At 46.9% G+C, this 70,080-nt stretch overlaps 1 protein-coding gene and 2 long non-coding RNA genes across 6 annotated transcripts; all 3 read left to right on the top strand.

Moving 5' to 3' along the window:
• The first annotated feature begins 1,977 nt into the window (after positions 1–1,977).
• LOC137856718 (uncharacterized) lies at positions 1,978–12,876 on the top strand. The gene is made up of 3 exons (XR_011096726.1): positions 1,978–2,364; positions 9,166–9,476; positions 9,657–12,876. It is a non-coding gene; the product is annotated as an uncharacterized lncRNA (long non-coding RNA).
• A 336-nt stretch (positions 12,877–13,212) lies between these two features.
• Positions 13,213–16,994, top strand: LOC137856719 (uncharacterized). Its single transcript, XR_011096727.1, has 3 exons — positions 13,213–15,404; positions 15,751–16,072; positions 16,179–16,994. It is a non-coding gene; the product is annotated as an uncharacterized lncRNA (long non-coding RNA).
• A 3,702-nt stretch (positions 16,995–20,696) lies between these two features.
• On the top strand, positions 20,697–52,499 carry TMEM260 (transmembrane protein 260). 4 transcript variants are annotated; one of them, XM_068682381.1, is made up of 17 exons: positions 20,740–20,856; positions 23,898–23,929; positions 24,680–24,831; positions 34,702–34,771; positions 34,966–35,143; positions 37,059–37,172; positions 38,989–39,168; positions 40,878–40,918; positions 41,283–41,366; positions 41,745–41,862; positions 42,236–42,408; positions 43,405–43,576; positions 43,740–43,888; positions 44,833–45,009; positions 45,566–45,619; positions 46,029–46,119; positions 47,185–52,499. In XM_068682381.1, exons 2-17 carry the CDS (start codon positions 23,919–23,921, stop codon positions 47,455–47,457), a joined length of 2,037 nt encoding a protein of 678 aa, XP_068538482.1. In that variant the 5' UTR covers positions 20,740–20,856; positions 23,898–23,918; the 3' UTR covers positions 47,458–52,499. The 4 variants fall into 4 exon arrangements, 3 of the variants coding, with proteins under 3 accessions (XP_068538480.1, XP_068538482.1, XP_068538481.1); XR_011096728.1 differs by lacking the exon at positions 34,702–34,771 and having other exon boundaries at positions 20,697–20,856; positions 43,740–43,877; positions 44,856–45,009; positions 47,185–47,233; XM_068682379.1 differs by lacking the exon at positions 34,702–34,771 and having other exon boundaries at positions 20,698–20,856.
• Positions 52,500–70,080: the final 17,581 nt, after the last annotated feature.

Genomic DNA, 70,080 nt, shown 5'->3' on the forward strand with positions numbered 1-70,080 from the left:
TAGGGTAGTTTAAAGTCGGCGTGAGCAGTGTGTAATCTACCCAACAGGATTGATCCAGGTCAGGCATTAAAGGCTAAAATGGATTAAACAAAAGACATTCCCCTTGTAACAAGGAGGAAAAACTTCAAAGGTGGGATTTGTTCTCGTTATGACAAAGGCAGTGGATTTGCAGGGTGCCTGGGGGCACACCCCTCCGCGGTGGCTTACAATTTGCTGGAGTTGCTGGGAAGGAGCAGGACGAATGCGCCGGGGTTTCGCCGCGCGCCGCCGGAGCCCTCCCCGGGGTAGGCACGTTGGGCTAAGAGGATCGGATTGGCACCGCTTTCCCTTGTTTTGTTTTGTTCGCTCTTTAAGGGTAAAAGAAGAAAGGGAATTAAAAAAAAATAAATAAATTTAAAAAAAAAAAGAAAGGGAAAAGAAAACAGCACAACGAAGCGGGGAGAAAGGGAGTGTCGGGGCGGCGATAGGGGAAATGTGGTGGGTGAGGGGAATGGGTCTGGATGGAGGGATGAGGGTTGAGACAGGGAAAGGGGGCTAGAGTTGGCCCTTCAGAGCAAAGGAAGGCCAGGTTGTCCTGGGCTAGGGTGAATGATGGTGTATGGGCTGGGAAAGGGGCTGATCCTGCTTTAAATACCATCCACCTTCCCTGCAGAGATGCCTTCTTCCTCCTGCTCCTCACCAGGGGCTGCAGCATGGTGCAGGGCGTCTCCATCCCATGGGGACGTGCCTCTGGGTTGGCACATCCCCATCAGGGGGAGAAGAGGGCTTTCAGGCAAGCAAGTCTTGCCAAGCGCCCAGGTGAGCCTTACAGCCACTTGGATTTATGAGCACCGCACCCTGCCGAGGGGGGATTATCGCTTTCTTCTTGCTTCTTGAACCTGCTCCAGAGCAAAGCCAGTTCTCCTTCCAGGCCCAGAAAAGCCCAGTGGCTTCGAGGTGTGGTGGCAGTGAGCCCTGACCCCCGTGACACCGCTCCATCCTTCATCTCCAGGTGCTCCCATCCCACCCAAACCTTTCCCAGCACCGTGCTCCCATGGAGCTGAAGCTGCACCTTCAGGGCTGGTGCCTCCAGGTGTGGAGCATCTCCAGCATCTCCTGTGGGGCTGGAGCAGGATCCTGGGAGATCTCCCAAGGGATCCCACACAGGTGCTGCACGCTGAGGGCATGGTGGCCCCCTTGCTCTCCAATAGCTCAGTTTGCTGGGATCCAGGCTGCAGCACAAACGAGGCTCTTTGCAGCCAGACTTGTGTCATTTTAAAACTGTTTTCTTGAGGGATCGAGCCCTGGGGCTTGCCTTGTGTCATTACAAGCAGGTTAAGTTGTCTGTCTGTATGTCCATGTCTTCCACTTTGAAGCCAGGCCAATTCTGTTCAGAAGTGAATCCTCACCGTTGTGCAGCACAAGGCTATACTCTATTTCTATCTAATTACCCAGGTAATTGCAATTAGGCAATCAGGTCTAATTTGCTATCAAGAGGAGAGGTCCCCAGGTTTGCTCAGCGCAAAGCCTATTGCAATTAAATGTGACACACTCAATTACGGCAACGTGAAAACATCTTTTGGAAGCTCCGTCTCCGTCCATGCACGTTCTGTACATTAACCCACAGGCCTGCACTGCAACTCGTCTGCTCATGGATGGAGAAGAACTTCTTATCTTCTAATGCTCAGCACTGATAATTATGCTCATTATCATTCACAGGCCTTGGAGGTACGTTGTGAGAGGCTCCGAACACCACATGCCACGCTGGGGAGCTGGGAGCGAGCAGAGGCTGCTTCATGCCTCATTTTCCCCTCTCTAAAGTGGGGATGGTGTCATCCTGTCCTCCTCCCTGTCTTTGAGCTGAATGGCACAGACTGATACACCACAGACCCTCACTGTGTTCCCATGCCCCATCTCTGTAGCACGTTGTATTTTTTTTTAAGGGCCTTAATGTTACACTAATGCCCTGGAAGCATTTTGCACCTTGTGGCAGGTGAGTGTTGTCAGCCTCATCAGCCCCAAACGTATCCCAGGTGGTCCCTCCGCATTCCCAACCCACCTGGTGCATCAAAACCTCTAACACCTCCTGCACCTAACCCATGCTTTGCACAACCTCTTTTTTTTCTTTATTTCAGCACCCAACACCATGCTGGGACTACCGTGCTGCATCCTGGGGGCTGGCAACTCTGCAGCTCTCTGACCTCCTGCTCCCTCTTGGGTTGCTTTGAGACCCTGCTGGGTTTTGCCTGGGTTTTAGCAAACACCCTCTTGCCTGGCTTTGTTTCTTTTCCACCTTCCCATTTTTTACTCCTTTGAAATGGGCTTATGCTCCCCATGAATTTGGCATGTGCGTGAAAAGAAAGCGTGAGTTTGGCAGCTCCACAGGTGAGTTTCGGTACTGGAGGGGACAGCATTCACCTGGTTTTGCTCTGCTGCTACTGGAGCTCTGACATGCACCAGGCTTTCCATGCGCTCAGCTGGCTCCTGCTTTAAAACGGGGGAAAAAATATAAAAATTGGGCAAAGCAAGGGAGGCGTGAGGCTCATATGGTGTGGGAGCAGTGGGGAAAGCGCAGCGGTGTTGGCACTAAAAGAGCAGCGAGAAAGGGGGTGCTGGGCATCACGGGGCAGGGGCTGGGGGGATAATTCCCTGTGGCAGCAACGTGCCACCCTCAGAAACCCATTTGGGTTGGTTTTACGGGAACCGGGGTGGTAGAACTCCATTCACCAGCAAATAACTTCAGTATTGCCAGTCACGTCACATTGTGGTTGTTTGGAAATAATTATATCCATATCACAGACAGTAAATAATAGATGTGCTTTCACTAACATTTTATTCATGTTCTGTTTTAATATGGCAAACTTAGAAGTAATTTAATCTCCCAGTAAATTGAACTGGTAGGGGGTTCTTCACACAGAAGATTGCAAGTTATTAATTCCAGGCAGTCTTCATCTTGTACAATTAGTCACTGTTTGCAGCTGGAAATGTTTTATTAATTTTCCATAGCAGTTGATTTTCCACAGTTTTCTCAGTTTAAATTAAGCAGTAAGAGCTGCTGTTTCTTCTTAAATAAATTTCCTTTCCACAAAAATACATGCCTCTGGCTATGTCAATTTTCCCGTTTGATTAAAGTGCCAGCAGGCAATTAATAACTTAATGCATTTTAAAGTACTTTTGGAAAAGTAATTTGAATAGCCAAACTTGTACATTTGAATTGATTGTTGCAGAAGATTTAACACACGTTCTTAAATCACAGAACCTTGTAAAGGACAAATGAGGAGCTGCAGAAAAAGTAGGCACCGTCTGGCGCCGTCTCCTAAATCCAGGGGGGTCCCCTAAGGCTGGGCCTTTTGGGGGATGCCCCCCTTGTCCCAGACATTTCCAGTCCCAGCAGGAGCTCCCAGCACACTGGGAACCCACCAGCTGCTGGGTCCCTGAGGGACCATTAGGGTTGTTCAGACCTAATTGCACTGCCCAGACCCATGCCCACATGCGTGCTCACCCCATGTCCATATCCATGCCCAGGACATCGCCAGTGCCACATTTTTTGAAGACTTTTGCCCACATCTTCTCGTGGCCATCGCAGCACTGATGACAGGATCAGCAGGACCAGCTCTGCACGGCCACCTCCTGTGCATCCAACCCTTCCCTGGCACAGAAACAAAAAATAAGGCTGGCAGGGACTTCAAAAGGCCACCTCAAGCATACCTGGCCTTCATCTGGGATCAGTGATGTCTGAACAAGATGGATATTCATCTAACCAGCTCCCAAAGACCTCCTGCAAGGCCCTGGGACAGACCCTTTGCTGCCCTTGGGACTGATGCCCCACCTGGACCTGCTGTTGTGGCCCTGGAGGTGGCTGTAGGGCTGGATGCATCACCCTGTGAAGCTTGTGGGATTGCTGAGGTCGTGGTGAGTGGCCAGGCCAGCAGGGTTTTGGTGTCTCACACCTCACATCGGGATCCCTACAATGTGAGGGGGCGAACAACCCCCTCGAGTCAGTGGCATCATCCCTCTGCTTCCCTAAAACGTGCACTTAGGGACTGGAGGGAAATGCTGCATGGACTGTATCCAAAATGCTTCGGCCCTTACCTTTATCTTCCTTTCAATCCATCTTGGAATTGGTCTGATATTTATTTATTACTTCTTTTCAGACGAGTCATCAGAATCAGCAATTTTATCACACTTTTCTTGCAGAAGCCACCAAATATCCTTCTTGCGCTGCCCAGCTGTGGGCTGCTTCTCCAGGACAGACAGCCACGAGTTCCACCTGATGCCTCCGTGGGCTGGAACGGGATTATTTTTCTCAGTGCTGAGCTGACTTTTCTGCTTTTCTGACTTTTCAGCGCAGGCTCGGGAGGAGAAGGAGCAGCAATCCGTGCTGTGGCTATCGGCGCTTCGCACATCTGCGAGCGCGGCGTGCCCCAGCTGAGAACTTCAATTCACTTAGTGCACGAGGAAATGGCAGCTGCGTTGCGTTGATAAAAAGTAATAATCGTGATGAAATAATAGGATTAATGCCAGCTATTGCTGTTTAGCCGAAAGGTCATTCTGACAGATGTAAGCTTTATCAGGAAGCATCAAAATATCAGATTAGTTTTGTGATTTTATTTAAGGAGAGGGCACTGAGAAGAAGAAGAAGTGGGGAAGATGAACATCCCTGGACTTCTCTGGGCTCTGGCATTGGGCTGGAAGCAGCTTCTGGTCTGCAAACGCCGTGACTGGTGCCAAAAATTTTGAGGGGTTGCATGGTTTGGTCTGACCCCATCCCCTGCCTGCCCAGGCTGGGGGTGGTTTCCACCTCCCTGGTGCAAGCGGAGCCCAGATGAAGCCAGCGTGCCCCAGTATGGTGAGGGAAGGGGCAGAAATTGCTCTGGTTTTGTTCTGCGAGCAAAAGGTGCTTTCCAGCAAAAGCAAAACGTGGCTAAACGTGGCTCTTGCTTTGGCGTTGGTGGCTGGACAGCCGGGGGGCTGCTCCCCCACCGCTCCCGGATCAAACACAAGCAGGAGCCGTGGGACGCCAGCCCTCCTCGAACGGCGAGAATCAATCTGAGGGAACCAGGCAAAATCCCCCAATCTCAAAATAATGAAAACAAAGCTATCCCGGTAATCAAATCCGCGAGAACCACAAAGACAATGCAACTCGGATCTCAGCTGGCTCAGAGAAAGTGTCCATTACCGGGGGATTAGCGTGAGGGAAGTGCACAGCCAGGCAATGGGAAGGGAAAACAGGCTGCACAGCCGGGTAATAGCACAGCCCGGGCTGGGTTAGGAGGAAAAGGTGGGCGAATTATAACACGAGATGCTCCAGAAATCTACCGAATAGAAAAACAAGCGCTGCAGAGCCTGCCTGTGCTGCACTGCCTGCCTTTTTGAGGAACCTCGATGGCTTGCAGCTCTCAAAGAGAAATTATCCCGGTCTTTCCCTGGGCACACTCATCTGCCTGTGTCCCCTCGTGTGCCACATGTCACCATAATGCCTCAGACACAGAGACATCTCTTTTGTTTTAGGGACTTCATAGTCCCTCACGGAGTTGTGCCAGGCCTTTGGGATCCCGCTAACACCAGCAGGCACTGATTGTGTTCACCCCACTGCTGTTTTCCAGCCATCTTGGACAGGTCCTGAACCGTTCTTTCCTTAAATTTCATTGCAAACAGATATTCTCTGAAAGGCATTGATGGATGGCGGAGTATTTCTTAAAAAACAGGGCAGGAGAAAGCCCTGTGCGATTAAGAGGTGTCACACATGGAGGTGGCACATCCACCTGGTGCCTCCATCGCTGTTTGGAGATCATAGGGCTGCAACTTACCAGTGTCCAGGAATGCCCAAAGCCCCGGGGGCTGCAGCAGGCACTGGGCACCCCTAAATCGGGAGGCACAGACCCCGCAGCACCGTGTACCCGAGGCAGATGGGAGGAGATGCAGGCTCTGTCTCTCCAAGGAGGAGGCTCCTCTGTCAGGGAGAGCCCGGCTGCGTCAGAAATGGGGCCAGCCTCTAAATAGGGGCTTAATCCGAGTTAAAATTAAATGGGCTTAATCTGGGCTTAATCTGAAATAGTATCTCCGGTGCTTTGGAGGTGCTGGTGGTGTGTCTGCAGTGCCAGCCTGGTGCTGGGCAAGCTGGAGGTGCATGCAGCATCCCACTGGTCTTGCTCTCAGCCTGGCCACGAGCTGCAGCTCGGACACCTCTCGGTGCAAATCCAGGGACGGTGACTCCACCACCTCCCTGGGCAGCCCGTCCCAACGCCTGCCTGCTCTTGCTGAGACAAAAATTGCTTCCACAGCTGCCAGCAGGTCCAGCCGTGGGCCATCCCAGCTCCTCAGAAAACCACCAGCATTTTTTTTTTTTTTTTTGCATTCCTTTTCCTTCGGTGTTTGGCGTGCAAATGCTCGCTCCCTGGAAAATAATGTATATTGTCTCGAGGATTTATGTATTGGCAGCTGCAATTTGTGAGACTCTACAGGCTCTGCTGGTAGCTTTGTGTACCGGAGGTTTCATTTTAGTGTCATCAGCCACAGATTATGACTGCAAGGGGTGCCTGTCTTTAATCTCATTTTTTTGAAGGAATTAATGTTATTAGTTTTGATGAATTAATGGTATTTAGGTGTGCAAGGTTAGCATGAATTAATGTCCACCTATTTCTGTTGCGTGGCTGCCTATTGTAAAAGGGCTCTGGTAAGCAATCTTTACATAGTCTCTTTTTTTCCTTCCCCTTCTTTCTTTTGTAATGCTCTTTTAGAAGCTTAAAAATAATGTTTGGGATTTTTTTTTCCCCTCCTTTTTTAAGTAAAAAGAAATATTGAATATATTCCCCTGGGCAGAGCTGATATTAACTTAGCCACTGCTGAGTCACAGAAGGTTAACCAGCGCTGGGAGCACGACCAAAACGCTCGGCTTTAGAAACGGTGCAGGTGCAGGGATAATTCCCAGCTTTTGGGGGATATCTTGGGTTGATGTGGTGGTCTGCCAGGCGTGCTGACACCTCGGGAAACCCACAGCACAAGGAGCTGGGCTGCATCAGGAATTACCATGTGCAACCCCGTGCCTGTTGGTGCTTCTCTGCCCATACCAATGGCAGCAACAGGTTGGTGGCCCCGTGTGTTTTCATGGAAAACACAGAATCACCCAGCTCCGAGAACCAGAAATATTCATTTTTCCAGGCTGACTGTATTCATTATCAGCTTAATCTGGCATATTTGGGGTCAATACTGCCCATCAGGTCAAAGTCACATCAGCACCGATCTCTGTAGCTGGCTGGGGGCCACCCAAGACGTGACCATGAGGAGAGAACTGAGGATGTTGTGGGATGCTATGGGATGAGGCTGTGCTGGACAGGCAGTCCTATTAAAGTGTAGGGTGGATTTTTCTGATCAGCTGGAGCTGGCCTGGCTTCCCCACAATGCTGGTGAGGACAAGTGGGCTCTTGGAGAAGATGACACCTGTCATTGACTCGATAGTCATGAACAATAGTCAGTGCGCTTCTTCCACTTGTTTGAGGTGATTTTCTAGATCAACATCATTGTGGTGGGGAATAAAAACTCAACACAAATATTGCAGGCTTGGTGACCAAAATGTCGTGGTGGGTCAGGTTTTGACTTTCTGTGCCTGGGCTGAGAAGACTTAGAAAAAGGTGGACAGTCTTGAGGGTCTGCCCCTCTCTCTGTCCATCCCATAGAGAGGCTGGCATTTTACAAGGTTGCTGGGGAAAGATTAGACTGATCTAAGGAGTTTAAACCTCAGCACAGAGGTTTGTGGTACTGACTTTATCCTTGTGACTACAAGCACCCTACTTCTGGAAACAGGCAGCAATACTTGCTTCCAATTCTTGGAGAGTAAGTCCACCAGCAAAATCATTTTCTAGAATAAAATAAAGGCAAAACTGAGTTTTCTAAAGAAACCTGCCATGAGCACTGAGACACCAGGTCTCTATCATTACTTTAAAGATGATATAGGTGGATACAAAAGTATTCCTGCGTGGTCTTGCATTTGGTACGAGCTGAGAACCTTACAGGAAGCAACACGTGTCTCTTGTAGTTCCCTGCCACGAGACACTTGGTAAAATCTTAGGAGCTGTCAGTGTTATCTCAGTGGAAGGAACTTTTCATTGAGGATTTTGCTTCTTTCCTCGTGAGGAGTCACCAGGAACAGGCAGGGGAAGCCTGTAGAGCTGGAGGGATCCAAGCTTTATTGTGCCCATCTGTGTGAACGAGCACGTTCTCCGGTGACAACCACAAAGCCTTGCCCCAAACTGGGTTTGCTACAGCGTGTTGGCTTATAAAACAAACCCAAAATGTCCAAAACCCTTTCCCAGGGAAGCACCTGTATTGTACAATAGGTTTCTGTCTCTGGTATAGGTATATTTAGGAATAACTAAGTCTGTGTAAGACTGCCTTGAGCTGTTCTTTAAGTTAATTATCACTTCTTTGGGTACTATGAATGGCTGTTCAATGACACTGTCAGCGAGTGGAATGAACCAAATTACTTTAATTATGGAGTAATTGCACAGAGTGATGGTAATTAAATCTTGATCAGTTTAAGTGAGTGAATTAATTGCTCCAACTTGGAATGCACACCGCAGCAAGAGGAGTTGTTTTGTAGTTTAATTAACACCAGCCACTAAATTCTTATCATATCTAAAATGCAGACAATTAATGAGTTTGATTCTGCTCTCACCTTAATGGGAACTAGGACAGAATGCATGCTGAGAAAGGTAGCCGTGGTAGCAAAATGACAGAAAACTTAATATTCCTGTCAGTTGTAGAGATGTATTAGTTGCACTCTCCGCTTTGCCTTCCAGTGAAATGTGCAAATAGAAATATTTCCATATAATTAGCTTCTGGCCCCATTTTGTTTCGATACTCACTGATCTGCTAAACAGGAGACATTTCCAAATTTGTTAATGTTTGCAACTTCAGCTGCCTGTGCTTTCAGGTGATTTTCAGCCTCTTCCTCTGGTCTGGTCCAGCTTGCTGCTCCTGGTGGGACCCGTGCTCGGTGCACCAGCCCATGGCCACCTCCTTCCCTATGCCATGCGCCAACGAGCTGCAACCATTTTGTTGTGTGATGGGCACACAGCCTGCTCCTTAATGACATGCCCACCTTCTGCCCCATCTGGCAGCTTTGAAAACGACCTTGTCTCATAGGTAATGTGGTCGCTTCACTTCTTTTCTCTCCTACCATGGTAGGGGTGGAAGCAGAAGACCTTCCCAATGGGAAGCTGAGTTGGAGGAGGATCTGGGTGTCTCTTCCCTGGTGAGACAGGCAGGAGCTGGAGGACACCACGGTCACAGAAGGAGAGTGACATGGTGGGGACACTTCTGGACCAGCCTCGGCCTTGTCAGCAGGTTCTTGTGGAGGGCGTTCAGCTCTCAGTCATGGTTTCCATCCGGTGACTCCAATTAAAGCTTTACCCAACGCTATACAGGTTTATACATGTTCATTCATGTCACAGCCAGGAAGCCAAACCAAACCACGAGGAAGGCGAAACACAAGGCAGGTAAATGAGGAATTCAAGAGCTTGTCATTGAGCGTGAGGCTAATATTTCAGCACTCTTACCTACGTTGCACTGAAAACATATTTTAATCAGGCCATCTCTATGGCCTGTAAATTAAAATGCATGGTAATTTGATTGCATGGTTTCGTCTGACGTTATTTAACCACCTGCTTTCCTTTCAGGTGGGCATCTTGGTTGCCTCGGGGCATCTCACCACCAGCCTAGCCCCACTCTGCCTGACCAGGGACGGGACATTGCACTGAGATGAAGTCCCACCACGACACCACTTCACATGTCCACCGTGAGGCTCTTGATGAAATAAAAATGGGACATAGAGCTGTTGTCTTCCCTTACCTAGCTCTTCTACAGGAAATCATGCACATAACAGAGAGCCACGTCTTTCCCTAGCAGCACGACGAGGCACTGATTTATTCTGCAGAGAAGCTGGTGGAGGTGTGACCCGGAGCTGAGGCTGCCATCTGCGAGTTCGTTCCCATCTGATGGCTACTGATCGACCATGCAGAGGGTAACGGCCCCAGCAGGAATGCCACGGCTTAAGTTGCACGGAAATTCAAGAGGGTTTCAAGTATTTAGTTGGAAATTGTACTCATGAAGCCCCTGAATTTAGTTTTGGCCAAACATGGCATCATTTCAAATATGGGAAAAGGACATAGCAGTCAGGGTCTCTGCCAAAGCCATTTTTTTTTTCCTGCTCAGATATTTCCCATCTCGTTCGGACCTTGGTTGCATTCCCCACCCTTCCACCTCCCCGCTCAGCAGCATGCCTCGGAGACGGGCACAGCTACAAGAGCTAATTCCCTGCTGAGTGATGCCTCCCCTGATTTGAATTGCCATCAGCTCGTGGCAGGACATGGCCTGCTGGAAACAAACGAAAGAACCTGCCGAATTCGATGTATTTCTCCCTCCATTTGTAAGATTTCATGGAGTTAATTCAAATTCATGGCTCCTGTGGCTGCCGTGACAAAATCGGAGCCTTATAGATGGCCAACGAATTCCCATTTGTAGGGATTTTTGGTCCCCCGAGGCATGATCAGCTTCTGCTAAGGACAGAAGCCACATAAGGGGTTTAGATAGCAGCTCCCTCTTGCTCTGCACCACCACCAGATGCACGATCCAATCTCATTTATTTCAATCTGATGTCCTATTGTTTCCCTGAAATAACATGGCCAGGCTACAGGGGCTCAATATCTAGCACCAAAGCTTTTTATTTTACCTTTTTTCTTCCTTCTTCAGTGACTTTGTTCATGCGCTGTGGCGTCTCCTTGGCGCATGGTATTTGACCAGGTTAAATGTGTTGGGAAGTAGTTGCATCCTGAGGATATTTCCAGGTAAAAGGAACTCGCTGGGCTCTGTCAGAAACATTTCTTTTTTTTCCCTGGGCTGAAAGGTGCCACGGTTTGATTTTGGTTGTCCTTGACTGGTTGCCAAAGGACTTGTGGCAGCCTTGGGGTGCAAGCAGCACTGGCCACTGATTCCCATACTGTCAGGTGTTGCTTGTTGCGTGGGAAATGCCAAATTACTTTGGTCCCCATTTCCCCGGAGCTGGATAAACCCCCAAATTCTGATTCTCATCCATCTGTGTATCTCCCGAGCCCCAGCACAGCTTGCAGCAACACCAGCAAACACTGGGCAGCCAGACAAGGAGGAGAATTACTTGTCTCTGTTACATGGAGGGTCTGGAACCTATAGGACCCGAATTTCCTCCACATCCCCAGCGTTTTCCAGTGCCATCAAGATTAGCATGGCCCAAATGGTGCGAACATGACGGTGTCCAGCGATGCAGCCCTCCTCCAGGGGGGACTACAAGGAATTGTATGGGAATGGCGCTAATCCCATGCAGCCACGGAGAGCTTTTCCTTCATTTGCTGAATGTATGAAATCCATATGTCATCAATCCCTTTCTGGTGGCTGTAGCCTTTTCCGAAGCTTAAATCCCTGGCATGTGGCTGGGAGCACAAGGGCCAAGCCCCGGAGCTTGCCAGCGCACGCTTCTACCTCCTGCTTCGCCCGCTGCAGTTGGGTCACCGCCTGGCCTCCGCCACCGTCGGGGAGCTGAGGCTGCTTAAAAATGGTGTTTCTGCCAAATTTCTGGGTCCTGGGCAACATCAGCTCTTTATGGAGAGCATTTCTGTGTCAGCACCAGGTTTGGGGTTTCCAAATCACCCCGCAGATGGTGGGGAAAAGAAATGGGGAAATGGGGCTGGTTTGGGAAGCAACTCAGCCCACTGCATTGGGAATGAGAAAAAAAAAAAAATGGGGCCAAAGAAGGGAATGAAAGCCAGAAAGGGTTTGTGGTCAGGGTCAGGGGAGAGCTCCCCCAGGGTCAGAGCCCTTCTCCCTTTAGCTTTGGGAGATTTGGGTAGCTTTATTTTAGTCCCTTACGACACATTTGCATAAAGCTGCTTTCAGCTGAGTGCTTCTTAGCGCTGGTCCCTGCTCTATTTAAACATAAATGTTTTAAAGTGCACAGACAGGTCTTTAGCAGGAAAAAAAACTGCCTGTGAATTACATTTATTTCTTGTTTACCCACACAGCTCCAGCCGACACTTATCAACAGATTAACTTTCACTAAAGTTTCTGTGTAATATGTTTTAAAAAACCCCTCGAAGTGCAGATTCTATTAGTTCCTGACCTTCTGTTTTAAGAGGGAGAAAGTGGCTTTACGCTCCATGAAATGTGTTAATGCATGGATGGAAGCCCTCTTATCCTCCTGCTTACATTAGGTCCAATCAGGGGAATGGATTACGTTTTTTAATAATCTGACATTAGTATTAAAAAGTAATATTTAAGGCATTAGGCTCCATAACGAGCACGGCGCGCTCAAAGCTTCCCTTTTGTGTGGGTGCGCGCGCGGGTGCGTTAAAACATATGTTTGTGGGACAATGCATTAGCCCAAACTGCCGAAACACGCGGGGATAAATCGGGGCAGCAGATTACCGCTGACATCACTTTTTCATTTAAGGGCGGGGGGAAGATTTGATGGCCGTTTTAAAACTGCTTACGGAGGGCAGGGATTAGGGGCTGTTAGGAACGGGATGGCTCGCTCTCCTCCCGGAGCTCCACGGAGTTGAGGAGGGGTGGAATAAGGCCAAGGCCAACGTGTGGTGGTGCTGGGCATACGTCCAGGTCATCTGTTATTTGTGGGGCTGGGAGGTTTTCCCTGTCCTAGTCCCTCAGAAACATTACCATGGGACAGGAGAAGAAATGGGGAGTCTCCAACCCTAAAACCAAATGCTTTTAGGGAAGCCAAGTGGCTCCTGGTGGTCCTGGAATGGAGGGATCCTGGTGCTGATCCCTGCTGGCCTGGCCCTTCTATTTGTCTAAGTCATCTCAAGCCCTGCATCCCCTGGAAATGGCAAAAAGGGACTAGAAGAGAAATAAGGGATGCCAGGAGGAGAAAGAGATGCGTGAGGCGTGAGCTGGGAGCTGCCACCCCATGCAAATTCCTCCAGCATTTCGCCACCTTCGAGCGGGACTGCTCACCTCTCTTCCAGGTGTAGTGCATCTAATTGCAGCTTTTAGCACTTTGGGCTCACCTTGCCTTTGTCTGCTCAATTAATCACCACCCCACCATTAGAAATCTTCTCCTCATGTGGTACTTACCGACCACGGTCAACTCACCGCCTACCCTTCTCTCTGCTAAGCCGCAGATTGTAATGGCAAAGGTTTGTTGTTTTTCTGTTTTTTTTTTTGTTTTTTTTTGTTTTTTTTTTTTTTGCACCCCTACTGCTGCTTGCAGCAATTTTTAGACCTCTCCTGTGCTGTAACAAGTCCCCCTGGGAAGCCTGCCCTGCTCCTGGTTCTCCAGCAGTGCTCAGCACAAGGATGTGACTCCATGCCCGATATACCCAGGGGGAGATGCACGCACTGGGTGCAGGCAGCCGAGGCCAAAATTCTTCATCTTCCATCCCTTGGAGCATCCTCTGCTCCCACACACCTCCTGCTCCTGAACCTCCCCGACAGCAGTTCTCCAAACCGCAGCAAGCCCCTGCCTTTCACTCTGCCATCACCAAATAATGCTCCTGTTGCAACATATGTGCAGGAACCGGTGTTTGGTGGCAGAAGGGGAATCCACAAGCTATCCAGCCGCTGCACCTGCCTGCTTGGACCCAATTCCCCGGCTCCTCTTTGCTCGCTAGCCTTACTCAGGTCCCAGGCTGGGAAACCAGCTGGGAAATCCACTCCTTGCAGGCTCCAGCATGGGAGTGAGGGGTGGAGATGGGCAGCGGCTTCTGTTTGACCGCAACCGGGGGGAATTTGGCTCTTGGTTTTAATTCCAGCCGGCCCGTGACGGGAGAAACTCAAGCGAGCCAAAGGAGGTGGGAGACAGGATCTCCCCCACCAAGCCGGGCTTGTGGCACATCTTGTCTGGAGCACAGGGAGAAATGTGTCGGCTCGAGGCAGCCACCCTGTTGTCTGCAGGCTGCCTGCCTTCCCCCTGCCCTGCCGTGGTGTTAGAAACACGCCGGGGCTGTCTGATCGGCGTCTCCTTGTCCCCAGGCTCCAGGCAGGATGGATGTTTTTAGGGAGGGAGGTTTACTGGCAGAATCTCAGTGGTGGGATTTTGGCCAGGACAAGGGAAGAAACTGCCAGGTTATGCAAGGCTTGGGGTGTTTAGCAGGGAGCTGCCTTCCCCTAACGTGCTGTGGAGCTGGAGGATGGAAGATGTGACCCGTAGGATGCCTCCATCCTGCCTGTGGTGCCATTGTCTTATACTTACAAGCGAAAAAAATCCACAAGGTTCCTAAAAATCAGAAGAAAAGTGATTAATTATCCCCTATATTGCAGAAGAATTGCCTGTGCTGATTAAGCTGTTGCTCATTAGCTTGTAATGATTATCAAGGCACCAACAATTGATGCTTTTGCCCCCAGCAGTAATGGCAGTGCAGGCTGGCTGAAGCATCTTGGGTCATAATGCACCTATTTTGCACTTTTTCCTGCTAATATCGTGCCCAAATATCTGCACAGCTGCCCCTGTTGTCCCCTGTTCCCTGCAAGATCCTCCAGCTCCTTCCACAGCACAGGTTGAGGCAGATTTGTAGAAGGCAGGAGATTTTGTTTGTGGCTAAATCTTTTGTAGGATTTTCTTTAAAGGCCTTAATGCCATCAGAAAACATCAAGAGCCAAATTCCGCTTTCTGTTGGAGCGAATCTGGAGGAAATCAGCCGAAGGCAGTGAGGGGTTGCTGGATTTCTCCCCGTGTAAGTAGAAGCAGAGTTCAGTCCCCAGCACTTGGCTATTTTCTGCACCAGCAGTTCTGGCCTTGGAAAAAACGAGATGCGTTTTTCTCATTTGGGCTTGTGAGGAGCTTGAAAATACCGGGCCACAGAAAGCGGAAGAGAAGTCTGAGGCTTGTAAATTATAAACTGTGGCAACATCGGGTGTGTTAATGTAAAAGCAGATGTTGTGGTGGCTGCTGACCTCGAGATGCTGCAGTCACCCTCTGCTGGGCTCCTAGATGCAGGAGAGGAGGAGGAGGAGGCTGTAGAAGCTGTTTCCTCTCACTTAATGTAACACGAGGTTTGAAGGTCTCAGGAAACACCCTGTTTCTTTTTATCCACCCCTGAAATAACAGTTCTGGGAAACATCAGTATTTTCTGCTTCGGCCTCTTGCTTTATGTTAAATGTTGTTTTGATGTGATTGTCAACACCTGCTTGGTGTTAAAAGGGTGCTCAGGGTAAGATCACTCTACCTGAAACCCAGGATTAGGCAATGCCAGACTGGAAGTTTTTGGTCTCAATGGGACCAGTTTAAATTTTCCAGTTCCATTCCTAGAAAGCCACATCCATGGGAGAACTTACTGGGGCTCTGCCTTTGGTTTCCCTTTCATTTGCACAGTCTGCAGCCCCTCACCTCAGCCACCTGCGAGCCTCCAGCATGCTCATCAGCTCCTTCTGATTATGAAAACGTTCCTGGGTTTATTTCCAAAATTATATTTCCAAATCACCATCCATCCAAGGCATCACATGAGGCATGACCTGGTGGGGAAAAAAAATAACAAAATCCAACCACATTTGCTTAAAGGTTTTTTTTTAACAACAGTCAGCACATCTAAGTTTCGTGCTGGTTTCTTCTCATTCTTGAAAGCCTGACATACAGAAATAGACACATCTCTCTCTTCCAGCCCCAGCAGCAAAAGCTCTGGCAGCACCTGCGATGGAGATCTAGGTTGTATTTGAACCCGGACCTGTTCCTCAGATCACCTCATGGCCTCCTTACGTGAGGCTGATGCTCAGACGTGAGCTTGAAGGAAGCTTTGGGGCTTCAAGGAGAGGAGACCTGGGTTCACGTTGTTCTCTAACATGCGCCCAGTGGTGACTTTAGTTCTGATGTAGGCAGCTTGTGCAGAGTGTTCCTCCTCTGCTCTGCTGCTCTGTGGGCTGTGGATCTTTCTGGTGATGTCCCACAGCCACAGTTCAGCAGATAAATTGAATCTGGGGTCCTTCCCACAGCATCTTCCACAGCTTGAGCATGGACTGCTCATGCAAAGCTTTGGCCACATGGACGTTGAGTAACTGGCGCCATGAATGGGCAAATCGGGTCTGGGTTCATGCCAGGATTTAGTCTGGATTTAAGGTAATCCATTTAATCTGTTTCCTAGCCTGGCCTTCTGCAGGAAATGGAGACAGAGCCAAAATATCTCGATTCTTTTTTTTTTTTTTTGTTCTTCCTGACCTCGAAGGAGAACAACCACGGGACCCGTGCAGACCCAGGAATGAGTGGTCGGAGCATGTCCAGGAGCTCTGCTTGGAAAAACATCCACGGAGTGCATGAGAGATCTGCCTGAGCTGTGGGGATGCTGCCAGACTGAGAGCACAGGTGACAAAATGAGAGCTGGAAGCACTGGAGATCTGAAGCATCATCAGCTACTGCAAGTCTTTCTTCAGATATGTGCCATGCTTGGGGATTTCTCAGGCCAGGGTGCTGAGTTTGGCCGCCAAGGCACAAGATGACAATTTATCCCTGGTACATGTAATGAAAAAGAAGGATGAAAACCATTTAAATGTGTTTTGTAGTGGTAAAAGGTGTTCCCAACACTGTACCCTTTTTACAAACCCTAATCGCAGAGTAATCCAGGGGTTTGGGGATGAAGGGAACGGGGCCCTCACGTGGTGCACCAGGCGCAGCGGTGAGGTCTGTGCCTCCGGTGTGGAGTTGCTGTGCACGTCAGGCACCAGACCCGAGCCTACCACTAAGGCACGGGGATAAATAAATAAGTTTAAGGAAATCAGGTGTGAAAACATAGAGCTGATTGTCGGAGTTCTGGGAGAACCAGCCGAGACAAATGGGATCTGTGACTGCTCAGTGTGTCAGAAAATCAGCTGGAAGGCCGCTACAAACGGTGGCAAGCAGGCACTGGAGGTCTTCTGCAAGACGAGAAAGCCTGTTTTATAAAGTTGCAATATTGTGAAAAACAAGATCTGCATGGGGATACTGGTTCAGTCTAATTTTATTATTATTTGGGGAAGAAAATGAAACTGATGTTTGAAATAGTGAGCGAGCTGTCCTGCGAGCAATGAATATAATAATATAGTAACATCTTTTTTATTTATATATTTTTTTAATCTAAATTGGGCGTGGATTCAAAAGGCCATCAGTGCCACCAGGGTGACTACAGAGAGCCACCTGTGTGCTGTATCCAGGAACAGAGATCCACAATTGCTTGGGTGAGCGCAGATGTCCCAGCTTCTCCTCGGTAGCTCTCAGTCTTCATGGTCCCACATTTAACCCTGCCGTGGTTAAATGTGGGCACAAGCCTGGTGTTCCTAACCCCCTGAAAGCAAGAAGTCATAAAACGCAGCTTATTCCAGCCACTCAAGAACAAATAAAAGTATCATAATCTCCCCCTTCGTGCTTTGCAGGCAGTATATCGGCAGTGGAAACACTGCCAAACTTCTTGTTTAAATACGTACTGGTATGGCTAATGTTCCCCACGAGGGCGAGCTTTTCTTCCAGAAGGACACTGTTTACGATTAAGACAAGGGCTGGCTACTTTGCCATTAAAATTCTGTGCCAGTCTGGCGCTGACAATATTGAGGCTTTGCTAAATGTGTATACACGCAAGTTCATTAAATGGATGCTGACTGTTGTTACACAAGTACAGCAGTTGAGTGCTTTCTGTATTAACCTTATCACCTGATGGGCAAAAGAAAAGGTTTAACTAAAGCTTAGGACTAATTGAACAGTATTTCAGTATTTTCTTATGTAAAACTGGTTCTGGTCTATTGTTTTTATTTATTTGCAATAACTGTGCTCATTCAAGTTTGTAATGACACTGCCATGGGTGAAGAGAATTTGCTTTAAGTATTATTCTCCCTTTCCCTATCTCCTGCTTCCTCTAAACTGCGTCTCTCAGGGGTAAATCTGCAACAGAGCCCAATACAAAGACAACTCTCTAAGTACACAGCCACTTTCGGAGATATGTTCTCCAGCTCTGTTGTTAAATTACTTTAGAAGTTCCTGTTTATTTTCTCTGCCTGCCTTGGGTATTTCCTGTCAGGCTGAGCGGAGCACAAACCAGGAGGAGATAGCAGAGACTAAGCCTCCCCCTGAAAGGCAGCAGGCGTCTCACCAGCTACACCCAGCTCTCCAAACCACCAGCACTTTCTTTGCTTACTTACCACTAGAGTATGCTCTCGTGCTGCAAGTTCCAGGTGATGGCTGGTTTATTTATTTATTTATTTATTCCAATAAATCAAAAAGCTTTCAAAAATTCAAGAGCTTTTCGCTTCCCCTAGCGCTTTTCCCCCCAGGAATACTTTTTTTCTTTTATAATTTATTATTATTATCGTTATTATTATTGTTGTTGCTGTTGTTTTGTTGTTGTTAATGTTAATGTTAATGTTAGGTTTATTATTTTATTAATAATATATTGTTATTATTTATTATTATATTTATTATTGTTATTAATGCCTTTGAGCCTACCCTCAAGGCTTTGAGGAAGCCCAGAGAGTTGTTGTGCATTGCTCTGTGGTGGGGTGACTCTGACTTGGGTTTGGGCAACTCTCAACTTTTAGAGCATGAATGAAAATGGTTTAAAATACCTGCCTGGCTCATGCTACCCCTAAGAAAAAAAAAAAAAAAAAAAAAAAAAAAAAAACAGAAAGAAAAAAAAAAAGAGGGTTTGCATGTCCTTCATGCCTTGGACAGCCGTCTGGGTTACACCTGGAGAAGTCAAATCTCATGAATTGATAGATTTCTGCTTACAGAAGAAAAATGTAAATGCACTCTTCAAAGTGTTGGTGCCAACACGAAGTGTGTCTGTAATCCTGCCCTTTGAAACGGCGGTAGTTAGTTATTCAATAAGATAAAGGCTGTTGTGAGCCTGCCCTACCATATTAGAGCAAAGTACTTTGTCACTGGCACCCTAAAAGTTCCAGTTTCTGCATGACAAAGATATGAAACAACTTGTAGGACAATTAAAGAATAGTTTGTCCTCACCATATTATTACCAGACATTGTTCCACGTTTCAATATTCACGTTTAAATTGCTACCTCCCCCCTCAATATAATTGCAATCAGTCACGGTTAACATTGTCTTTGGACGCCTTTTCCAAGTCAAATACAAAGAAGGAAAAACGCCGCAAAGAAAAAAGCCGCGCTCTGGATAAAGAGCCTCGCCACCAGCCTGCAGACTGCGCACTTTGCTGCTAAAATTACATTTTAGCAGCCCCAACGGGTGCGGGAACAATGACCCCTCTCATTACCACAGTGACAATGGCTGGCTGAGGATCGCAACGTATCTTTTTCTTCTCCCCGATGAACCTCAGCCAAGGAGGCGAGGAACCTGCCAACGAGCCCAGTGCTTTGAGGCTCGCTTGGTGCCGAGCAGCTTCCCTCACAGCCCCATTTGTGCCCCAAATACCCCAAACCACCAGCTCCTCCAGGCAGCCCCGTTAGCTTCCGAGCGGTTTCTTTTGCCGTCTCTGTACGTGCCAGCCGCGGGGTGTAAAGAGGCCTTCTCTAAATTCCCCTAATACCTTTCTTGGTCTCAGTTCATGCCTTTTTTTCTTGTGTGTGCGTGTGCTGGTTACGTTTCAAAAGGGCCCTCCAGCACCAGCTTTTCCATTCCTCGAAATCTGATGTGCTGTTTTTTCAGTCGTGTCGACCTTTAATCCTGCCTTTTTTTTTTTTTTTTCAATAAATGCAAACCTCATTTTCTAACGTCCCCACTTAGATCTAATCCATAAGGCCGTTTATTATCCTCGTTACCCTCTTCTATACCTTTTTCATTTGTATTCAAAAGCCTCCCTTTAATCTGTCTCAATTCTCCAGGTATGGCCTCGCTGCTCTTTTGTACAATCCCATAATGATTTCTATGGATGCGTTTTAGCCTTCCATCGATAGGTCTCAGGAAGCTATTTACCTTCTTTAACTACTCCCACGGCGCAAAAGCAGTTTTAATTCCTTTATTTTTTTTTTTTTTAACATCCCACACAGTCCCCTTCAATCCTTTCCTTCACCAGTACCTTGTGTAACCCCACTTGGGGCGTAAAGCTTTATTTATTTATTTGTTTATTTATGTGTTTGTTTATTTATTTGTTTATTATTTACACAATACACATCTGTACTTCAAGCATTACATGTGGAAGGATGATTTAGGATTTACATGTGGTGGGGAGCCGTCGGGCTTTGCGTGTGCCACTTTTCACAGAGCCCGGCTGCTTTCGCTCTGGATTTACATCAGTTGGAAGAGGAAGCCCTCACCGGGCTGCATGTGAGGAATTAATATTTAAAATTTAGTGCGTGGAGGGGCTGTTGGGGCAGGGCAGCGACGGCTCCGCCTCAGGACAGCCCCGAGCCCTGTGGCTGCCGTCGCCTGAGGCGATGGCGGCGCGGGGGCACGGCGCCTGAGGCGGCCCCGCCCTTCCCGCCCACAGGTGCTTCCCCCCCCCCCCCCGCGCCGCTCCGCGGTGGTTTCACCCCGCACCCCCCCAAAGCCGCGCGGTGGTCGCGCCCCGCCGCACGGCTCTCCCCGCCTTCCCGACCGTACCAAGCCTCCTCAGAGGGGGGGGAAAGAGTGACAGAGCAAAGCCTACAGGAGCCCTCCAAGACTCTAACCGCCGCTTATTTCCCACCGCCTCTCTGTTAAAGACGTCTTTTGGAGGGAAGGAGGAGGGAGCGAGGAGGAGGAGAAGGCGAAGTGGCGACTCATCCCCCCCACGAGGGGTGCGGAGTGGTGCGGCCCGCCCGGCGCGGCCGAAGCCGGAAGTGGCGGGCGCGGGGGCGCCCCATGGGCGCGGGTGGTGGGGCCGGGTGTGGGGTCGGGGCCGCCGCTGCCGCCGCCGGGGCCCTGGGCGCTGCCGTGGCGGCCGTGTATGGGGCCACGCTGCCGGCAGGGCTGCCCGGAGGGGACGCGGGTAACGTACCCAGCGCCGCCTGCCCGCCCGGGGGGGGGTTGGGGTCGTTTTGGGTCGTTTTGGGTCGTTTTGGGGTCGTTTTGGGGCGGGGCGGCCCCGCGGGGAGGTGGGGCTGAGGATTTGGGGTCGGTCAGCGTGAGGGGAGGGAGGGCAGTGCTGTCAGCCCATAGGGGTGGTCGTCGTATTGGGGCTGGTGCCTTGCTGTCACCCTGTAAGGGGGGTCACCCTCTTATAGGGTCTGGTGCGTTGCTGCTACACCATAAGGGTGGTCACCCTATAGGGGCTGGTGCCTTGCTGGCAGCCCGTAGGGATGCTCACCCCATTATATATAGGGTCTGGTGCACTGCTGTCATTGCATAGGGGTACTCACCCTATAGGGTCTGGTTCATTGCTGTCACCCCATAGGGATGCTCACCCCATTATAGGGTCTGGTTCGTTGCTGTCACCCTGTAAGGGTGGTCACCCTCTTATAGGGTGTGGTGCATTGCTGCCACTCCATAGGGACGCTCATTGTACAGGATCTGGTGCCTTGCTGTCACCCCATAAGGGTGGTCACCCTCTTATAGGGTCTGGTGCATTGCTGCCACTCCATAGGGATGCTCGCCCTGTTATAGGGTCTGGTGCATTGCATTTGCCCTGTAAGGGTGGTCACCCCATTTTAGGGTCTGGTTCATTGCTGTCACCCCGTATTGATGGTCACTCTCTTACAGGGTCTGGTGCCTTGCTGTCATCCCGTAAGGGTGGTCACCCTTTTATAGGGTCTGGTTCATTGCTGTCACCCTATAGGGTTGCTCGTCAGACATGGTTTGGTGCCTTGCTGTCACCCTGTAAGGGTGGTCACCCTATAGGGTCTGGTGCATTGCTGCTACTCCATAGGGATGCTCTCCCTGTTATGGGGTCTGGTACGTTGCTGTCATCCCATAGGGGTGCTCACCCCATTATAGGGTCTGGTTCATTGCTGTCACCCCATAGGGATGCTTACCTCATTATAGGGTCTGGTAGGTTGCTGTCATCCCATAGGGGTGATCACCCTGGTATAGGGTCTGGTTCATTGCTGTCACCCCATAGGGATGCTTGCCCTATTACGGGGTCTGGTGCACTGCTGTCACCCCATTGACACTCACCATATGGGTTTGGTGCATTGCTGTCACCCCATTGAGATGCTCACCCTGTTATAGGGTCTGGTGCATTGGTTTTGCCCCGTAAGGGTGGTCACCCTCTTATAGGGTCTGGTGCTTTGCAGTCAACCTATGGGGGTGCTCATCAGGTAGGGTCTGGTACCCAGACCTACTGTCCCTCTTCCATATCATAAAGAGTTGAATGGGTCCCTTAAACCCCATCCCAGATCCCTTAAACCCCGTCTTGGATCTCTTAAACCCTCTCCCAGCTCTGTCCATGTCTCATTTCGGATTCAAGCCGTTCATAAAATTCCTTATAAATAAAAAAGTGGGATTTTAATGTTTTTTTAAGGGCTGCCTTTGCTCCCTCTGGTCCCACCAGTTAGTACCTGATGGTCAATACCTTCACGTTTCCTACCCTTTTCTCTGTCCGGGTGCTCCCCGATGGGCAGCACGATCCCATTAAGGCATGTGGTGCCCCTGCCCGGAGCTGTCAGCCCTGTGCTGAGCCAGAAACCTGGGTTGAGTTTGGGTTTTTCCTCCGGGATGCCAAAAACCACCTCAAATGGGACGGAGCAGGGCGCAGCCCGTCCCGGTCCCTATTTTTTTGCCCTTTTTTCCAAGCCTGCTGCCTGAATTTCATCCATTCACTGGAGCTGAACAGGGGTGGGCACATCCCAGCTTGGGCTTAATATGGCTTTTGGGGTTATTTTCCTCATTTCTCATGGTCTGAGCAGCCCCTGTGCAACACGGGGGGGACCCAGCACGGCTCTCGCGCTGGTGCCCCCAAATGTCTCCAATTGGGGTCTGCCACCACAAGCCAGCTGAGCTCGGGGTGGTTTTCCCATTGCGTCTGTTTTTTGGGGGATTTTAGCAATGGGTTGAAACTTTTCCCTCAAACAGAGGAGCTACAAAAGTAGCCGGCGTTTGCAAGCGGGGTAAAATCCACCCTAAGGTGTTCAAGCAGGAAGCCCTGGGGCTCCTTGCACGTTTGGGATGAGAACTGTGATTTTATGGCAGTCAGGAGCAGCAGCTGGGGATTGACTGGTGTCTTCCTTTCCAAACTCATCATTTTTTGTAAGTCAAGACTGAAAATTCACGTAACATGCAGGAACTAAAATGCTGAAATGGGTTGTGCAATTTTAGGGCAGCAGCAGGTGAAGGGGGGACCTCTCCTCCTGGCGTTTCTGTTCTGCACCAGCCCTAATTTTTATTTTTTTTGCCCCTTTTGTCGTGCCCATCCTCAAACGTGTTTGCGCCTGTCGAATATATTTAATAAAGCACCGCTGCAAAATGCTTCAGCGTGGAGCTCTCCGAAAACTCCAAGCGTTCCCAGCTGCTGTCAAAAATGAAATAAAATGCAAAATCCGAGCAGTTTTGTGCAGCGGGGACCCTGACAGGTACAGAGCTGTCACAGAGCGGCTGTTGCAGGGATTTCTGGAGCGCCACGTACACATTTGCAGGCACGGTGCTTCGTTTTGCCCCTTGTAAAAACACAAACCTGCATTTTTTTTTAATTATTTTAACGAGAAACAAGCCTGTTGTTAAGGAACAATGCTGCATGAGCGCTGCAAACGGCAGCGCTGGAGTTGTTGAATCAATCGGTTTTAAATCAAAACCACGCACACACACCCAGAGGTCGGCGATTTGGGGATCTCGAGCCGTTCTTGCACCAGATCTACCTGCGCTCTCGCTTATCAGTTGGTAAAAAGTCTCGCGAAAACACACAAAAGATATTTTGCGCAGTGACATCAGAGGGGGAAAATATTCTTAGAAAATTTCATGCTGTTAAATCTCTGCAGATTTACAGTTTTATCCAGTCAAATTAATGCAAAACCCCAATGCAAGCATTTGGATTTTGAAAACTTTGGAGGAGTGTCATTTCCTAATAGTAATTATTGGTTTTACATTATTTTTTCACAGGGGAGCTGATCACAGCCGCATATGAGCTTGGAGTAAGTATTAGTTTTATTGTTTAATCAATGCTCTCATTAACAGTTTTAGGAATTAAGGAAGTTTAATTAAGCATGGAGTAAAGTAGATTAATTTATTTTCAAACCACAGTTTTTACTAACTTATAAGTACAGCACGCGACAATTTACTTCAAGTTTTAAATCCAATTAAACTAAATTATAAAGCAAAGGCTTTACTGTATATACAGTAGCTGGCTTATTATCAACCCAAATTTTGTATAAGCTGGGGAGAATAAAATAAATCGGGTTAACAATTTTAATAAGTTTTATTATTTAATAAACTTTATTATGGTGCATGATCCCTTTAGGCAAGACCTTAGGACTGTCAGCGTGGTGGTAATCCGATAGCAGTGTGGTCTTTCAACTTGCTAACCAATAAAATAGTTCCGAATCTGCCTTTTTTTTTTTTTTTTTTTTTTTTTTTCTTTTTCCCAAACAGCCTTTTGAATGACCCTAATATCCTGCGAACCCAAACAAGGAGCGGTTCGAGGCGCGCGGTAACGCGACGTGGCGCCTCTTTCCGCTCAGCTGCTCGTTCCAGCGAGGGAAGAAATATTTGCGGGGTGAAAATTGGCACGAAACCCCTTGTTTTTTGTTTTTTTTTGGGGGAAAAAAAAAAAAAAAACAGAACCCTGCTGCTGGTGATGGGTTGGTCGAGCTCGGTGGGGTGGCCGGTGCCGGGATGCCACCGTGCCGTGCCGCGCTCAGCCCCGTGTCCCTCTGTGCCCGCAGGTTGCCCACCCTCCTGGCTACCCCCTGTTCATGCTGCTGGCCCGGCTGGCCCTGGGGCTGCTGCCCGGTGGGACCCCCGCATCCCGCATCAACCTCCTCGGCAGCTTGCTGGGAGCAGCAGCCGCCTCCCTGCTCTTTTACACGGTGCTCAGGTACGGTCCCCGGGGTGCCCAAGGGTGGTCCCCTCCGTCCCCGGGTGCTGCCCCCTCCGGAGCTGCTTCCTCCGCAGCGGTTTAATCTGGCTTTGACCTTCTTTCCATCACAAAAGCTTTCTCTTTTTTCTTTTTTTTTTTTTTTTTTAATAGTAATAGCAATAATAAAAAGTGCGCCCTTCCCCTTACAAAGACGTGACAGGTTGCTGGGGCTCGTTATCGCGCGGCGGCCGTGGGGCTAACTAAGCAGAACTAATGAAGTTTGTCGTTCTCCGAAGATGCAGATGGTCCGTTTGAATTAACAAGATGAGCTTCACCTACGGCTAAACCGGGAACTCCAGTTAATTGCAGCTCCTGGCGGAGGCAGGACCCTACCCGCAGCACCCCCGGACCCGGCCGTCTCCGCACCCCTGCCCCTGGGAGGCGCGCGCGGTCCCGGTCCCGGCCGGGGTTTTGGTGACCCCCCTGGGGGCTGCTTTGATGCTCGAGTCCTCGCCGCTCTTAACCTCCTCCTGACCCAGATCGGAGAGGATTATCGCAACCCGCACAAACAATTTCTGATGTTCTCTGACGCGGGGAGGAGGGGGGGGACACAGGGCGCCTTTCCAGGCTGTTTGTGAAATCCGGAATTGTGTCGGGGGGCTGGGGATGCGGTCATCAAGGACAAAGTGGGGCGCTCTGCTGGCTCGGGGAAAAGCCCCTTTCATCCTCCCAGCCAGCAGAGCCCCCTCAGGGAAGCCCGTCCAGGCGGTGGGTGCAGCTAGAAATAAAATCAGGACTCCAGGGGGGGCAGATCCTGTGCAGCCCGAGGGCCTCGAGCCCCCTTAAACCCTTTGCGGGGTCTGTCCGTGTGCATCTTCCCCAGCTAAAAGGGAGTTTTTCTTTGGGTCCCGTGGAGCACGCAGCAGCAGGTCTTGTGGACTGCTGCCTTGGAAGGGAGCGATTTTACTTTTAGGGTCTGTGTGTAATTAAAGCAGCATCTTTTAATTCAACACCCCGTATTGCAAAGCGTATTTGGTGAGCTGGGCGTCGTGGTGTGGTGCCGAGCCCAGTCTGGTTATATCCCAAACTCCTGCACGGAGCTGCTAAATCTCTTGAATATTTTGAATTACTGGGTTGTGATTTTTTTATTTTTCAGCTACAGTTGTTCCCGCTATGACAGTCACCGTGCCCTGCTTTTTAGGTTCGAGTCGCACACGACAGTTCCCTGCGTGCCCCTTTTGTGCTGGGCAATGCGATCCTTGTGTAAGAGGAACGGGAACGGCAAGCCAAGTTTGAGACTTTTCTTTACGCTTCCAGAGGTTTTAATTTTATTTATTTTTTGTTTTTTAATTGGATTTGGAAGGTGTTCCTTCTGTCAAATATAAAACTTGTGTGGAAGACCAGCAATCCTGGGACTGGGAGGTGACAGAAGCTGTCAGGACTTGCAGAAAATTATTTGTAGGTGTAAGGCAGAGGCTGGCAATCAATTATTCAGCCTTGCACCGATTGATTTTTGAAATAAATTGTAAGATATTTCGGGTCACTTTTATCTACAAATTACAACGTTATGGTTCTCCTGTTAAACACCTTAAAATCGATTAATGTAAGACACTGATTTGGCAAAAAAAAAAAGTTTCTTCTCTCTTGCCACTTGAAAAAAAATCTTCCTGAAAGCCGTTTGCTGGCACTGCCTGCTTGGAAGCCTGAAATATCTGAAGGCAGCCCGTTTTGTTTTTAACCGGGATTGCACGAACCCACAAAGGCTCTAAACCAGGCTATCAAATCCTGCCGCGTTTGGGTGCTTTAATTAAAATTTAGCTGCCGGGGTGACCCCTGAAAGCCCTTCAGTAGCAGAGGGAAAAAAAAAAAAAAAAACGAGCGGCCGCTCCTTCTGCCGCGGCGAGCGCTGGGGACGTTAATATGAAAATATGTAGATGTTAGGAGCACAAATAATTGATGAAGTACACATCCTTGGGGAGCAACACGGTTCAAGTGGCAAATCTCTCTCGTCAAACAATAGACACCCTTCAGAAGGGAGGAAGCCATCTCTATGGTAATGGGGCTCACAGTGCCCTATTGATTGAGTGGAAGAAGACATTATACAATGTCACTTGGGCTGTTACAATTTCATTTGTCGTCTGACCTGAACTTAACCTCTAAAACCTTTCTTTTCTGCCTGCAAACCCACCAGCCGGGCACGGGTGCTGTTTACCAGCGCGGCGGGGCGGGGAGGGGGATTTCTCCGCGTTTCCCAGCCTCTGCGTACAGTAAATCTCTTCCTTTTAGCCCATTTATTTTTTGTGCCCGGCGTTTGTTTAAGTGCCATTTCCCGACTTTAGTCGCCGGCGGGTCAGGACAGTTTATTTTCCCTCTTAGTTATTGCAATTTAGGGCAAGGCTGCGCGTGCGGGATTAGGACCGGACGGCGCTCGGCGCGTTTATCCCTTAACCAGCTCTCTCCTCGCCCAGGTACTCGGTGCTGGGATGCTCCGTGGGGTCGATAAGAAGCAGCCCTGGCTCCTGCTCCCTTCGTTTTTAAGCACGGCTTCTCAAAGCAAAGTTGCGTTGGACCGCAAAAAAAAAAAAAAAAAGCCCCTTTTGTCAGTAATCCAGGCTATCCCCGAACGAGCGCGTTGCTCCTTTTGAATTAGTTATCAAATATGGTTTTTCCCCTCCGCGCGGTCTTAAGAAATCGCTTGTAATTATCGTAAAATGGCATTTACAAAGAGTTTGCTCAGGCTGCTTGTAACTGATGCAAATAATTCGTCTCCGCTTTGAAAGGCGGGCGAGCGGCATTATGTTTGTAGGGCGCAGCGAGTGCGACTCTAGGATTGTTTCCTTAAACAAATATTTATTTGTTTTACTGTGGGAGGCAAAGCATAGCAAGTTTACAAAGTAAACCAATTATGTTCTTATAATATGATTGCCAAAGTGTAATTTTCTGCACAGATGATGCGTTCTTCGCATTCTCCGTTGCGGAGAGAAATAGTTTGCTTTGCCCTGCTTTACGTGCAAGTTTTTCCACCTTCCATAGCTCGGCTGGTTTGCTCCACGGATCCATACGAAGCTGAATTATTGCAGGTGCAGTGGTAGAGCAGGAGGTGGCATTTCCGAAGGACTTGGTGTAATTTTTTCCAGCTTTATTCTGAGTTGCGTTTGGGATTTGAAAAGGAGAAAAACGCTGCGTGGAACGGAGCGCCTCGCTTCTCTTCTCTTGCTGTTCTGGGTATCGTGTTAAATTTGGGACCTTTATCACGTTAAATTTGGGACCTTTATGATACATATTCAAAATAGAATATATCTAGCACATCACTGCCCCCCAAACCAGTCCGTAAGCAACAAGCTGGGGCTGTGTTTGAGCCGTAGCCTGCTCTTCTCCCCCCCTAACACAGAGGAGCGGTGGGGATGTGTTTGGTGGAATGACGGCGGTGTTTTGGGAGCGGCACCTCGCCGTCCTGAGCCTCCTTGCTCTGGCATTGCCATTCCTGGAGCTCCCACGGGAAGGACCGGGTGTTTAGGAGGACGGGGCTCTTCCCAGAGGGAGCTCGTGGCTGAACGGAGGAAAAACCCCGCGTGGAAGTTGCCAGCCACCCCGCAGCCAGCGTCGTGCTACCCTAAAACTGGCGCTGGAAAAAGTTTCCTGCTGCCCGTGGGGAACTCCTCGGCATCTTTGGGATCCGCCAGGGTGCTACACGAGTTGTCACCGGAGGCTCGACTCGCTCTCTGGGCAGGCTTTGGGGGATTGCAGGGGTGTCAGTGCCGTTCCTCGGGCAGAGCGACCCCAGAGCATCCTCGGCAGGGACCCGGGCAGCTCGAAATGCCGCGGGAAGGGGATTACAGAGCAGGGCTGTGGGTGTTCATCGAGGGGGGAAAGCCTCGAGCGCGCTCCGCTGCCCCCTCGGCCGTCGGCGAAGCGTGGGGAAATGGGAACTCAGGGCTTTGGGGAACGAGGAATCTTCTTATTTGGATTTTCCCGATTCCAGATTATTTTAGATTATTGCCATTGTAGCAAAACGCAGTTCCGAAAGGAGCTCTGCGCGCGTAACAAGTAGCTACCAAGTTTTAGGAGGGAGAGAAGAATGGAAGGTACCGCGGCGTTAATTTGCTTTTAGACGAATATCTGGCGTGACCCCTGGCTAATTGATCGTGTGTTTTTCTCCTCTCCTAGCCCTAAGAAAACGGCGTGGGGTTCAGCCTGTTCGAAGCCATTAGCAAATCCGTTCATTTGCATTTTGCTCTAAAGTACGCACATTCGGCTGAAATAACGTTTTGAAGAGGGGGGGAGAAAAAGCAGGGCAAAAACTCTTTTTTTTTAAAGACTGAAGAGTCTTTTCTGACAGCTAGTCAGAGTTAGAATTAGTTCAAGGAAATGTTAATAATGCACTGCCTGGCTTAATCCCTTTGATATCACCAGGTATCCTCCTGTTCATGGGTTAATTGCTTTAAAAGCGGAGGCAATATTCCGAGCGGTGGGCCGCTTCACCTTTTCACAGCTGTTACCATTGAGTGACAACTAAATCCCATGTGTAAGATGAGGAAGAGCTCAATCTCCAATTGGGAGAAAATTTATGTAAACCGCAATCCCTTCAGAATGTGCGGAAGTCACAGACTTTCTTGATTTACTCTGCTTTTCCCAGAAAGCTCTATTGTTCACTTCCCTAAGTCCCATCAACCCTTTGTAGCGGAATATCACAGCGGCAGCAGATAGCTTGAAATATATAAATGCTATCATAGCTCTGATTAATAGCGGCGCTTATGAGTCAAGTCTGATAACAGAGCAGCTCTCCACTCAATTTCAGATACCGCTAATGGAATCTGTCTCCTGCAATTGTAATGTGAGAAGGCCTAATTTGCCATGGAGCTTGGAGCTGTCACCAGCCGGGGATTGCGGGGTCAGATGGGAGCTGCCAGGTTTGTGCCCCGCAGCTTGTATCTCGCGCTTTGAATAGCGCAGCCCCCTGCCTGCCAGGGAGCTGATAGCCCGCCGGGGGGTTTATGCCACCCCGCACAATAGCGGAGGGCTGCATGGGCTGACTTGGTAATTGTGAAGCCAGCTCCAGTTTTTTTTTTTCTATTTTTTTTTCTTTTTTTTTTTTTTTAATTTTTTTTCTTTTTTGCCGCAGCTACCGCGGCTGCATAATTTCTAATAAGGGGTTTTAACAAATGTCAGATTAGGAAAAGTTTCTGCAATTACAAAAAAAACTTATAAAACATTTAAATTGCTAAAGCCGGTTCCTACTGAGAGGGTGTTTTTTTTTTTCTTTTTTTATTCTTTTTGGCTGCTGGAAGCAGGCACCGTTTATTATGAGCGCCCGGGATCAAGCCTACCTATTTTCTAAGGATTTCTGAGTTTGTGAATCGAGCCTAACTCAACTAGCCTTTCTGGTAAAAAAGACATGGGGAGAGAAGTTTCCTCCTGGATTTGGTGGCTGGAAGCACGGTTGTTTGCACATTGCCTTGCTAGGAAGTGCTGAGCGCTCAGCGGGGCATTTCCTAAATGCATTTATCTCGGTGTTACCCTACAGAGCCACGGTGCTGGTGTCCTTGCCTCAAGCCCCCACTCCAGGAGGCCCTGTGCAATGGGGTGCCGGGAGGAACTGGCTCCCCATAGCCAAAATCCCCGCTGGATCAATGCTCCTTAGCCAGTCCTGACCATCCCCTCTTTTTATTTCGTGTCTTTCCTGCCTGTTTGGGTGTTAATATCTTCTGACGGCCACGAAGACTCAAGCGGGATGGGCGAGCCACGCCGAGCTCCTCACAACCTCCTCCTCCTCCAGTGCTGGGGATGAAGGCTGTGGGCATGGTTTAAGTGCCCGTGGAGCCCCCCAGGGTGCCCGAGGCAGCAGGAAAGCTGGGTCACTGCTCCCTGCTGTCCCCCGCTGGCTCTTCGGTGCTGGGAGCAGGAGGAACCGGCTTTGGGCAATGAGTGCTTGTGGCTAAGAGGCAGCGAACCCATAGGGAACGGGGCTTGGGGGGTAATTATCATCTCTTTGGTCCTCAACTTGTGTTTGGTTTTGGTTTTCTTTTTAAAAAGTAGTTCTATTTCAGCACCAATGCACAGACACGCTTAGGAGAAGTCAGGTGAAAGGTCTTCGAAGTCTCTTCCTTCTTTAATCTGCATCAAAAAAGTATTTTTTTTAATAAACTAAACAAGTGAAACCACTTAAAAAATTTGAAATATTAAACCTGTAATGCTCTGGTCTATTATACCACGAAATAAACATATTCAAATGATATACCTTTGCTACAGCAGTGCAGAGGCAGAATTTGCTGGTGATGCACCTGCAGCCTGTGCAAGTGCCACGGGAGCACCAACAGTAAGGTCATCCTCTGCATGCACAGGGGGAAATGAAAAAAAAAAAATAATTCATTGGAGCAGGTGTTTAAAAGCAGGAGAGTTGTTTCTTGAATCACTATTTTTTTGTATTTTTTTTAAAAAAGAGATTTTGCTACCTCTAAAGTTTCGGAGGAAAAAGAAGGAAGAAATAATCAGCTTATTTTACTAGGTACAGATAGGTGTTTCCAGTGTTTAATGCATTAGCTTCAAAGATACAACAAGCTTTGGTTAGCTGGCTTTTCTTCTGTATGAACCCAGTACACTGAAGATTGCATTTTACTAAAACATTTCAGTTAGGCTTCAGTTCTCATCCCTCTATAGCTTTATCCAAATCGTTTAATAACTTCCTGCAAATTATCAAATACAAAACATCAGCCTTTATTTTCTAAATTAAAAAATAAAAATGCCGATCAAGTTGATCAGGTGGGTTAAATGCAGATGGATGTAACCCATGCTCTTGGCTAACAGAAAGTTTCATCAAAATGAGTACAGAGGCTAAATTTTGGATTGCATGTTGACATGTTTTAGTGATTAGACACAAATCGGAAGCAAAAAAAAATATTTAAATACCTTATTTGTTTTTTTCTTGTTGATGTAACTCTTAACAACAAGCTGCAGCCTAAATACTGCCAACTACAGCAAGTTTGTGCTGCCCGTGCCCTTGGAGTTGAGGCCTGGGCACATGTTCTTTTACTCTGGTGCCTGAAATGGAAAACAAAATAATTTTTCTCATCTTTTCCTTTTATGTTTAGGGATGTCATGGGGAAATACTTCCCACAAAGGGCTGTGTGACCTCTTCTTGGCTGGCTGTTCTTGTCCCTCGTGAGTGCGTTGTAAGATGATGGGAGTTTCTGCACATGTTCACAGGATTATAGTTAGTCGACTGATAGGAAGGGACCTTCCTCCTGCTTGTTTTATTTTATTTTTTTTTGTTTTGTTTTTTTTTTGAAGTGCTCCATATGCTTCGTGCAGGCCTTTTCATGTCTTTCTGCCTTACGTGACTTAGCACCCACCAGTGTCTCCTCCACCCTGGAAATGTTTTTTGCTCTGCAGTGGGCCTGTGCTGTCTCTGTCTGAGCTGATTGTCACCTCCTTGGACAACTTTTTGAGGGCCCTCTTGGCTCTACGACAAGAGAGGGGCAGCACAGTGCCACACCGTGCTGGAGGAGCCCAAGGGGCCACCAGGAGGTGGTTGTAATGGTGTGGGGAGGTCCAATTTTGGTCACGTTAGCCCAGCCTCAAGGCAGACCTGACTTAATTCAGGCCCAGCATCGTGTATCAGAGCTGTGTGGGATTCATTTCTGCCGGTGCTGCTGCGTACCGTGAGCTGCTGCTTTGAGCAGACCTGTGTGAGGTGTTATTTTCTGCTGGTCGGGCCTTCATCCTCGTCTGGGGTTACCTGGTCTTATCAATCCCATTTCTCTGAGTCAGCAGAGTTGTAAGTGCATCATTGCCATTGCTAGTAGCAGAGTCTGGAAAAAACTCTGCTTCTCTAGCCTGTATTTGCCAAATTGCATTTCTGAGCTGCTGTTGTGATGATCTCAAAGAATTCAGCCTGTTCCTATTATTATTTTTTTAAAGCACCTGCTGTACTTGTAGGAGCTCAGTGCTCCATGCACACAACACGCTTCCACACGGGAGGCTTGGCAGGCTTTCCCGAGGGTTTCCCAGGCAGTGCCAGCTCTTTTTAAGAAAAAACCTGTGGATGTGCCCAGTGCTGGATCCCGACCCTGTGCAGCTCGGCGGCTGGACAGGGAGCAGGGCTGCCCCCTGCCCACACAGCCGGGATAAGTCTTTTAAGTTTGGGGTTGAGTAGCTTTTGCTTAATCCTCATTTCCTAAAACTTGAAGCGCAGGTTTGAGACTTTTTATCGAGAGGGCAGGCGCTCCTTAAGCTCATTTGAACTCTGGTAAGGCGCTCGAGTCTTTTCTGGGAAAGACAAGAAGACTTGGTAAACGATCAGGAGTTGTGCCTAGTAAGCTGCTTTTCATCCCAGGGAGTTTGGGGAAGTTGTTTTACCTTTTCTGCATTATTTCACTGCAAGAGTTTCAGAGGGATTTACAAATTTTGTTTCTTTCTGAGTAAAACTCGGTGCTGTTTAAAGGAGAAGGAAGACCTGTTGTGTTTCCCACCTCTCCTGGAGGTGATGGAGATGCTGAGCTGGCTCGATAACAAAGCCAGTGGAGCAGCATCGGTGCTCGTGAACACCTTCTCTATGAGGTTGTGCGACTTTGGGATACTGCTGCTAGAAAACCTGTAATAATTAACACCTTTAATCACTTGCGAGTTTGCTGAAGATTTTAAGCAATGCCAAAAACACTTATATAGTGATTTCTGTATCACAGTACGTGGCTTTTATTTTGCTGAGTGCCTTGTGTAGTGAGCGACAGGTCCTCTCTTGGAGATTTTTGTGCTCAATGCCTAGACCTGTGTTGACAAAGCTCAAGTACTGGAGGAGTCCACCACGGTGGTGAGGCATTAGGGAGCACCCGGGAGACGTGGTGGGGCATGGGGTTCGTCAATAGTCACTTTAATTTGCAATTAATTCTGCGGTTAATGGAGCAGCAGGGTGGCTTTCCCCAGGCCACTTGGGGTGTCCGATGTCAGGAGGAGGAACGGAGATCTGGTCATCCCACGCCATTATTTCCATCCAGTCCTTCCCATCACCTCTGCCTCCCACTTTTAATGGGTTAAAATGTCCAATTCTAGCTGCACAGGTCCTCCTGTGACATCTATGGAAATGTGCTGGCTTTTCAGTGTACTGAGAGAGCTTATGGTGTTTCAGGAAAGTGGGAAGAAAAGCGTAACCAAGGAGAAGAGCCCCTGCTCAAGAGTGCTCTGCCAGCACCTCCTTCGTCTGTTTGCAGGGGCTGTAGGTGTTGTTGACTTGTTCTCCGTTTATCTCAGTTGTGTCCCATGAGGAACCCCATAAGCAAATCCTGTGTGGGCACCCAAGTCTCCAGCTGACCGGTTGTGGTGCCCTGCGTGGTGTTCCTCAGGGTGACATCTCACGGGGGAGACCTCTCAAACCACCACACTTCAAAAAAAAAAATCAAAAGCAGAGCCAGAGCTGCCCTTAACACATCCAGAAGGGCAGAGCTATTATGGCAGAGTAGGTGCAATGGGTTTCCTGGGCTAAATCCCACCTCGTGGGCTCCCTGCCAATTTGGGAAGGCGGCTGTGTTGGGTGCCATAGTCCATCCAGCTGGGGACAGCCCCCGTTTTCCCCTCTCCCTGGCTCTGGTGGGCATCTCTCCATCCTGGGGCTGGGGGCACCACAATCCTCACCCACCCCTGAGACACTCAAACGTTCCCCCCGGGAAAGCTCTGCTAATGCTGTCCGTCGTGAATAGCTCTAATCCACTCTTTATGCAGGGGCTCGATGAATTTAAGGCTGCACCGCTGCTCGCGTGTCCTCCAGCGGAGAGCATCCCGTTAGAGGCATGACTCTCTGGCTCGGCGTACCGTGACCCGCTGTGTCATTGCTCATCAAGGTTTCTGAACCGAATTGAATACTCTTTAAGTTTGTTTTTTTTTTTTGTGGTGTTTCAGGAGAAAAAGGCAGCCTGGCTCGCCAGCCGGTTGGTATCCAGCGCCTTGCGAATACACGGGACGGCTTGAGGTGCGCCCTCCCTAATTGCAATTCTCTGCAAGGAAAAATTATTAGGAAGATATTAACCATATAATGTTTTGGGAGGATGCTGGGTAGCAGTCAAAATTTCTGCTGCTACAGTATGTTTAAAAAAAAAAAAAAAAAGGACAATAAAGTAGGCTTTTTTGTTGGAAAAGAAGATTTCATGTTATCTGTGTTTGCAGGCTTTCTGGCTCATATGCTGGAGGAATCCTTGCTGCGGGGGTGTTTTCATTTTCTCGTCTAACATGGCAGTGGTCCATCACGGCGGAGGTTTTTAGCTTAAACAATCTGTTTGTGGGGCTGCTTATGGCTCTTACCGTGCATTTTGAGGAGGCATCCACTGCAAAAGAGAGATCAAAGGTAAAACATCTCAAGGAAAGTGAATAGTTCTTTTTTTTTTTTCAATTAGTCATCACGTGTCTGTTTAATTTCCTGTTCATTTAGTATTGATTTAGTTTCCTTTACGTAGGAAAGGCCAGATTTGGGGACTGGGTTCGGCACCTGTGCTTGGTGGTGTTGATCCCTGACCTGCCTGGACTCAGAAGTGCCAAAATTGAAGGATCTGTGTGCGTTCCTTAAGGGTTGAGGTGGGATGTGCTGGATCTGCTTTGGCTTTTTGTTGTTTTACACACACGGGATAGAAGAGAAAAAAGCAAAATCATTCTCATCTAAACGTTTCAGTGCAAAGTTTAATTTTCTGCATCAAAGACTCAAACCAGGCAGTGGGTGTTCGAGGGTTTGTTGTCAGAACTGTGATGTTCCCGAGGGCAAATAGATGCATCATACAGGAAAATTCATCAACTCAGAAACCCAGGTTTCTAATGAAACACAGAAACGACCAAATTTTCAATCAGTTCTGTGCAGTTCAACGTATATTCTCCTGAAATTAAATGTGCCCCTAAAATAATGCCACTATTAAATACAGAGACATTGAATTTCATGCCGTGTTCTCTACTTTGTAAACGGACTCGGCAGTCAAAAGGTGTTCTTGCTCCCCGGCCTTGTTCTTTCTACTTTTATTTGCCTGAACACCTGATCTCCTCTCTTCTTACAGACTTGCCTGCTGTGACTCCTCTAAGTTGTGTGAATAAAAGGATTTTTGTCAGGCTAGCCTGGAATTTCAGGAGCACACAGTGGTAGTTTACTCAGCTTGGCAAATTCTCAAATAACATGTTTTATCACTGGCTTATGGAGGCCTTGTTTCATCATCGGGCTTTTGTATTTTCTGGTCACTTCTGCCCCAAGACCCTGGGCTCCACAAAGATGGAGTTGGGGCATTTTCCGACCTGCTCCTGTGGTTGCTGTGCCCAATTTCCATTTGGATTTTCAGGTGAGGTTTTCAGGAGCAGTCACTGAGCTTGTTTCCATGCTCTGGGTGGCCAGCATCACATGCCTCAAAGAGGCCAGACTACAAACAGCGAGTTGGCGACACTTTTTGTAAATCTGACTTTCCTTCAGACATTTTCAGGAGCTTGCTTGGTTCACCAATGTACTTGAAAAATTATTCAGGTGGTTCTGAGTCCTGCGGGGCAGCTCTGAAGCCCACAAAGTTTTTCTGAAGTTCTGGCAGGTGTTCCTGGGACAAAGCAGCATCCAGTGTTGAACACCAATTAAAAAGGTTATGATCCCATCGCCATGCCAAGGCAAGTGTTTGCACCTCACACATTCATTGTCACCAGTGACTGAAATTAGCAGGGGCAGTGCTCTGGTGACTGATGGGCGGTCAGCTCCTGTCCAACGATGTCTGTGGGACCCTGGTGGCTTTTTGCCCATTGAGGAGCGTGGACAGAGTGTGGCTCCAGGGTGTGACATGGACCGAGTGGCCAGTGATGGAGAAGGAGGAGAAAGATTGAACATGAGAAATGCCCTGCACTGTGCTGCAGAGTCTGGATGTGTTACCTCCTTTATCAGAAAACTCTTTCAGAGATGCTCAGAAGGGATCTCAGACCACTCAGTGATGCTGCATTTAATTCCCTTGGCTTAGCAAGTTTGTGTGGCCCTGACTTTAGCCCACTGTGCCTGCAAAAGAGTCAAAAATCATTCCTGTTATGTAAAATAATGTCTCTGTACATAAAAGTGGCATTATTTTTTTTTGTGTGTGGCATAAAAATAATCTGAAGTAACCCGTGTTGTCTGTGTTACAATCGACCAGTGCTCACTGATGTGCTTTGCCTTCTCTAAGCGTGCTGTGGGCTGCGCTGAAGCTGCTTTGGCATCTGCGTGTTTTTGTAGGTGGTAAAGAGTAACTGTGAGGTTTTGGTTTTCTCCCTTTCAGATCTCTAGACTCGGTGCCTTTTGCTGCGGGCTCAGCCTGTGCAACCAGCACACGATAGTGCTCTATGTGGCTTGTATCGTGCCCTGGGTTCTCTCCCGGCTGCTCAGGAAGACGGTACGTATTTTGCTGACCCATGCATCTGTTTTAGCTTGTTTTAAGGCCGTTAATAATTCTTCCTTTCCAACCATTTGTTTATATGTTGATGTACGAACCGTGTTAGTAGGAATTCTGTCCAAACTCATCAGTCAACCACCTGAATTTACAGCCCATCGCAGTGTAGGGGCTTTGCTCACACCAGCAACCTGCCTGTGGCTCCTGGCACAGGAGCTCAGTGCCCCGGCTGTTTGTAAGTGCCCAGTACACAGCCACAAGGCCAATACTCTGAGCTAAAACTCCTCGGTGTGCAGGAGCTAAGAGCGTTCAGTGCAGGTACCTACCTGTTGGTGGGACGCCACGGGCGTGAGCAGCCTCTCCTGGCTGATGGCACTGCCTTTTGCATGGCTGGGGATGAGTTTGTGTGTTGATTCCCTGGTGGGACCACAAAACCCACTTCTGCTTGTTGCACATCTCATGATCGGTGTCAATAGCTGAAGATGTAGCCACAGTAGGTAGCATGGCAGGAAGGGTGCTGCAGGTGCTGATCTCTAGGAGAACTCCTAGAGATCCATCTGGATGAAGCCCCCGGTTATGTCCAGGTGCCCTGCAATGCTTTTGTCACCTGTAGGTGGTCTTCTGCAAGTGGCTGTGTTGGGCTGGATGCTGACGTGTTGCAGAAGCCCTGCTTGGCTCTGAAAAGGGCTGCACATCTTGGATGGGATGCACAGCTCAGAGCTGAGCCTGGAGTGAAACCCATCAGCTGCAATAGGGGCAGCTCAGACAAGCTTGGTCCAAGAGGTCAGCATCTCCAGCAAAAGCCTTCCTGACCTCATATTTCCCTTAACAAAATGATGGAAGTGCATTTGTGGTCTTTAAACAGAGCTTTTTTCACAACCAGGGAGGCCTGGAGAGACATCTGTGATTTCCAGCAGGGAGAATGCTGTGCCAATATGGCATCACTGGGAAACACCCTACCTAGACACCAGCCCAGTAGACCCTGCTGCAGAACACCACCTAAAAAGAGGTTAATCGATCAAAAATGGGGGCTTTCAGTGAAACCAACAAAAAAGAGCCAGGCTTCTAAAGGAATTTTTGACCGGCGACGTTACCGAGCTACTTTCTCTGCTCTGTAGGTCGTCGCTCTGAATGGGCTCTCTTCCACATCACCCCAAATTCTGAAGGGAGTGCTTTGATTGGCAGGACGGTGCCTGATGAGAAAGCAAGCGTGCAATATTCCGGGGTGGGATTTTCCAAAGCACTTAAAGGAGTTAGGCACACAAGTCCCTTTGAAAGTCTTGTCTTCCTGACCCCTTAGGCAGTCTTGAAAATCCCACCCCAAAAGTTGGCCTATCCAATTTAGCCAGCCTAATCACGATAAAGTAAATGGCAAAACCGACTCCTGATGATGGTGGTGATGCGTGTAGTTGTACTAGAGCAGCATTTTTTTTTTTTTTTTGCCAGATGGAATACCAGCCAACTCTTAATCGCTGCAAAGTGGGTTATCTCAGCCTTGCAGTGCTTCAGCCATCTATGCATGTCATGCCATGATTTAAATGTGAAAGATGCAATGAGTATGATACTCATGAGTCCTAGCTAATATTATTTGCTTCACTTAAATTTCACCCTGCCATGCAAAGGAGATCAGTTTGATGCAGTTTCCTAGTAATCCACAAAATCGTAAGGTTTAACATAGCATTTTGTAGGGACTTACTATAAATTGAGAGATCAGCTCTGTGTAAATATATTTGATGTTTTTTCTTTATCTGTTCTTGAAGTTCCAGCACGATTAAACTAAAATAAACATTGTTATGCAATATGACATATTTTGGTGCAGGAATTGTCCCTAGGCCATTTGCTGAAGTTGGGTTTATGCTTCTTGGCTGGTTTGCTGCCTTATCTCTATCTGCCGGCTTCGTCCTACCTCAATCGAGCCCGTTGGACATGGGGAGACCAGACGACTTTTCAAGGATTTTTGACCCACTTTCTCAGGGAGGAATATGGGACGTTCAGTCTGGTAAATACGGGTCATTTTCTAAATGGCTTTCTTTTGAGATACGCGGTAGCAGGAGCTTTCTGTTCATGATGTTAAATAGTTCGGCTAAGAAATGGAAAATGATTTATTTTTTAAATGTTTATTTCTGATTTTGACCTTCTGATCTGTCAGAGTTTCTGGGTATGGATCAGATGGCTGATGTGTTAGAGGTGTGAGCTGTATTGTTTACTGGACACTGTACAGATGTCTCATATTTCAAAAAGCCACAAGAGAAAGCCTTGCTATAGGGAAATAGTGACATCAATTTTGTGTTTTTCTTGTTTTAAGACAAATAATTGTCTTTTTTATTATTTATTTTATTTTAAATAGCTGTTTAAAGAGGTTGCAAGCAGTTTTCCTCGCTTTACCTTTAAATGATATTCCTCTAGCTTACTTCCTAGTAATATTTCATTGAAATATTTTATTGACATTGAATATTTTATCAAAATGAGTGGTAGGTTTGGGGGATCTCCGAATCCTCTGCTCCAGATTATTCTGCCTGCTTTGTGCTCTTGCAAAGGGAAGGAGGTGTGATGTGATTCTGCAGGGTGTAGGGTTTGCATCTCTCTCCTCCAGCCCTAAATTAGATGTTTGGCTCTGGCCACCCAAAGAAAGCAATGCCCAGCACCCCTTCTTTCCATCCTGCTTCAGAGATTTCAGTGCGGAGGGCTGGGAGAAGAGGAAGAGGTCTGATTTATGTATCTTGTCACTCCTTGGGGTCCTCAGCATCCTCAGAAATGAAGTCCTGTGCCTGCAGCAGCTGCCTCCAGCTGGTGACACACCACGAGCACCCCATTGGCATTCCAGGGAACACTCCCACAGCCATCCCTGAGAGCCGTGTGGCTGTAGCATGCGAGGGAAAAGATTTGATAAATCCAAATCAAATCTTTCCAAAACTCCTCTAGAGGTAACATCCACCCTCTGAAGGGCTTCAGAGACTTCCCCTGTTGTCCTGTTCCCAGCTGTCTCCTGAGAATTAGGTTCTGCTGGGCATGCAAATCCCTTAACTCCTGTCTCCATCAGATGTGATGAATTCAAGTTGATGTTCAGGCGGCTTAGGGCTGGACCGCGTGTAATCCTGCCCCGTAAATCACATTTACGATGAACTGGTCTGAAGCTGGAGCAGTAAATGCAGCAAAATCCAAGCGTTTGGTCCCGATGCCAGCTGGGCTAATGCCAGAGCCCTGCCTGGATGGACAGACAGGTCCTAGGGAGGGGCTTTGCTTTGTTTTAGGGGCAAGCAGGGTCAAAAAAAAAAATTTTATCGAGATTAAATACTCCTTCCAGACCTGCTGGATCCACTTTCCCTTATATCTGTTAGTCACCACTTTTCCAGCAAGCACCTAGGAAGGAGTTCCTCATCTCCACCGAGCACCACTTGTTTCCCAGTCTTGTGCCATGGAGTGCAGGTCTCTGCAATGAAAAAAAATCTCATCTGTACAGATTTGTGGGTGCAGAGGGGCCATGAGCAAGGCTGGTAAGCAGGAAGGAATTGAGGCCCGTGTGCTTTTCTCTTTGTTTAAGCAATTCCTGTTCCCTGTGCCCACTCTGTGGCACCACCTGACGGGGTTTTGGAGGAGCCCTGTATGCTGGGGGCTCTGCAGACTGAAAACAAAAAAGCTTTTCCTTGCCCCAGTGACACATTAGTCAGCGTGTGGGCTTCTCATGGGTTCTCTTTCTTTTTAATCCAGGCCAAGTCGGAGACTGGATCCAGTATGAGAGAGATGCTGGTGTGAGTAAAATCCCGAGTTCACCTTGCAGTGGGGAGAAACCTGTCACCACCGCTGTGCTCTCAGCCCAGGTGGCTCCTCTCCTGCCTGTCCTCTCCTTCCAAAGCTGGGGCTGTGCATGCCCAGCACCAGGACAGTGCATGTCTGGCTGTCCTCCTATTGAGGGAACAGTGCTCGATCCCCTCCCCAGCAATTTTTTTCATCCAAAATCCTGGCGTGTAAACCCAGCTTGTTCCCACTCCTGGTAGATTTAATCCCAGCAGCACAGGGATGCGTTACGCTGTCCTTCTGCCCTGCTCCTTGCTACTCTCAGAGTGTTGGCAGCGATTTCGGGGTGATGCAGACGTGCACTTCATTTCTCCACAGCTCCCAGCTGGCGCAGATGAGGTCGGAGCTCTCCCTCCCTGTCCTCGCCCTGGCACTCGTGGCCTGTCTGAGCGCAGCGCTGCCGTAAGTTGGAGGGGACTCTTTGCTCTGAGCCACTTTTCTTACAGGCTGGGTGTGAGCTTTGGCTGTTTTCTCTGCCTTGTGGTGTGTGGAGCTTCCCTGTGCAGAAATTCCAGCAGTTGTCCTGTTCTGGTTATTGATAAAGAGCAAAATAGCCCTGCACCTGGTTACGCTGAGACTTTGTAGACCGCAGGCTTAAAAAGCTTGCAACTCTGATGGTTTTGTGCTTTGGAAAGGTTTCATAAATTGCAAAGGTAAAGACCCAGCAGCTCCTTGAATTGAATTTATTTAAGCATGCAGAGAGACAGTTACCTTCAAGTGCCTACAACTTTTTTCCTACTTTTTGATCACGCCACTAGAGCGCTGTATTATTTTTTATAGGAGAAGGCAACAGAAGTCCTCCGTGATCTGGCTCTTCGCTGGAATGCTGTGTGTTTATTCTCTCTTCTTTGCCTGGAGAGCAAATTTGGATGTTACAAAGCCTCTGTTTCTGGGCGTGGTAAGTTTCACTCCGAAAATTGCTCTGGGGTGTTACATTTTGGAAGAAGCCTCCTTCAGGCTTTGTCGGCTGCTGTTGCTTCCCCAGCTAATCAGGAACAGGTGGTTGTCTTGGAGCTGCACAGGTTGTGAGCATGCAGCTACATTTTCTGTTTCCTTATAGCTGAGGAAACAGAGATGTGGTCTCTGGGAATTTAGAGGGATGATTTGTGTTTAAAAGGAAGGAAAAAAATAAAACAAACAAACAAAAAAAACCTCTGCGTGTCTCTGTCTGCTCTTAAACTGTGAGCTTCTCAGCCCAGAGACCATCCTACCCTGAAAACCTGGACCTGCATCCCGTGGCAGGAGGTACATGCCCTGTGTTTGTTCCCTAGGTAGAGCGTTTCTGGATGCAGAGCAATGCTGTCGTGGCTGTGCTGGCGGGGCTGGGGCTGCCCATCCTTGTGTCCCTCGCTGGTGCCATGCTGGAGGGTGGCCGGGCGCTGCCGTGGCTGGAGTGGCTTTCTGCTGTGGCTCTCGTTGGTGCTCAAATTTGGGCAAATTACAGGTAAGGAGCCCCCAGGGCTGTGGGATGCTGTGCGGTTGGGTGCTGCTGGAACCTGCACGAGTCCAGGTGCCCATCGAAGCAGCCGTGGTCATGGACTTGGGGCGTGGAGTCTGCCCCAGTCCCTTGTCTGAACACCCTCAGAACCACCAAGCACCAACCTCAAGCTGTAAGTCGGGGCTGAAGGAAGAAAATGATGTAGATACATAAGCTTATTATGGAGGAAACACATGAATCTGTGCATTATTGCCTAATGCTTAGAGAACTGATTTGTCCTGAGCAGTCACCTTCTCCTTCCCTTGCAGATTTCCTTCTACCCAGGACTTTTTCTTACTTTTTTTTTTCCCTCTTTGAGTTAGATCTGTATTGTAGGGCTTCCTTATTCCATAACCACGCTGAAGGTTCTGCTGTGCTCTGGGTACAAACCAGAATAGTAGTAGGGGTGCTCACATAGAGGCTGATGAGCTGGTGAAGAGTATGGTGCACGGGCAGGAGAGCGTCCTGCTCTTGAGTGTACGTGCTGGTGTGCATGCACATGATGGAGAACCAAAAAGGATCCCATCTCAAGAAATGTAAATCTCCTTCTACCTGGTGCTACAAAAACATGGCTACTTATTGCTTAATCAAAAGCAATAAAAGGGTGAAGAGGATTTCTAATATTTAGAGCCATTGTTGTAGTGTCAATTCCAGCTCCAATTAGTAAATCTTTAGGTTTAGCCCAGGAAAAAGTCAGAATGAAGGTGAATCCATGCAATGGTTGTGTATTTTGGCAAAAATGTCATGACATGCCTCTGGTGATGGTGTCTGAGGCACTGTAGTCTTAAATGCTTCATTTTTATATCTTTTTTTTTCTGTAAATGGAGATAATGATTTTCAGCAGGATCTGACCACATGAAGGACTTCATCTATGGATGCCAAATGCATAAAGTTATTTTGAAGATGGGCAAAGCCACACAGATGCCTAGTTGTAAGATGCTCTTTCTCATCTGTTCTCTTAAGCACCTGTGATCAGAGCACCAATTATATTGTTGACAAGTTTGCGAGAAACCTGCTGTCCTCTATGCCGATGGGTGCAGTGGTCTTGCTCAGAGGAGATTTACCCGGGAACGCCCTTCGTTACCTTCATTATTGCGAAGGAGTGAGGCCAGATGTCACCTTAGTGGACCAGGAGGTACATTCAGAAACCGATATTGAAAGCCATTGCTGAAATGGGAGGTGACCCTTACTGTGTAAATTGAGTCATTGCTCGTGTAGAAACCATTTCTACAGCTGCTGGGTGTAAAATGGATGAAAACTGCTTCTTGTTCTAACTGTGGTAATGTTTTTGGTGATAGATGATGACTTATGAATGGTATTTACCCAAGCTGGCAAAGCATTTACCCGGTGTCTCTTTTCCTGGGGACCGGTGGAATCCTGTGGAAGGAGTGTTACCCGATGGGACACGAACTTTTAATCTCCATCGTTTCCTCAAAGTAAATAAACAGTAAGCATTTCTTTCGTATGTAACAGCTTTCCTAAAATCTTCAACCCTTTTTTCTTGAAATTGTTTATGGAACAGCCTGGTACTGCATCCTAAAGACCAATTTTCTCTGCTGACTTCCTCCCTGGTGGTGAGATTATTTTTACAATTAAAGCAAGTATCTCTGCAGAAGTAACTCCATCCAGATATAACATTCAATATTGTTGAACAATATTATATCTCGTTGAGCAAGATAAAATGTTCTTGTTGTATTGAGGTAGGTTTAGATTTTAAGAAGGAAAAATAAGGTGATTGGCAGAGAATATTTACAATTTTTGTTTTGATTTCACCGACAATTCATCACAAAAAAAAAAAAAAGAAACATTCCTATATACTCAAAATGATGATAGTTGGAGAGCAAATGACTGCAGCTTCTCCTTGGTGAGCGTTGTGGCCAAGTGATTAGCATAGAATGAATGTATTCCACGAATAATCATCGTATAAAAATAGCTTAGTAAGAGTGGAGAAAGGATTAGATACTCACATGAATAAGAATAGCATCTGCATTTAGACTAGCTGGGTTGAGCCTTGCGAGTGTGGGTAGGCAGAAGAGCACGGGCAAGTGCCATCAGGAAGAAATGGGCTTCTCCTCCTGCTTCTGGCACGTGTGTGAGGTCCAGCGGAGGGGAGAGAGGACATCTCCCTGGGGGTATCTCCTGTGCTGGCTGCACAGATGTGCAATACTGGATGGGGTCCTTATTTGCAGCGTGGGATCTGTTTTGTAGCTGGACCTGGAGACGTGCACCTTCCGACGTGAGATGGTTTGGGTGGGTGTCTGTGCCCCAGAAAATGTGTGGCTTAAGTCCTGTGCGTTGCACCTACGTGGGGTGGGTGGCTTGCTTGAGCATGCGGGGTTGCCCCAGGTCTGCTTCACAGTTCCTCTCTGTGTTGTGTTTTTTTTTTGGCAGTAAGGAAGTGTTTGTCTGCATAGGTCTTCATGAAGGGGACTCCACCTGGAGAAGGAGTTACTCTCTTTGGCCGTGGGGTACTTGTGAAAAGTTGGTTCCTTCTGATGCTGTCTTTGACCCAGGAGAGTGGATTCGTCTCACAAGGAATCTCTATAACTGGACTGAAGACTATAGGAGGTAAGAGGCAGAGGACCCTGTTCCTTCCTGCTCGTTATTCTTCTGCCAGCAGTGTAACCACATCAGTGTTAGAGAAACTAAACACAAACCATAATCATGTTTTGTGTTTTGGAACATAAAATAAATCTGCTTGTGATATTTTTGGTAGAGTTAAAATAGAGAGGACATTTCTAGTGAATTATCAGGTCCAATTCTTATTTAAAACTTGATTGGGCGCCAAAAAACATTGAGAACGTGAGACATCTAAAGCTTTAAATGTCACGGACTGAGCTGTGATGGATGGTAAAAACCTTCTCTCACTTCGTGCGTAGCTGGGATGCTGTCAAACAACCAATTTGAGCACCAGAGGCTCCCCTGGTGCAGAAAGAGGAATAAAGTTTTATGAATGACTGAGGATCAGCTCAGTTCTCTGCTGTCACAGAGCCATAGGCTTCACGAGAGGTTTTCTTCTGCCTGGGAGGTCTGTAGCTGCTTCGGTTGCAAGGACTGATTGTGTGATGGGCTAAACACAGTGACGTGGATCTGATGGCTGGATTTTATTTTAATTCCCATTTAGTTTCAAGCCCTCTTCCTGGGAAGCTGTCGCCAACGAGGAGATGTGGCAAGCCAGGTGATGCTCCTTTGCTCCCCTCCAACAGCCTGTGGGCAATGCCAGCTCCTTGGCATGGAAACACACACCAAAGTGGGCAGCTTGATGGTGCATGGCCTTGTTGGATCTAAACGAGCCAAGCTTCAGGAGGAAAAGATGGGCCAAATGTGATGAAGGGTGTATTGCCTCTGGCAAGCAATGGTTTTGTTCACCTGAAGGCTCTGCTCAAAGTATCTTGGAGGAACAGAGGTAGTTCAGACACACCGTGGAAAGAAATTACAGTGGTGTCACTGATTTGAAAAAAGCTTGTGTGCTTGTGTCCCGTACAATTAAAGGGCTTTATGGACGCATTGAAGATGTGTGTAATCATGAGATGTGAGCTGGTTATGTTAAGCAGTTTGTATAATGGACCTTTTTCTTGTTCTCCTAGGATGAAAACGGCTTTCTTTATATTTGACCTTGCAGAAACTGCCAGTGTGACTGCAGAAATGAAATCACAGCTTTACACGTTGGCATACACTGTAAGTCATGTATTTTGCTACGAATGCTCCCTGCAGTCTTCATCCTTTTTTTATTGTTTTTAATTTCTTGACTACATGGGAATATCACGGTGTATCTATAGAGGTGGGTTGTCCTGTAATCTGCATTCTCTCTCATCCATCCAAACCAGGAGCGTAGCAGATTCAAAGAGATTTGTTCAGGGATATTATCCGTTCCTGCTTGCCCTCTCGGTCAGGGAAGATGCCAAAAGCTAACCAGTTGACACCCTCCTTTTGCTATAATTATGTTGTCTGTGCTGGGCTCCAAACCCATGCCAAGAGATTGCCTGTCCTGAAGTCCCCTCTATGCACTTGTCCTCTCTGTCATTACACAGTCATGCATCTGAGCCAGCAAGTGTAAAATCCGACAGTCTTCTCCCTGCAAATTAATTCTGCTGCATTTCACAGCAAAGAATGACATACGTAAGCTGGTGGAGGTATCTCTATAAATATTGTACTGCCAGAGATGCCAGCAGATGCACAAAACGATCAGTGTGTGTCAGCAGAGAGGAGGAGTGTTTTATACCCCAGCAAACAGCCTACAAATAGTTTCCTTTAAACATTTGCCTCTTATGTTGTGATTTTTGCTGTTCTGTTCTGCAGCGTTGTCAGCATTGTGCCTGATGTTGAGCTTGTGAATATTGCCACTCAAAAGACTGCTCAAGTCCTGTTGAAGATGTCCTTATTTCTTGAAATATTGAGTAAATGTTTTTCCAGAGGCAGCAGTGAAATCTTTTTTCCCAGCCCTGTGTAACCCTTCTCTTGGGGAAGGGCATAATGTGCCCGGGGGTTATTTCGGTCATCTGTAATGTTTCTAAACATACAGCTGCTCCACAAAAGGAACTGATTCAGCTCCCAGTTGGATTTTGGATTCATTCTGTCACACATCACACAGCAAACACAGAGTGAGGTTTCAGAAATCCTCTGACTCTGGGCGTAGACATCTAAATAGCATCTGTTCCTTTATGGACAGTTTTGAAGCACTGTTAAAAGCTGTTGGTCCCCTTTGTTTGATTAATTTGCCCTTTTTTTTCCTCCCTGTAACAGTCATACAAAGAAATTGTCAACTCTCATCCAAATCATCCGGTGAACTGGCACAAAAACTACGCGATAGCCTGCGAGAGGATGTTGCGTCTCCACCAGGTGGACGTGGATCCCGAGGTGCTGCTCTCTGAAACTGTTAAGCATTTCCTCCTGTACACCGAGAGAGCAGAAGACGATCCCCAGCGGCAGGATATCCTGCAGGCTGTGAAACACCTGAAGAAGGAGCTGCAGGGGCTGAGGAAAATGAAAGCTGATCTGAAGAGGCGAGCTGGATAGCGCCTGTTCCCCCCTCCTCGCACCTTCTGAAGCACTGAGATGTTTGAAGTTAGGAGCAAAAATTTGAGTTGGGCATCGACAACTTATAAAAGGCAGCAGAAAGAGCAGTAAAGAGGACATCAAGCAGGCTTGCCACCGCAGGAACGTACTGTTATTTGTTCTTTGATGGCCGTTGCCAAATGAACAGTTTGTATTGTTTTCTATGGGGAAGAAAGCTCATCACTAAATAAAATGCTGGCTTTCAAAGGAGAGTTTCCTTCTAAAGGAAACCCGTGAATCTCTACTACTATGGAGAGCTTTTAATTTTGTTTATGAATACAGCATCCTTTAGAGATGCAAAAAGTGGTTTTAGCTTTTTAATGTTTCTTCAGTCATTGAGCAAAGAGGCTTGTACAGACATTTTTCTTTAGTCTGTGCATTTTTACGGTCACAGGGCAGTGCAGTTAGGTAGGTTTCCATCAGGACAAGTGTGTGTCCTTTGTGGGGGTGTGACCACGTGCTGTTTCAGATATGCTCCATGCCCTGGCTGTGCCTCTACCATGGGGTGCTGCAGACATGACCCACTGGGGACACATGCAGCAGGTGGCTCAGCTACTTATTTTCCCCAAAATGACATAAAATAGCTTGTCTTTCAAAATGGAGATGATTCTTTAAAAGGCTTAACAAAGACACCAAGCTCTGGTGGAAATGGGCATTTGTCAAAATTTTCGTACTTTGCTTTGCCATTCTCTGAAATCTCAGTGCAGTGGTGTTAGGGGAGAGAAATTGCTGACAGTCCAGGACTGCATTTGGGTTAGGAAACTTTTCAGAGAAGGAAGGACTTCCATAAGGATCATGTTATCAAGCAGAATGTGCAAGCAAGATGTGCATGGGAGCGAGAGGTGCTGCACGGGGATGCTCTGTTGTAGGACTCAATTTCTACTTTTGAGTGCTGTGTTTGTGCTCTCTGCCGTGCGTGCGTGTAGGTGCAGATTTAGGCTCATGCGGTTACTAATCCTAATAGATCCCTTTAAGAGTAGATGACTTTTTTTGTTGGCCCTCTACCTCATTGTAGGAAAACTTGAGCACTTTTCATTGAGTGCTGGATGTATAAAAACCAAGCTGCTGTTTAGGATTCTTGTATTTTTCTTAATTTTTCTCCCTTTCATTCCGATTTATTTTCACAGGGTGATTTCTCCCCTGTTCGCCTATAAACAATTCCTGTCCAAAAAGTGGATGAGAAATGAGCAATAAAAAAAAAAATAAAACTCTGGATTGCAAAGCCACAAAGCAGAGGGGAGAGTGAAGAAGAGCGGCACAGGGCTGTCATTTTAACTCTTTGTGTTGCAATTGACTACATTTCAGGTCGACTGTGCCTCACTTAAATCTCTTCCTTTTTGTCAATTCCTGCAGAAGTGTTTGTACAGAGGGAGAGAGCATCATACATTCCTCCATGCAGCTTTCTCAGGGCTGGCTTTCTTCTCACTTCTCAAAATCAGCCCTTCAGTCTAGCAGAAAAGCATTAGGAATCCAATTTTTGAATGCTTTTGTTACCTGCATTATTGAAAATCCTTTCAAGCAAATATATTGAGCCAAGGGTTTTCTTTATCTTGATTAGATGCCCCTCCTCAGCTGCATAGTCTTGAAATAATTGGAAGCTTTTGTGGATTCCACTATCTGCTCGGGAGAAAAGAGAGGCTCTACAAAGGTATCTAAGCCTGCAGTCTGCTTCAAGTAACGTATCGTGGCACATTGTAATAAGCAGCGACACAAACTGCGAGCAGAACTTTCCCACTGTCAAACGCCTTCCCAGGTATGAACAGCAGTAGGAACAGGATGTTTTTTTTTTAGAGAACAAGACCAGAAATGCTTGCGACTGTGCCATTCGCCAGCACTGTGTCTGTATGAGTTGTGTGCACATGCAACACGGGTGTCTGTGCTGGGTGTTCAGCTCGGAGGTATCACCGATGGTCGACTGCAAAGGTGAAAATGTTTAACAGAAGTTAGAAAATTCCTCCTGTGAATCTGTTCAGGTTAGATTTGCCTGTGCTCTTAGATGAACCAATTGCATGCATGTTTTTAAGCCTATTCGCTACAAGGCAGTGCCGAGGGATGCTGGCAGAAGTTTAATTTTTATCAGCTCCTCTTAGGTGGCACCCCTAAGTTTATCAAACAAGCAAAGCTGATTTGCTCTTCGTTAGTCTCAGTTGCATGAATTGGTTGCCAAGTAAACAGGATTTTGCATTTTCCTAATTACTTTCATATTTGTGTTTTACCTCTATTTGTTCTCTCGCAGAACTGGTCCTAATAATTAGTCAGACTCCTGCTGCCTAGACCTTAAAAAAAAAAATAAAGGGGGGGGGGAGGAGGGAGACTTCAGAGGTTTTTTCCTCCCTTATAAATTCATTTTTGTTACAAGCATCTTTTATACATATTACTAAAGGGAGTGCACTAAGAAATGCAAATAATAGTTCTTTATTTTATTATGACAGTTAATTAATAGCAACCTGTTTTAATGAATAAAGTCACTCAGAGTCCTTCAGCACTTCCTAAGTAGAGGCCAGAATCTGTAGGGATTCTTTTTTCCCCCCCATTGTATAGCTCCTAGACTCGGCGCACTATATAGGGCCTGTATAGAAATGCTCGCTAATGAAGAGGGAGGGCGAGGAACTTGTCTGCATTCAAAGATCACTGGTGAGTCATTCAGCGAGAAAAGGCCCCTTGCTAGGAATAGTCACAGTTCCGCGGCATTGTGCTAGCAAAAGGGTTTGATCAAAGGTCTCCTGCGGAGCTTGCATGGTTTCCTTTCATACGACGACCATAATTAAAACCACTAATTCTCTTTTAAAATGCTGCAGGATGCCATGTAGGCATCTGTCTGGAGTGTCCTTTGTGCTGTCGGGAGCTGTTAAGGACCAGCGCCGAGGGCTTTTCAGCGACATGCCAGTCAGGAAGGTGATTCGACATAAGGGTGCCTCTGAAGGCTTGACAGGGCCTTGACTACACAATCCGAGCTGAATTTGCCCCTTGTCAGCTGCCAGTAAATAAATCTCAAAGGGGGAAAAGCTGAAGTTTCATTACCTGATCCCCGGGGCTTTGTTGGTTTTGGCATCGCCCAGGGGGAAGCCCTCGCCCCGTGGGGCTGGGGGGCTGGAGGTGGCCATTGGCCGCGTTGGGCGCGGGGCCGTTTGAAGACCGTCAATACTTGTAACAGTTCAGCTGTTGGGAAGACAAATAAATGGAAGAGCCCATTAATCCCCTTTGGGTACTCGGTGCCTTTTGCCCTTTTATCGCAGCCTTATTAGGTTCCTACTCATCTTGAACCAGGAGGAATGAATTGAGGTTGTTGAGCGCTAATTGGCAAAGACTTTTCATCGTGGGCCAAGAACTTTCCCTGACTTGAAAGTAACTTCGCCACGGGGAGGATCAGCGAATTCTTGCCTTGCCATTAAAACAAAACCCCCAAATCCCATCGGGATTCAGCGCGGTCTTTAAAAAGAAATAAAGAGAGGCAACTGCTAAATTGTTGGGCTTGGCCTTCGTCAAGATGTTGGTAACTTACATTTGCTGTTTAAGAGGGAGTTGAGGAACCAGATGCCGAGCAGGGCGATCTGTCCTGAAATGCAGCTGAAATGTGTCTGTCCTACGTGTGTACACATGCGTTACCAAACTACTTGCAGGCCAGGCTTCCCAAAAGCAGCCTGGAGATGATCTGTAAGGTGGCACAGGCATTCCTGTTGGCTTGCAGCCACTTGGGTGTCAAGCAGAGCGCTGTTAGGGTTACCATATTCCCAGGGCCAATGCTGACTGCCCTTGATTCATCCCTAGGTTTGGTAAGAAATGATTCATAGCGAGGAAATACTTCAGCATGGAGTCACTTGCACGTTCTTGTTATTTTTTAATGTCGAGTTTGGTAAATGGTGTGTTAATTTAAGTGTACTTATTGCCCTTTCTCCCCATCTCCCTCATTGCACATCTAAACCGAAGAGTAAAACTCGGGAGGTCATGAACGCATTTTATCCACAGAGTGTGACACCTCAGTGTTGTGACCACCTCGGCCTGGAGGACATCAGGCAGAGGTTTTAGAGCAGAAATCCCTATTGCTGTGTTCCCCAGCCTCCACATCGGGGGAACACATGAAAGAAGGCACCCATATTACAGGTGGCATCTCCAGGGGGTGCCGATGCCTGCACCCTGGTGAAGCCACCCCAGTGCGGCCCACCCCAGGGGCCTGCAGGGTCGAGAGCTTGGCACATCGCTACATGAGCAAACAGTGGCTAAAGCTCCTGCTCCGCTCATGGCACCGAATGAAGATGTCATTGTCAGCACCCTGGGAGAGGCTGTTGGGTTTGGATCTGCCCGGCAAAGCCAGAGCGAGCGCTTGCAGCATTGCCCCTGCCAGGTTGCCACATGGAGCAGCCATGTTCATGGCCACCACAGGCCATGCAGGGAGGACAGAGAGCTTTGTGGTGGCACCGTGTCCTCCACACCTTGTCCCTTCTCCAAGAGCACTTCAATGCGTTGCTGCAGGTCAGGTACAGCAGCAACTTTATGAATTTTGGGGGAAAAAAATGCATAGAAAGGGAAGAGGACCATGACTTATTTTGGGATGTTTTCAGGGTCTTTTGTTTATTGCTCTTGTCTCGGCCTTTGATTTAGCAGCAAAGCCTCTTAAATAGTGTAGAGTGTAAAAAGCACATCTTGAAGAACTTCTGAACCTCCTCAGGGAGTACCTGATGCCTGTTTCAGACCAGAGGAAGGACTTGTGTGCCCAAATTTTTTCAATTTTTTCCTAAAATTTATTATTTCTCCCTTGCTGCCTCTTGGCACTCCTGTTGTATGCAAACCTGACATTTCAGTAATAGCCTGTTCAAAATGGAGTGAAAACAAAGAATGAGGATAAATTGGCATAATTTGCTTCAGGTGACTGGCATTGGGAGAATTTGTGCTGGTAGCAGGCAGGTTGGATGTAGTGCATTCTATCCAGCAAGACTTCTCAGCCTGTTCCTAATGAATCTGAGAATTTGCCTTCTGTTGGGCTTAATAAACTTGATGCAAACTTACTGATTATCAGTGAATTTGTGTTTGTAAATCCATGTTCAAAGTATGGCACAAGTGGATTTTTTTGGTGAGTGAGGAAGAGACACGAGGGCCTCAAGGAAGATGAAGGGAAGCCTGGGTACTTGGTGCACACGAGTGTTGTCATTGCTGGCTAAAAAATGAGGGGATGAGGTACTTCTCAAAAGAGGTTCTCCATATGAAATTACCTCTTGCCAACATTTGGGAAAGAAAAATTAAGAGATTGATTTCAAGCTGTGGGTTGGAATTGAAAAAAAAAATGAACTTTTTTGTTGTTTGTTTTTGCGTTTAGAGAAAAAAAAATCCTAATTTTGAACCTTAAAATTAATTGAGTTAATTCAACTCGGCCATGCTATTCTTGGATTTGAGTGAGTGTTGCAGATGGTTTTGCTAGGAAAAAAAAAAAAAAAAGAAAGAAAGAAAGAAAAAAAGAAAGAAAGAAAAGAGTATTTTTTACAGGTAAGAGTGAACCATGAGTAATTCTGACTACAAGAATCCTCTTTTGGGGAGCCCAGGTGGGAGATCAGAATTGCCTTTGGCACCATGTATCTGCCTTGAAGTACTAAGGTATTCTTCTCACAACTTGTGCTGAATTTGTTCAATGTACCCACTTATCCATGACATCAACTCTTCTCCAAACCTACCTAGTCCAGTTTTGCATCATGTAAAAATCAGAGTCGATAACATGATCTGAGGAAGGTCCATCTTCTTCACTTGCTTAATTTAGGACCATTCAGACAACTGTAGCCCTCAAATAAACTTAATTACAGAAGATGCAGGAAACACAAGAAACATGGGCAGTTTGGCCAGGCATTTTGTCCTGTATTTCTGAAGGCAGTGTCCTATGGAGGTGCCCAATTGTATAGGTGACCTCGAATATAATTGAAAATATTAGATCTTACCGCGTTTTTAAATTCAGCAACAGCATTTATATCATTCTAATTTTTCTTGTTGTCCCTGGCATTAAAAGTGTCTAGTTTTAAGGAACCCCAGTGACCCCTAAATACCCTTTTTTTCTCCCAACTGGGATCTAGCTTTTTACCATTTCCTTAATGTTTGCAGCTAGAAATGCAGCTTAAGTGGCATTATGCTAAGTAATTATTCTTACAGGATGTGAAATGAAACAAATTTTGCACAGCATGAAATTATTCCTGCCACGTATGGCGTTCGGTGGCAGATTTTCGAGTTTGGACCGTAAACAAGGCTCGGCGGCAAGGAAAGAGCACGGAGGGGAGGGGGCGGGGAGGAAAACACCACCAAAGGTAAGTCCTTGTAGCAAAAATATTTTTGGCTGGATCAAATATTAAACCTGCTACTACAAATTTCACGCTTTGCATTCCTAAAGCAGATGCCAAGTGATGATGCCAAAAATTAATTGGAAATAATATTGCTTGCCTTGTGTGCCGTATCCAGCAGAGGGCACAACGGATAAGAAATGCGCCCGGTGCCGAATTCGCCCGCCGCTGATAAGGCTGTTTGTAATTGCTTCGGTAAAAATATGTAGCAACATGCTTGTGTGCTTATTTACATCTGGGGATGTGCTCTGGAATGGAGGGTTTAGATTTACAACCATCCCCCCCATGCCCCACCAATCCATAGGAGACTTTCGTGTTTTGCCCGCTTTCTGTTTTCGAGGGGAAAGTGATAAATTGCTGGGTTTGCTGGTTGAGGTACTGTGAACTGTTTCGGTGTTCGGAGGTTATCTCGAATTAAAAATTCAAGCCTTGACTACTAATAGGGAGGTGATGCATCGTGCAGTGCAGTGTTCTGCTGGCAATAATTTTCATGGGTACATAAAAGGTCGTTACAGAGTGAAAAAAAATGGATATAAAGCTAAGAAAATGAAGGTTATCCCTTTGATTCATTGAGAAATGTGAGTTGCTTGTTTATATATTACCAAATGTTAATTGGGAAGAGGAAGCTTTCCACTACTTTCATGTAATATAGACTAAAGAATCTATGATTATGTTAGGCAGGAGAGAAATCAGAAAAAGACATAAAAGCAGTCTAAAACAAGAAAAATGTAAAAATCCACTATTTGTATTCAGTGAATTTTGCAATTAGCATAACGGACTAGGAAGTTGGTGCACTGCATTGCTTTCGCTAGAGCAAGATTTGCAGTTGTTCTCCTTAAGTGCAGCCCTTTGTATTCAGCAAACATATCAATCAGTAGCAAATACAGCTTAAATCATCTGTCTAATTAGGGAAGGATTTTTTTTCATAAATGATACAGATCAGAAAAAAACGTCAGCATATACTTCCTATCCAAACCTCGTTTGGACAGCCCAATACTTTAAATTACCACCACAATTTCCAGCCCCCTTCGTATAAGTACAGACGTGGATGTGGGCAGGACAGAGAGGAAAACGGGTGCTAAAACAAATGTAGTGGTGCAGTCTTTCTCCAAAGACTGGAAATTATCATTTCATGCTGTTTCCTACCAGTTCCACACTATATAAATAGATGCTGCCTTGGAACAAGTCAACATTTGATGCAAACAACCTCACAGCTCAATCTGTACAAGGGGAAAAAAAAAAAAAAGTCTGTTTTCATGTTCTAGTCTCTCCCTATCTTCTTTCAGGGTTATTGTTTAAATCAACACTTTCCAACTGTGTAGATTTTAGCTGGAGGTTTTTTTGCTTGCTTGTTTGTTTTGGAGGGGAGGGGGTTGTAATTTCCCAACGTATGGGAGATAAATGAGATGTTTAAAGCGCCTCAGTGGAGTGGCATAAAAGCTGGGAAATCAGAGAGATTGTAAATCTATGTTTGTTTTAGAAATAAAATAAAATAAATCAAGGAAGAGCAGGTTAGAGCTGCTAAAACCGAGCTGATTAAGAGCAGCAGTTACATAAAAAGCAGCTAGAGTCCATATTGTAAGTATTATTGCAGCCATGAGAAATGCAGCTCCAAAGCTTTTAAGGGTTGGTGTGGCTTTTTTTTTTTTTTTTTTTTGCCCTTTATTTATTTTTTTTTTAGTGAATTAAGTACTGATGAAAGGTATGGGATTGACAGCTTTGCAAACTCAGTGCTGCTGTTTAATCACATAACCCGTGTTAGTGCCTATAAGACCCACAGGAGCAAGTCATCCTGGCCCTCTGCTGCCTCTGTTTTTAGGATCAGGGGCCATCCCTGAATTATCCAACCTGGGCTGCTGGGCTCTGAGATCTACTTGGAGATGTCTGCTGCAAGGAGCAAGCAGCCGAGAACTCTTGCAACCCCATGTCACTGTGCAATAACCATTGGGTTGGCGAGGTTGTCCCCCAGCCCACAAATGCCTTCCACACCTTCTGCTGGGCTTGAGAGTGGCGAGAATTGGAAAGCCACAGCTCTGATGTGGCAGAGGGGAGGCAAGCAGGGAAGCAGTGGGGGCTGCTGTTTTGGTGTGACTGGGCTGGGACCCCCAGAATTGGAGGTGCAGGGTCCGAGTAGGAGGGAAAAATGCTCTTGCTTTTTCATTTGGTGGAGTTTTAACTGATATACTGGGATTTTGCAGCATGCAAGCTTCCCTGTTAGCTGGCTGGCAGGTGTCTCTTTGCCTTTTTCTGAAGGAAGAAAAACCTTTAGCCTGGCTGCTTCCTCCACAGGGGACCTTCCTTCTCTGCAGCTCTTCTTCTACCACCCATAGCCCAGGTGAGTGTCCCAGCACCTGGGGTGTCCATCTCCCTCCAGGCATCCAGGCCAGGGCAATGGCAGTGGGCACTACTGTCACTCTCACCACATTGACAAAGAGGGATTCCCACGGGGAATTCTGGAAATTGCTGGGTTTGGAAGGAAGCTGAGGTCACTTAGACTGGGTCGTCCTTTCTGCTCTTGAAACATCTCCTTGTGATGCTCCATTCAGCCAGAAGTGGAACAGTTTGCATCCTTTGGAGCACTGTTTCAGCATTTGGTTTCACAAGCTTCATCCTTCTAGGTCTGTTTTAAAATATTTTGTCCTTCTCCAAAATGAGAAGTCATAAGTTTTGATAACCCAAAAAAATAAATAAATAAATAAATAAAATCAGACCTTAATTCTAAAAATACACATTCATAGTATTTAAATGCTTGCTCTTAAGTGCTTGCTCGCTCTTTTTTTTTTTTTTTTTTTTTTTTTGGTCATTCCTGCTTCATTTTTTTGTGGCTGAAATGTCCTGAAATCTACCTGAATACAGCAGTGGTTTTGGTGTTTTAGGATTACTTTTGATTCAGCCAGTGGCTATTCAACAATGCCTCATGTACTTTTACCCACCACTTCAAACATGATTTGAGGTCCTTGCTGGGGCAGACAGATGTATTTCCCAGTCCTTTATTAATAGAGCAGAGAAATACAAAAAATGTAAGAAGATTAAGAAAAGGAGTTTATTTGCCTTATGGGCTTCTCCAGGACCACGAGCACCATGCTGGGAGTGATGGAGAGGGGCATCTACAGCGTAGGAAATCCCACACGAGGTGGCGAACCCTTCTGCAGCTGCGATTTGCATTTCCTGACCACTAGCAAATAATGCTGTTAGCTCCCTCGGCGTCCAAGGTTGTGAAATACCAGGCCTTCTCCAGCATCTGTATAGCTAAATACTGAAACGTGAGTGAAACAGCATTTTAGAGCTCAGGCCTGCTAGTATTTTCCACTCAAAACCAACATGCAGCATCAGCTGGCAGCTGCCTAGAAGAAAAGATATGAACAGAGACAGCAGGAGTAAGTTGCAGCAGACCAATCAGGCTGTCTACAAGCAAGGAAAATAAGCACAATTACCCATTTCTTTGGCCTTATTCTCAACCGCTGTGTGCCACGACAAACCTCGTAGTAACTTGGTGTGGGCTTGGCAGCTCCGTGAGACACAAAAAGCCTCCCTCGCTCTGCTGTTTTGGTGTGGTGGCCCCAAGAAGCCATGTGTGGGGCTGCCCACGTCTCAGTGCCACTGAGACCTCGAGAGGAAACATCTCAGCTAACGTGTGAGGAAGGTATAATCACCATCAGCAACGAGGTGAGGGTGATTTCTGAGAGCCTCTGAGCAAACCCCGAGGGTGTCAGAGGGGACACGGAGCCAAAGCATGGAGGGGATAGTTGATGGTTGGACTTGACGGTCTTAGGGGTCTTCACCAACCTAAATGGTTCTGTGATGGGCTTAAACACAAAAAAGCCTGGCTGGGGTGTGCTTAGAGCATGAAGTGCTGGGTGCTGAGGGGCCTGGCTGGGGCAGGCCGCTCCGTGCTCCTTCTCTCGCCTCGATTCTGAAGATGGTGGGTGCTGGAGGAGGGGCAACGTGCAGGATGGACTCGTCTTGGCTCAGGGCTCAGTGGTTCCCCTGGTGCCCACGTGTCCTTTCCATTTGTCCTGCGGCAGAGGATGAATCCCCACCTTCCCCTGGGCACACAGGGACAGCAAGGCCTTGTCTACCATGAGAGCCAGCCGCCGTGTCCCCCTTCCCTTCGGTTTCAAATAGGTCTGGAGCAGGTTCAAGAGCCATCCAGGTCTCCCAAACCTTTTTGGGGCCAACTTGGCCACACGTGCTGGAAACCCTGGAGCGAGGGATGGCCGGTTATCCTGATTTTGGCATGACTGTGGGACAAGAGGGAGGGCTGTAAGCAGGCAGAAGGCATGCACCAGCGCTGCTTGCCGTTCGGCCCCTGCTTTTAAGTCCCTGACACATAATCTTGGTCCTGATTTGGTCTCCACCTCATCTGGCTTGTGTAAGCTGCTTCCCGTGACCTTTCCTCGGCGAAGGGAAGGAGGGGGAGCGATGGGGGCATGTGAATAGAGCCAGACCCTCCTGCCAGCGGGCAGAGGGTGCTCTTGCCTAGCATATCCCGCTCCCTCCGGATAGCCGGGGCTGTTCCCCTATAAACCATCCCCTTCCCACCCGCTTGGGCCCAGGGATGCCCGAGCATCCCTAGCATGCTGGCGATGGATCTGCTTCATTAATATTCCTGCTCGGGCGGGTGGGTGGAGGGAGCGCCGCATCTAACCTACTTTATTCAAATAGAAAATGTGTGTGGCGGAGTGAGAGGGAGATACAGGCTCTGCCATAATTCCAGATTTAATTGGAAATTTAGTAAATCTGCTAAAATATTTAGTGGTTTCAATTTTTTCCCCTTCTTCTGTAAGAAACAAAGGATCCCGGTTTATCATGTGTCTTTCAACAACTTTAATTTCATTTGTAGATTAAGGATGGAAGTAGCATTTCCACTCGATTGCATACTGGGCATTAAGAAGACAAAAACGTTCATTGTTTGCCCGAACTCGGAGCCTTTTTTTTTTTTTCTTTTTTTTTTTTTTTTCAGACATTAAGCTGTAGGTGGCATTCTTTATACCTGACATCAGGATGCTCTTGTCAGCTGTTCGGTTGACAGGATTTGCTGCCGACCTGTCGGAGGTGCGTGAAGCAGTGCAAACAAGGGAGGGCTTCTGCCAGGTGATGGGGACGGGTGCCGGCAGGAGTGGGACAGCCTCGTCCCAGCCCACCAGGACGTGGCTGATGGCCAGATTGGTAAATTGTAGGTTTTTTGAGCAAGCATCTTGAGGGAATTAAAGAGGGAAGGTTTGGTGGCCTTTCCCATAAGATATTCAAAAGTAAGGAAGTGGTCGGTGGGACAGGTTTTTTCCCAAACCATGCATTTCTTATGACTTTTTGGGTGGCAAAGGGTTTCGTGGTCACTTTGGCCTCCTTTGGTGCAGAGGTGTGGTTGGACTTGGATCCTGGATGGGGCACCCATTTTGCCATGAGGATGTTTGGCACCTGTGCAGGATGGAGTGGCTATGCTGATAACTCCACATCCATCTATAATTAGACAAATGAGTTCCTGTTCTGGCCTTAAATGTCCACCTTGGCTTTAAACAGCCACCAAGTTTTGCTGGTTTTGTGGCTTTTTTTCCCCCAACATAAAGCAGCAGGAGCTGGACCTGTGTCTCGGGCAAGAGCAGGGCTGGACAGGGTGGTTTTACTGGTTTTATTATTTTATTTTTATTTTTTAAATGATCCTTTGTTTATATTTTCTCTTGAAAATAGCCCAGTCTCTTCTGAAGCCATCGTTTTGTAATTCTCTCAACTACTTAATGTAGTGCAAGCTCACCACAAAAGCTTCTCAAGAAATCAAGGCTTTTGTGAACGCCAGGCGAAAGGAAGAAAATTGTCGCCTAACCTTTCAGCCATCCTCATTTTCAGGAGAGCAAAGGACATTCTCTGGAGACACAGAGTTGTTTTTTTTTTTTATTCACAGCAGTTAAATCAGATTTATTAACATGCCATGTTATGAAGCTGGGAAGTAACATTTGTTTTCCTGATTTTTTAGGGAATTTATCCTGCAGTCATTAAAGTGGATTTTAAACCACCATTTAATGTTTTGTTATTTTTCTAGTTTTTTATTTTTTTTAGCGTCCAGTGTTAATCCTGCAATTGGAAACCACTGTGGATAAAAGTACTGTGTAACTTGCTTCCAGAACAAATAAGGTACAGCAGCTAATTTTAGTTTTAGGTTTCAAGGAGGGGGAGAGGAAGGGGGCAAGACAGCACCTTCTCTTTATGCTGTGAGACAGCCTTCAAGTGTGAAAGCAAAAATTCCCAAGCTGAGATCTAGTGAATGTAGAAAAGGTTCATTTTCAAAATTGCAACAGCCTGTACTTAGGTGATATTAGAAGACACCATGACAGTAAAGTAGTTTTATGCATAGCGGCTTAGCTAACATTTTGAGAACTAGTTTAGTGAAGCTATCAGGTTTAAAAATACCAAGCCACAAAGTTTTAATGAAACTATGCTTGGATCAAAGTACCATAAAGAGCATCCAAGAACTGCTTAAAAGATCCTTGAGTGGAAATTAGAATGGATCGTCAGGATTTATTCTGTAAAGCCTGTCTATTTTGACCTTTTTTCAGTCTCATATTAAGGCTGCTGAAAGTGTGTTTTGTTTGGCTAATGCTTGGGACTTGCTGTAGCTATTAGGTCTGTTAAACTGAGGCTGCCTCTAAAGTTTTAGTATGCATTAATTGACTGATAAGGACTTGGGAATCAAATGGCTGAAGGAAAGGGCTATCATAGATTTTTTTTTTCCTTTGCTTTATTTCTCTTTGCACTTCATTTACATCCCAAGCCCTATTGGTGATCCAGATTTGAATAAAGCCACAGCTTAAGCAGCGATTAGATCTCAATAGCTTGGATTTTCAATGAAATTGTGGCATCGTCTTTTACCATACGTATTTAGTAAGAGGTGTGAAAACTGACACCTGGTGCAACTTTATCTTTTAAAGCACTGTTTCGGTTTATGCATATACGTACGCACGCACACATAGCGTTTGCAGACACGCATAGATATATGTATATATAAAATCCTGCTGAAATTAGGGTATTAGTTGATAGGCCTTTGACTCTGTCAATGTCAGGGGTTAGTGGGAAACAAAGACGAGGCTAAGCAAAGCTTTGCAAGAATGGAAAGAGATAAGAAGACCTTCCCCCTTCTTCAGGTTGATTTTTTAAGCATGTCATCCAAATGTTCAAAGCAATGATCCTGTAAACGCTATTAGAAGAAGAAAGCCATCAAGAATATATAATGCAGTGAGGGTTATTTTTTTTTTTTTCATTCTGATGTTATTATCATTACTGTTATTATTATTATTTGGAAGCAATATGTTTAAAGTTCACCTGCTAATCCTTAAGCTGTTGATATGACGATGTCAAAAATGATGGGATTTGGTGATTCTCATTATTGTTATGTATTGTTCTTCGCTAGCATTCCATATTAATATTTATAAATGCCAGGAAAAGTAGTCTTTTTATAGACATGAGAGCTCCCAAACTCCATTTTTATTTTCTTTTTAACAAATAAATGTTGCATCCAATATAGATGATTACATTTTGGAACAAAAATGATTTTCCAAGCAATCCACTTGATGCTGATGGTGAGTTTTTTAAACTTATTTTTCTGTAAGCAAGTTGATGACTTGTAGATGTGATCTTTCCTTATCAACATTCATAAGACTGCTCGTTCAAATTAGAATAAATACTGATTGCAGTGACTGTGATCAAACTGACAGGAATGTACAAGTGGGCTTGAAATCCTTCCAAAAGGTACTTCAAGCAGCAGTGAACTAAAGCCAATGGCTAGAAAGGAATTCAGCGATGCTTGGTCACCTTCTTAATTTGAAGCCCTGCATTTCTAGGGGTCCTGTTGTTCTCCTGAGTGAATTGTCCCAGAGGTGAAGCCTGGAGGACCAGCCCCCTCCCCTGGGTGAGTTTCCCTTTGGGACTTTGTACCAAAAAAAGAAAAAATGTGTGCCCTGCAAGCAACCCAGACCCAGACTGCTTTTGAAAGTCATCTTTAAAACACTTGCAATGACAGCAGCAATCACCTGGCCCAGCTTAAGAGATTTTCCTGAAATCACCTGCGCTGTGTGAGGCAGAAATGTTCTGCAAATGATGAACATCTTCAAGGCTGTATTTGGCTGGTATAGCCACCCCAGCAGCTGGAGGGTTCACAAGCATCTCTCTGCCCTGACTTGATCTCTGCATTAAAAAGAGACAATCTCCTTTTTGCATCTCTCTGTTTTTTGACACGGATCTTTGCATGAGTTTCTTTGGTGCTCTTGCTGAGTTTGAGACTGGGGACGTCAGGAACCGGGGACGGCTTTGAACTTGAGGCAGGAATGAGGAGTGGAGATGGTCGCAGGCAGCAGGATTTAACCTGGCATGATGTGGGCTGAAGGGGACGTGGCTGCTGGCTGTGCACACGCTGGGTGTGAGAAGGGTGAGACTGGTTAGCTTTGATGGACTGCGCTGCTGCAAATACAGAGAGACATGAGCTGATGAGGAATATATTCAGGCTGGATATCAGAAGAGAGTTTGAGACTCTCAGACAACTGAGATTTGGGAATGGCCTTGGGGCAAGCGCTCCAGTTCATTTGAAGTTGATGCTCGTTCAGCCTGTGAAATGGGATTGTACGCCTTGGTTGCCGGGGAAAGTGACGGGAAGGGCTTGGTGATTAAAGGGGGCTCTTCTTGTCCTCAGATGGGTTTTAGGATGTCTTAGTTTCCTTTTTGGTGCTGGAGGTGCTTCCCAGAAAGTCCTGGAGACGCTGTCGTGTTTTGAGCATCACAGCAATTTACGCTGTGTTTCAGCCTTTCTGCAAGCAATTCTAGCAACCATGCCTTTGAATCCCCTTCCTTGAACAGTGATCCCTAATGTAACACTGCAGATATTATGAAAGACCATTTTTATCATTTTATATTTTGTACTTGAAGTATATGGTCGAGTAGCTGCATATTCTACTTCATTTAAGACAAATTGACCCTTGGTTTGGGTAAGGGAGCGCACAACATGGCTGCAAACGGGGGTCTGGGTTTGATAGCCCAAAGGATCGGTTCCCACTTGATGCTTATTTTCTGCTGCAGGCTCACAGGAAGATGTTCTCTCCTTTTTCTTGTGCCTTTGAGCATCTCAGCTTCTCCTAAGCCACCCACGTGTGGAAGTCCTGCAGATCTTTACTTCCTAAAGAGGCTGGGTTTTCACAGAGGTTTATATGCTACAGTGTGCAGACACAGATACCCTGAGCCTGAAGGATTTCTTTCTTAACTGGGTTCCCTGTTCTTTAGGTGTCTGTAACATCAGTGTGTTTTGCCCACAGCCTTCAGTAGAAGAAATAATGGATTTATCAATGCTGGGCACTTTGAAGCAGGCATCATACTTCTCATACCTGTTGGGACGTTTTGGACCAGTCAGTGTGGTGCAGGCATTCAGTTTCCCGATGCTGCTTGGTTGTTGACAGGCTTTTGGAAGATGAGGACTCGAGAACTCCTCTGTACACAAGGATTTGGTTTGAGCAGATCTCAATGTACCTGTAAAACCAGTAGATGCAGTTGCAGCACACTGAGGAACTTGAACAAGGTGGAACAGACCTTTGCAATGGTGCTGTTGTCTTTGTGCTATGAAAGCTGAAGGTCAAATGCATCTCTGAAATGGAGAAACCCTCTCCAAGAACATGCAGAAAGGTATTTTTCCTCCCTTTGCACTCTGGAGCTCTGTGTGTCTGTAGGACCGACCTTCCATATGTTGATGGTGGTGAATGCAGCCATTCCTCACTGAAATCCAGCATTAGCAGCAGGTGGTTTGCTTCCCTAAGAGAGGACAGCGATGCAGGGGTTGCATTTTGCCATCTCACCTCTGCAAGGACAGTTGTTGGCTCCCTCCATCCCATGACGGAGCTTGCCCTCCAGCAGCTTTGTGGCAGATACTGCCCATACCCTTCTTCTTGTCCTTTTCTGCTGTTTTGAAAGGGTGTTTTTTAGCCCAGAAAAGACATGGTAACTCTCAGGCATTTCTCAGGGAAGAATCTGAGGATTTCCTGCAGGTGCTTTTCTTCCAAGGGACACCTCTGCACCTCTGTTGCTGCTCTGCTAGCAGAGGAGCTTTGGAAGTCACCCAACCATCTTGTCATTGCTCATGGCCTGACAGCGACTGTGTGTGCTGCAGGGTGACAGGGAGGACATGGGTGTAGCAGGAGGGGAAAGAAAGCTGACATGAGTTGGGGGACGGAGGGAGCCGATGGCTGCATTGCTCAGCAGAAGGCTCATTCCCATCCCAACGGGGCCAAAGAGAAGGGGAGGGCTTAGGAAGCCTTTCCCTGGGGAAAACCGGTGCCCCGCTTGGGCAACTTTTCCTCTTGCTTTCTGTGCTTATCGCTTGTTCCGCTTGTTCACGGAAGAGACTCAAGCAAAATAGAGGGCTTTGTGCTCCTCCTGGCCTGCCCTAACGAGAGGGGAGTTTCGGGGCTGGCAGTGGGGAGGGTGCGCTCACACACCATGGCAAGGGGAATTGCACCGCCAGGCTGCAGCCGCACGGCCCGGCTGGGAAACAGAGGGGAGAAACAAAAAGGGAATTCTGTGTTTCCTCCTAAATGAGAGCTTCTCAAAGAGGACACCAGGAAATACTTCCTGCCTGTGGGGGTGTTGAAACCCTAAACTGGCTCCAAAGGATGCTGGATTCCCTCTTCAGCAGAGGTTCTGTGCAGCATCTCCCAGGGATGCTCTAGAAATGTTTCTGCCTCGCAGGCATCAGTCCCCTTCAATCCTACTTGTTTTATGGTTGGGATCCCCAAAACCTCAATGCATAGATTGCCAGAGCCTGGAGAGGAAGCACAATTACATACATACTTACTCTCTTCTTATTCTCAGTAGTTGCCCAAGTCAGCGATCTTGTTGATCCAAGCCAGTGCCCATCATCTGATCCGGAATGATTATTATTAACTAGATAAGGCCATCAGTTCTGGGAAATAAAGACATGTTTGAAATCAGAACCACTTCAGGTGCAGGTGAAGCTGACAGTTCAGTCCATAGCAAGGCATCTTGAATTGGTCCTACAAAAAGACCAATGTCATTTCTCTGCTAGCAGTTCGAACTTGAGTGGGTTGGATGGTTACCTCCAACACATTTTACTCTCGCTGTTGACAATAGACATTTCAAAGGAAACAATGAGTATTTCTTGGAAGAAAATTTGCTTGAAAAAAAGAAAAAAAAAAAAGAAAAAAAATCTCAGAGCCATTTGCTGAGCTTTCATCATCACACTTGGGAGAGGAAAGGAAATTGGCCGTACGCTGCCTGTGAACAAAGTGCTTTTCACGCCCTTGTTGAAATCCACCCATGTTTGGCCAAGTTATCAGCCTTGTGCATGTTCTTTAGAGGTTTGCTGAAATTTGGCTGCCTCATTTCTCCGAAGGCATGGTCTGCACAACACCCGCTCTGGCCCAAGGCTCTTGAATGGGAGAGGGACTTTTTTTTTTTATTTATTTCCCCGGAAGGTGCCCTACTTAACTCCCTTGCATTGATTGAGCACATCCAAGGTTAGCCAGGGAGCGAATTACCAAAGAGCCTAACCACTTTGTTCCGTGTGAGCAAACTGCTCTCGTTTTCCTTCTCAAGTTTATTTGCGTGTGTGTGCAATACACGGGAAAATAGTATCTTGGATAAAATCCCGCTGATTGCAAATCTAGGTTACGAATGAACTTTAAATGAGCGTTGAAGTTGCAATATTGAGCACTCAGTGTCTGAGGAGCTCTCAGATGCACGCTGCCTTTGCAGGCTTAATTTGCCTTCCTACTGCCTATGGCTTATGATAATTTTTAATTACCCAATCACACGATATCTTTTCCCACAGGATCCTTGCTCCTTTGCCACACAGGTTGGACAAAGATCTTTTAACAGGTACCCAGTTAGTTTTTCTTTTCATGCTTAGCCATCACATTGTCCAAAGCCAGGAATAAATACAGGTCTACTAATTAAAAGCTGGCTTTTAAACAGCAAAATAATTTCATTTCTGATTTATGCTGTAGCATAAGTAGGGCCCACCATGGGAGCAGGGAAGAGAGAAGGCAGCCGTAAAATCTGACTTTGACCAGGTTCTTAGCAACCATTTGTGCTGTAGATGGCCTCGACACTGTTTGCCTTTAATCGTTTAACTTTTTATAAGACTGGAATAACAATATACCGCTATCTGTCGGGAAAAAGTCAACCTCTTTCTTGCTTGAGAAGTGTTGCGATACAACGGTGATGTGGTCCTGTATAAACCGAGATAGGCAGCACAACTCTGTATTTAATACATGCCCGGCACACAAATAAAATGTGAAAAATGTTTCATTTTGGAATTTAAGTAACAGAGAGAGGGGAGGAGGAGGAAGCGGGAAGCTTAGAATTGGAAAGCGATAGCTTTAGCAACGCGGCGCAATGATTGAAAACGGCGTCTTCCACACACCCAATTAAAATTCATACCTTTTAACCTTCGCTGCCATCTGAGATCTGTATCATTAAGACTGATTCAACAAGATGCCTTGATATTCTAAATTATTTGTATGCCTGGTATTCCAAATAAACATTTGTGAAATTCATTTCAAAAGATGTTAACACTCATGAAACCCATGTGCCCCAGAGGGATTATATAAATTTCCATGTCAAATATTTGAAGCAAAGCACTTGTACAGAAACAGTGTTTTTTGTGTTTTGATGCCTTTCATTTCCATAAACTAGATTACTTTCTGAAATTACTTTCACACAGAGAACAGTTTCTATTGAATTCCAGTCAGTGAGCTCCTTGGAGTGTGATGTGAATAAAATATTACTGGGTTATGTAGCTTCCAGGATGCATATGCATCCGTGCTGTAGGAGCAGGGCAAACCAAGTTTGGATTTTATCTTAAAGTGGGTCCGCACACAGAGATTTACTGTCTTAGCCTAATTGCTCAACAACTATTTCATTTAGAGCCTAACGAGGAAGCTCTCTAGATTTCTGTCTCCAGCCCCTCTACCTGGCTAACAATGACAAGATCTCCCTCGGTAAGCAGAGATTTGCTGGCAGGCAGCAGTTCCTGGCTGTCAGTGCTTCTTGAACAGGAAAAGTTTTATCTGCTTCTTGCAAACACCGGTTCTGCCAAAAATTCACGCGCGCGCATACACACAAAAATAGATCTGAGCAAACATTGCCTCTATTGTGCTGGTTTTGCCAGCCCTGCGAAATGATCAAATACCAGGTATTTAAGTGGGAGATGGAAGGAAAATTTTGCCGAGGGTGTAGGGGAGGGAAGCAGCTGTGAGATTAAGTGTTTTTACATAAAGGACGTGTACAATCTCCATTGTTGTATAATATCCCTCATGCGGGTGTCTTAGGTTAGCTTCTGGACGTAGTTCTAGAAAAAACGGTGAAATGCTAACTTTGGGGAAATATTTGGGGTTCAGCTGTGGATTCTGCAGCAAACCCTGTGAGTGCACCTTGGTAAAAGCCCAGCTAAAGGCGAGTGGCCTCTGAGCAGCCTGGAGAAACATCTCACTGCTCTGATTCATACCGTGTTTTGTAGCTTCTCTGTGTATGGGGCTTTTTTTGTAGATGTTCTGTGTACGGGGCTGCCTCGTTTAGCTTAGTAGAAATTTCACATGTGGAAATTCAGGAGTCGGGTCGTTGCAGCCAAGGCTGAACGCTGGGACTGAGCTGTTCTCTCCTGCTGTGGCAGCTGTCCCTCTGCCCAAAAAGCAGATGCACTCCCTGGCTTGTGGTATGTAAAGATTCATTTGCAAACCAGTTAGCATTCGGGTTGCTTGCCTCGTGGCAGTCCTGGGGTCCTGTCCTCTCACCAGCAGCAAGCAACAGATTCCCTTACTCGAGACTGGAAGCGCAGAATTGTTGTGTGTGGCTGTAATGGGTGCAGAAGAGCAGGTAGCTTGTGTGTGCTGGGTTTTGCAAATACCATGGCCAAAATAAGCGTGCTGCACTGAGATCAAATGCAAGAGTCCTCCTGAGAAAGGAAATTTGCCTTCAGCTCACAAGAGGTGGGTGAGGGAGGAGTGAGCTACAGGACAGGCAGAGCAGAAGCCTCTTCTGTTACAAATTGGTGTCCCTTGCAAAGCCAAAATTACAGAGAGGAGATCTTTTTCTGCCCTTTGATGACATATCCTTCTCTCTGTTGCTGCACTGCTCAGAGACATGGACACCAGACCACCACAGGCTCAGGACAGCAGCATCTTATTTCCCTATTAATCACCTCCCATTTTCTGTTCCCCTCTTGGCTGTGCTCAGACAGATGCTTCATAAAGAGATAGGAGGTGAGCAGATGCTGGTGCATCCCACAGCTGAGACCAGCTGAATACAACACACCCACTTTGACGATGTTTTAAACCTTTGGGTAGGTATGGCTGTTGTGTAGCAAAAAATTCAATTAAAGTTAAAAAAAAATCAGATGTGCTCAAAGAAGCAGGCTGAGAGCGGCGGTGCTGAAAAGCAGAGCCTCCATAGAAACATCCCAGAAAACATCAGGCTTGATTTCCCTCTGAAGTGCCTGTGTATAGGTCTAAATCAATGCTGGGAATGTGCAAGGTTTGCTCTGCACACAAGCCAAGTGGGTGGTTGCCTCCACAGAGGGGAACAAGATGTTCGTGGCCCTGCTGTCTGCTTGGCTTGGGCAGAGGCTGCTGAGGGAGGAGGGCGAGAAAGAGAACAGGAGCAGGAAATCCAGCTCTCAGGTGTCTCCTGGCTCTGCTCCTCCTTCTGCTCCTCCCTGTGGCTGCAGTCATTTGGCTCTGGAAGCAAAACCTGCTTTGCCTGAGCAGCAGTGAGGCCCGGATTGCTCAGAAGAAACATCAGCCAGGATGCGGCTGCCGGCTCCAACTGTGTTGGTGAGAGAAGGTGGAGAGATGCATCATGTTTCCCTTCAGGAGAGCAGGAGAAAGGCTCCCGTTTTACCTGTAGCCCCCAGGGCATTTTGCAACCACCTGGGTTTGTCCCTTTTTGGGCTGGAAGACTTTTTTACCTCCTCATCCTTATCCAGCAAGGACATCTGACTCGGTCAGGACAAGACGCAGCTTTGCTCTTGCTCAGGCATCGGTCCACAAACTCCCAGCAAATCATTCCTCCTTACACAGGGGTGGCGATGCAGGGAGCAGTGGGAAAGAATATAGGGACGAGAGTTTTGGTGAGGGAATACCTTAAATACAGCCTCCCGAGCCTTTCAGTTGCTCACCTGAAGCAGCTGCAGAGAGAGGATTTTTTCACTGGTTAGTGAAAGATAAAAAGCTGATTCCCAGCAATTGCCAAAGAACATCAGACTAAGAACTAAATAGGGTAAAAAGAAATGGGCTGCAATATATGCTCAGTCTTTGGTGCATTTCTTTAATGCCAGTCTTTAGGGGCAGACTTTGCAAAAATCCCCAATTATTTTAGCTGGTTAATCTGGTCCAAAGTAGGCTGTTGGCCAGCCTGTATGCTCTACGTATGATCTGGCTTAGCTAATCTGATCAATTCCAGTTTATTCTCTGGGTAGGTCCTGCAAATCCAGGACTATTTTAATTAGAGAAGCTGGGCAGCGACAGTTTATTGGGCAGCGGAGGTAAATTCGCAAGTCCTTGGGTCAGCGCTCACCAGAGATGCAGGTCATTTGGGTTAACGAGTTGCCACTGCCCTAAATGATGGCTTTTCCTTCATCTCACTGCTGTTAGGCTGTTTATAGCCTTTTTTTTTTCCTTACTTACTTTTTTTTTTTTTTTTTTTAAACAGACAAACAGACCTGAGAATATTACTGACTTCAATCTTGACCTGTCGTTCTACCACAAAGCACCCTTTGCTTAGTCCTTTCTGTTCCCCATCCCTGGTTATGCTGGCTCTAGCGCCTCTTTGAGCTTAAATACAAAATGAGCATTGATTTCCGAGAGAGAGGATTTGGATGCTTAGTTTTTCTCTTGTTATTTCTTTTGCAGCGGAGCCTGCCAAGATAAAGCTTCCAGCCTGTAGGTACTGTATCAGCCTTGCGGAGGAGAGCTTGGGCCATGAAGATCTGTGCTCGGGGGAGATAGGATGGATGGAAAAAACCCATGGGCCATGCTTGCTCGAGGGGGAAGGTGACTGCAGAGCCACCAAGCGCTCAGCATGAGGCAGCAGAGCTGGGATGCTCTGCCTTCAGCCACCCCCTCTTCCTCATCACAGAGCAGGCAGCTTTTATTGCACACACTATAGTAAGGGCCAAGCATGCAAAATACGGCCTCTTCAATCCCATTTGTCATTCTTTCTATCTGATGAACTTCACGCCATTAAAATTGAGGACGAGGTGCACGGAACCTGCCAATTTCCATTG

This window comes from Anas acuta, chromosome 5, assembly GCF_963932015.1.
Source record: "Anas acuta chromosome 5, bAnaAcu1.1, whole genome shotgun sequence".
NCBI classification, from domain to species: domain Eukaryota; kingdom Metazoa; phylum Chordata; class Aves; order Anseriformes; family Anatidae; genus Anas; species Anas acuta.

Bases quoted from the DNA above. Each gene is read 5' to 3' on its own strand.
- TMEM260 (XM_068682379.1), top strand. From the start codon at position 20,730: ATGGGCGCGGGTGGTGGGGCCGGGTGTGGGGTCGGGGCCGCCGCTGCC. The intron at 23,930-24,679 runs GTAAGTATTAGT...CTGTGCCCGCAG, and splicing joins CAGCCGCATATGAGCTTGGA to GTTGCCCACCCTCCTGGCTA. The intron at 24,832-34,965 runs GTACGGTCCCCG...CTGTGTTTGCAG, and splicing joins CTCTTTTACACGGTGCTCAG to GCTTTCTGGCTCATATGCTG.